Below are 72,089 nucleotides of genomic sequence, written 5' to 3'. Positions count from 1 at the left end.
AATAAAATAATTGCATAAGACCAGCACAAATAACGCCGTCAACTTGCAGCGTTCACCTAAAGACCTTGAATATATCTTTTTATTGTTGGTGACGTTCAGTTGCGAAAGTGGGTATGGCAGGCAAGTGGTAGGGCACTGAGAACGTCCGCGCATTCTTGCCATTCATATACTGTCTATTGTCTGTCTTTGCTAGCTGAATGACGGAATTTCGGAAGAAATACTCTTGATGATAAACAAGTTATGCACCCATACACATGCTTCTTTTGTTTGAATGGGGCGACCTCAGAACACGAAAAATGTCTCGTGTTTTAAGAGTGCTGAAGTTTTTATTTTCTTTTTATCTGATTGAAAAGGGAAAAACCCCCGACGAGGACGAATTTTTCCTCAACTGGGAAGCGTTCTTTTCTGAGAAACTCGTATGGGTTTCCCTCACAGCTTCGTGCTATGTTCGGGTGGATGACAACTTTTACCTTTAATGACACTTCCTACACCTTGCGGAATTCCGCAGAACTGATTTTTAACGTAATATTGAAACAGCCTATGCAGCCTATTGCGCTGTTTACACTCACGCATTTGCTCAACGTTGTTGCCTGCAACACAGGGTTATATTTTTATTGTATAATATAAACTCACGCCTTCAATGGTTGTATTCGTTGTGGTAATTTATTGAAATATTGGTTTCTAAAGATTTTAAAGGCAAGAACGTTCTCGGTGATTCCAGTAAGTTACCACTGATGCTAATTATCCATTCTTCAGACCATGTTGAGCAAGCATTAACTGATGCGGTACTTATTTCAAGAAAGTTGTTTTGTTCAGCGAACCGTCAGATAAAGTTTTTCGATAGGAATGTCTATGTAATACACGCATATTTGATCGAAACGCTGAACCGGTAATTGTAGGAGAAATGTAGTTCGTGCAGCTCAAGAATCCATATTATCAAACTGAACTGCGCGCAGGAGTGTACGATATCAGTGAAGTGCCAAAAACACTCGTGTACTCATATTTAGGTGCACGGTACAGAACCGCATCTGGTCAAAACTATTCCGCAGCCCCCCCCCCCCCCCCCCCCAATTGCATGCGACATGATCATAACGTGGTTTTGGAACGTAAAACACAAGAATTTGAATTGAACTTACTGAAGTGACGATGGCATTTCGTGTTCGTAAAGTGTTTATACTTACAAATAATATAGGGTTCCTTAGTAAACATGGCGTTTGACAGAGTAGCATGTCCCAAAGGCGAATATCAAGATTATACATAATCGCCGTACATATCTACGAGCCTCATCTGCTCGTTTGTCGGTTTGCGTTACTAGCTAGATTCATTGCAAGGCTGTGTTAAATTGCACGAAAGAAAAACAAGAGTTCTGTACTAGTGTTATAGCACCCACTACACGGGGTTCTTGATACAAACCCACATCAATGGGAACTTTTTGCTGACTTTATTTTTTGTTTCAGAGACTTCTAGCGTGATTTTACAAGGAATCGAGATCTTACAAGCAGCCTTGGAAAAATCCGATAGCTATTCCATAACTGCTTAGCGCTGTAATTTATGGAAAGTGATAACTGAAATATCAAATTGAAGGCTCTTTGATTTCTAGGCCAAACTTGGTGATCGCAGAAGGTTATAGGCTGGTAAGTGCTACAGGAACAACAAAAGTAATCACAGAGATGTGTGCAAGTAGCACGTAGTTGGCGAAAAATACCAGTATAGGCAACTACAGCAGTCACGTAATTTGTTGCTCGTTTCCAAGGCCCTCCACGTGGCTCTTCTGCTCGCGGTGCTACCTAACTCAGTCTGTCGTTGAAGCAGCGTTTTCACGCTTCGTATCGATTGCCGATTGTTGTTAAACACTGCTAAAATAAGTGAATCCTGCGACACATAGCTAAAGGATAAAAAAAAAAAACATTTATATACATGTGTCTGCAGCCCTCTAGTGAGAAGGGTCACATTAGAAGTGTGGAAATATTTTTGAAGTGCTCTCACGGGGTTTCAATATCTCTGACGGCCCTTCTTCTTATTTCGGAAGGGACGTTCGCGTACTATCTAGGTCGTTTTCCTGAAATTGTCTGTCGACATTGAGGTACCGAGGCCTACTCTACGCTGACACAAACGCGGCTCGCCATATCACTGGCCGTGATTTGCGTGTGACTTCAGGCAGCGTATGCTTTTCTTTTTTTATTGATATAATATAAGGAGATCTTCACGCACAAATAAGGCGCCGGCTACTCCTTAGCTCTTGAATGGGAATAGAACACGCAGGGTTCAAGCTTACATGTCGAACAACCTTCTCATAGAAGCACTAGAACACAAAAAATACTTATCAAGTAACGTTTTAACAGTAACACTAACTAGAACGTAAAAATTACGTGGTATACATATATTATACAACATAAATAACTCCACGGCACTGCAGAAGAAAGATTAAAAAATACAGATAATAATGTCACCTAAGAAACACTCTTTAGTCAGCTGGTGGCGCATATATACATAGTGTAAATAAGTTATCACATATTGTCAGAACAGTCAAGATAAAATAATCCACAAACATACATACAGGATGTTTCAGCGAACACTTTCACAAATTCTTAAAGGTTGCCTGTGGCAGATAGCACAATTCTAGTTCGTGAGCTGGTCCACTCGAAGAGGCGGATATTACTTGCGTGAGAAATTGAAATGCACAATTGAATAATTAACAAAAAATCACTAATTAACTTTTTAACTAATTACCTGATGGCCCATAATGCAATTTACAAATTGTAGCCGTGGAGTTCGCAAGGCGGATCCACTTGGAACGAATTCTCGGGATAGTACCAGTTTCTAGATAATAATTCCCTAACTTTGCGGAGAAATTCATTTGCGTTCCAGTTAGTTTCTTAACAAAACGTCGCTTTATGCATTGAAGCGGAAAATCAACTAGAACGCCAATGCATTTCTCCGCAAAGTTCGGGAATTAATACTTCGAAACTGGTGTCATCCTGAGAATTAATTACAAGTGGATCGGCCTTGCGAACTACACGGCTACAATTTGTAAATTGCAATATGGGCCATGAGGTAATTAGTTAAAAACCTAATTAGTGAATTTTTGTTGATTAGTCAATTATGCATTTCAATTTTTGGGCAAGTAATATCGGCCTCTTCGAGTAGACCAGCTAATTAACTAGAATCGGGCTATCTGCCACAGGCAACCTTAAATCAATTTTGAAAGTGTTCGCTGAAACACTCTGTATGTACAGCGACGTTTAAATAAAAGGAACATTATAAACGTTATTAACGGCCAACAATGCCGCTGTCTTCGAGAAGAGTTTTTAATGCTTTTAAAGCGCTCTTCTGGAAGACCGTTGTTGGTCAAGGGCCTAAGAGTTTCTTTAAACTGAAAGGTATGTGTTTTAATGTCATTAGATCTGATTTAGGTCGACGTCATGGTGTGTCGTGATGTGGGCAATGTAGAAGGAGGTGATGTATATCTTCATCTACCAATCCACAGTCTCATTCGGGGGTTTGCGAACGGCCAACTCTATGTAAGAAATGTTTTGTGTAGGCAGTGCCTAGGTTTAATTGATGATCAAGGGTTTCCATATTTCTGCATAATGATAATGGAAATTCGAATTCAGTAAGCGGACCATATGGGACAAAATAGTGCTTAGAATTCTGGTCAAACCAATTATTTCTACCCGTTTTCAAAGAATATGCCCTTATAATACAGCGCAATTCATTTTTCAATATTGGGAGCCAGACCACATCATCTTTGAGGTGTGCGTGTCGCGCTGCTTCATCCGCTACGCTCTCCTTCTACATAGTAACTGGTTCCTTGAAGCCATTACGCATACACACGCACGACGTATTGAGTTCCAGTGAGCAATGAAGAACCTTAAGTGCCACAATTGCTTATGCGTTTCATGCCTTTCATTTAAGCGCTCTGTAATTGTACTAAGACAAGTTGTTAATTATTTATAGCAAAAGAAGGGGTGCGAAATAAGCGAGGATATAAGGCGACAAATTGTTGCTTGAAGTGTACATTCTGCCAATTTTGAAGATGCGCCTAGAACAAGCGAGCTGTCATTATATACTAGTTTATATTAGTTGCATCAAATAATATAACTGTGTGGACGTATTCGTACATTTGTATGTGTAATTCTTTTGAGATACCAGCTACCACGAACGAATCATAACTTATGCTGCCATATGCTGCCTATAAACATGCCAATCCGAGACAGTGAAATCACGAGCCACCTGTGTGGTACCAGCGGCTAGACCTTCAGACCTCAAACTCGACAGGCAACCTCAACAAAATCGCCGTGACAACGCCCAGACTTTTCTTCCGGGTGACATAGCAATTGGGGAATCTGAGTAACACAATCCAGACCCCTTAAAGGAGATAGACGGGTTAGAAATGGCTATCCGTTAATTTATTATTTCTTCGCGTTTGCTATACTAGCATGACCAATACAGGGGTTTCATATTGTTTTATATTCAGGGAGATCGTTTCTTTCTTTTTTTTGAACAAAGTGCCTTCTGTAGTCAGTCGGCTAATATTTTTATGGCAGAACAAAGGAGTGAGGCTTCTTATGTTGTTTTTCTGTAAAAAAGAGAAGCCAACATTACCTAATTGGTCCAACATATCTTTAATATCAGGAAATATGAAAGCCATGCGCTGCAAACATGCTCTTGTTTCCGTTAAGTGCAGGGATTTAACATGTAAATAAGGACTGAATTTGGATGAAAGGTTATTCCGACAAACATGCGACTTTTTTATCGCAGCAGACACGTAAAGTTCATGCAATCGAATCAATGCTTTTGATAGCAATAACAATCGATCAAGGAACATGTCCTATGGGGCGTGCAATTAGGTTGAAGACACTTAGAAAAAGCGGACTGAGGGAACAAGTACCGAATAACTAGAGCCGGTGACTGAGAACGAGTTCTCAGAGTTTCTTACAGCTCATACACAATGCAGAGCTGCATGCTTCTATTGTTTTCTTCCATTCCTTTGATTTTCTGTACTCAACATTTCTTGCCACAAATGCCACGAAATAGAAATAATAAGGATAATGTCAGATTTTACAATGAGTCTCCAGCGAGCACGGCCTAGGTTCTAAAAATCAAAAATCCGGTATTGAGAGGAAGCACTCAGCTTAAAAGGGTGCTGTTCAGATGTAGAAATTGCTGTATTGATCTGAAGAATAGCTCTCCGGTCGCGCAGGCATACAAGCAAGCGACCACAGCATGTTTAAATTGGTTTGCTACTGGCCTCGCGCGTGTTCTCACACAAGGAAAGTCCTCGGTTATGAATTGAGCAATACACGTGTGGCCAGGAGTGGCTGTCACGCGCGGAACAGGGGCCTTGACGCCAGCCTCAGATACTTTTCCTTTCCTCTCTTTTTAGCAGCGCTCTGCCATGTGGCCAGTATTGTCCTATTGCACTTTCTGCAGTGGTCCTTGTAGTTAGCTAAAACAAGCAGTAGTTTGATGTAACAATAGGAAAGTATTCAACGGTGCACATATTTTTTGACACACTTGCCAGAACTATTGTTATGCGTTTGCTAATAGAACGCAATGCTAATGAAACAACACGAAATGCTGGTTATTTGAGAAATCTCTACGTGACACTTGCTGAGCTGTTTTACATTGTTTTCGCAGAGGAACGAGATGGAATAGCTAAAATAAAGAGCTACCAATCTCTCCCATAAAAGGCGCGGACGGTTCGTGCCCTTCGATGTACCGCTCATGGTCTGTCGGTCCCTGCACATGGTGTTCTGTGTTAGGCCTTATTAATGAAGTAGGTTGTCGGCTTACAAGAATACCGGAAGTTTCTATAATTCGACAGTAAAAAGAGCCAAGCACCTGCAGTAAAAAAAAAAAACGCGGCAGGAGTATTTCAGAGGTCTCCGATGAAAAGCTTGCAACCCAAACTAAAACGCGGAACTCCGGGTTCCCTTTGTTCTACAAAACTGGGTTCATCAGAGCATGATTTTCTGCAGCAAACGCATTGTATTCTGTGAATGGTCGACATTCTTGGGTAAAGTAATGCTCAGATTTCAAAAGGATGCCGTCAGGGGAGAAAGCACGGGAGCCACAAACATAAGAATAGCATAAAGTACACTCGCCAAAAAGTGCCAATTATGCGATGTCTGATGTTGCTGAGTTCTTTAAATAGCGAGAGCCGTCTTTATTAAGCTTCTTTTTGACCATCTTGTCATCTCAGCTATTATAGCCAGGCCGCCACAATACCGCCAATATAATTGTCTAAATGTATTTTACCAGCTGTTTGCATTCACGTGTCAAAAGGGAATGACGTTATTTTTAAATTTTTTAATGGCATAACGTCATAACTCGTAAGGATGGTATAAAAACGTGCGTAGCGACACCTAGAAAACTTAATATTAGGTTTGATCAAATGAAGAGTACAGAAAGATAGTATCTTTACTGTTGCAATATATTTTCAGTGATTCCAAACCTATTCGAGAGCGCAGTAGCTGCGGTATACAAAAGCGGCGCATCTAATAATAGATTAGATGTTGCTCCTAACAAAATCCGCTTTTAATAGTGAATATACAACATATGACTAGTACAAGAGAGAGAGAAAGGCTTTAACCAGTACAATTTAACCCACTAGCGTAAGGATCCGCCGCGGTGAATTAGCAGTCATGGCATTGCGCTGCTAAGCACGGCCTCTTTTGGATTCTCGGCAGCGGCGACCGCATTTTATTCAGGGAAAAACGCAGCACAAAAAAAAACAATCTTCAGATGCTCATCACACAGCCACACGTGCTTCAAACTATTCCGGAGCCCCCCCCCCCCCCCCCCCCCCCCCCCCCACTGCGACTTGCATCATTAGCAGTTCGTGGTTCTGGCACGACGAACACCAGGGGCGCAATAACGTAAAATGATTCCAAACTGGGGTGCTATGCAGGATGCGCCGAGTTTCTCGTTCGCCCGAGTTTTACCCGAGTTTTCTAGATGGCAGTCAGTGAACGGAGATAGCAAGGAACGTGAAATAACAGCAGGCAAAAAGAAATGCCGAGATAAAGCCGCGTATGACAACATGAGCGCACCCTGCGCCGCACAGTGCTTTCGCGCTTCAAGCACAGAGGACTGCGCAACAAAACGCGCCAGCGCCGCGTATTGTTATCAACGTATTATCGCAATTTAGTAATACCGTCACTGTCCCGTTGTCTATCTGCACACTTGCCGTGAGCCGCTTGCCACGCCTTTCTCGGGTGCGTCAAGGGCGTGCCTCCTCTTTCGGGCATTATCTTTCTATCCTCCGTCGAATGCGAACAGGGCACATGCGGTGCATTCTTGAACCTACACTTTCCCTCAATCGAATTCATTGAAATACAGCGAATAAAATAACAAACATTTTATTTGATAAAGTATCGGTTTTTCGTTTTGAATGCTATAAATTTGTGATGACAAACGAACATCGAGTGAATTATTAAATTTTGCACTTTTTTTGCCGTGAGTGGTGACAGTGAGGCGAAAGCTTACAAGCGGATACATTCTAGAGGGTCGCACTCGCACGCACGAGGGAGTTCATATACGGGGAGCAGTCGCCAGGGGCGCTGCAGTGCTATTCTCGATAAAATCGATGCGATAATGACGCATAATGTCAGTCATGACAATGATCTTTCCAATCCCTGTCTATTAGGGGAATGGCAACGCAGCGCTGCGGCATGGCTGTTCACCGCAGGTGCTTTCACTGAGGCGGCTACTAAGGCCGCCGCTTTACCAACTGAAACGACACTCTAGCCATAGAGACGGGGGCAACGGCTGTCGCTGCTAAATTGCTGTGCGGTATTGTAGGGTCCGTGTTGACGCAGCACAGTGAAAATGCACCAGTTTATCTGCGTGCGCGAAGTCTCCACAACCCATTGCAAACCGATGCATCGCTTGTCACCGCTTGCCCAGTGAAGGTGCCTCCGTGCGCATGTACGCAGAACTTGAGTCTGTTGTTCCCTCCAATGTGCTTGCCGATTGCCTCTGCTGCTGAGCTAACAGCGATCGCAGATGGATATCGTAACGACAGCGCAGTTATCGCATTTTGGCGGGTGAGGGCTCTTGTGTGCAGTTAGAAAATTTGACTTCGAACGCAGCAAGGTGTTGCAATTGTTTAGTGTATCGTGCTTGTGATGAAAAAATGCCATCGCACTGGGTGCGTTTGCGCTGACCGCTGACCATGTTTGCGACACTGCGGGTCCGATACATCACTGACGACAGAGCAGCCATCTCAAATGACAGCCGCGATACGTTGTCGTTGGAAAACACTACGCACTGCTCAAGATCGTCGTCCACCGCGGCGCATCGACACCTTGCAAGCAGCTACAGTGACCTGCCGTTAATTATTTGCTGTGCGCTACATCGCCACAATGCAGGCAATGAACCGTGTTGTGGGGCCATCACAGCACAAGAAGATATATGCATACGCCCGCGAAAGTCGACGCTTTTTTTTTTTTTGATAGCAGTGCTCAGTAGATCACCGATGACAGTGCGTTGTGCGTGTTTTATTTCGCCGGTCAAGATTGTTAACGCCTCTCATTCCCGCACGACGTCGCTGTTGCCGAAAAATAAGTTGGGCGTGGCCCAACCGCGGTGGGCGCGCACAAGAGTTACATGCCTCGCGTGGGGCGTGACCTATGGTTTTGATTGACAGGTGAACTCGTGCCAAACTCGTACATCGCGAAACCCCCCTCGAGTTGAACTCGGGAACATGGCAGCGGCAGCAGCAGCCTGTGTCATCGCATCCAGCGGTAGTAAGCGTCAATATGACCGTCTGGACCCGTTCACCTACATGACCGACGTAGAGTTTTGCGTCATTTTTGCCTTTTCAAAACGTCAGTGCGCTGGCTGTGTGACGTGTTAGGCGAAGGCCCTCGTCTGCGGAGACAGCGTGGCGGGCAAATTGTGCTTTCCGAGCGCAGAGTGGTGCGACTAGGCTGCGGAAGAAAAGTTCGTCCGATCGCTTCAGCTCTCTCTTGTTTCAAGCACTGCTCGTCCACCGTGCCCCAGGCCAAGTCCGGCGTTGTCAACGGAGTACTGGGGCACCTGCGAGCACCTGGGATTCAACCCGGACCAACCAACCTGCGCAGGCGAAGCGGTCACATTATATTGGAAGGCTCAGAATGGACGCCGGGCTGCCTTCCGGTGCCACAGCTGCCGAAATCAGTTTTCGCAGTTACACGGTACCGCTGCACTGCACGGGCAGAGAGGCGAAGGAGGTTACTTCGCCAACACGGACCCCCTTGGCCGTCCGAACGACCACCTCTCGAGGCGGCAAATGATTTGGCTCACGTACTGCCTGAGCCAAAGCGTAGACATGTGGCTGTTGAAGGAGATGACCGGCGACTTGTTTCCTCTATCGGAGCACGCCATCGCCGACTAGAGGAACTACCCCCGTAAGTTCGCGAGGGCCAAGCTGCTGGCGCAACCTCCACTCGGTGTCCCCGGGGAGATAGCGCAAATTGACGAGTGCCTTCTTCGCGGCGAGCAAAAGTACAATCGAGGCCGCCTAATTCGGGCGACAACTTTCCGCTGAGCCGCCAAAGTTACCGCAGTGTTAAAGATGATGGCCCATGGGTCTTCGGCGTGTTCTGCGTGACCAGAGGGGTGCTGCGACTTTCAAGGTCGACCGACGAAAGGCGGCGACGCGAGGCGCCATTATTACAGCCAATGTTCAACCGGGGACCATTATTCATAGTGACGAATTGGCCGCATACAAATATATCACAAATTTAGTGGATGCTAACGGCACTATGCCTCAATCTGCATTGGGAAATAGTCAACCACAGCGTGAACTTTGCGGACCCCATCACGGGCGTTCACACGCAAAAAAATATATATATAAAGTTATTGTCAAAACGTGAGGCGCCACCTCGTCAGCGATAGGGATGGTCGATTAAATGTTTTAATCGATTAACGATTAATCGTTCGTCGCTTTAGCGTATCACCGATTAATCGATTTCGATGCGGGGTTTTTCGTCGATTAATCGATTAATCGACTTTTTTTTTCGGGCGCTTTAAAAAGGCTGAAACACAGTTATCTATTCACATAAGTACCTATTTTAACGCTTGAAAGGTGGAACCAGGATAAGACATACAAGCGTATAAATTTCGATAAAGAATAATGTTTAATTTGTTAGAGGTCAACTATAATTGCCACTAGTGACTAGTGAAGGAATAAGCAATATACAGAGTGTTCATATTGACACGTGTACTTGTTTATCTTTCCCCGGTGACCGCTTTTCACCGGCTAACAAATGTTAAGGTGGTGGTCCCACTCCGGCGGCACCAGCCCCCCGTTTCGAGTACTTTTGGAGCAACCGTGGTGGCTCTTCTACTTAGGATATAAAGTTGTCGTATATGCCATAAAAAAGCCTAATTCTTGTAGATTCCAGCTATTTACATTAAAAAGAAATTGAATAATGTGATTTAGAAATAAATGTTCAAGATCAAGCATGATATACACGGTTTTTGCGAAATGTGTCTCAGTTGTGACCATATTTAGAAGAAACTACCGCATTTACTGCATTGCGACTTGCTCTGTAGCTTTAGGACATATTTATCTATTGCCTAGACGCAGCAAAATAATGTTGAATTTTTACTTTTTGGATAATTTGCTTTTGAAGATTGCCAAATATTGCAACTTCTGTTGTAAACAGCCCGGCCACTACATGCTCTAGAAAGCTAAATTTTGGACAATTAGAGTTCAAGGAATTTCCATGTAGGACGCTAAATTTCATTCATGTACCTTTAGTAGTTTTACACCGCACCTTCGTAGCTTTAGTACCTTCCCGCAAAAATGGGCAAAAGTAGAACCAGAATTCTAAATATTGCTTAATTTCGGTCGCATTATTAGGAAAGCCAAGAAAGGTACATAAATGAAATTTTGCATCCCAATTGGAAATTGCTTGATCTCTATTTTGTCCAAAATTTAGCTTCCTTGAGCGTGTAGTTGCCCGGCTAAACTGTTAACAACAGAAGTTGCGATATTTTGGCAAACTTCAAAAGCAAATTATCCAAAAAGTAAAAATTTAACATTGTTTTGCTGCGTCTAGGAAATAAATATGTCCTAAAGCTACAGAGCAAGCCGCAATGCAGTAAATGCGGTAATTTCTTCTAAATATGGTCACAACTGAGACACAGTTCGCAAAAACCATGCATCTTATGCTTGTTCTTGAACATTTATTTCTAAATCACATTAATCAATTTCTTAATATTATCTATAGTTAGAATATACAAGAATTAAGCTTTTTTATGGTATATACCACAACTTTATATCCTAAGTAGAAGAGCCACCGCGGTTGCTCCAAAGGTACTCAAAACGGGGGGCTGGTGCTGCCGGACCACCACCTTAAACGTTATCGCTCGGCGCAGGAAGCGCCTGCATGTATCGGAATTTTCTCGAACGTTATCGATGCTTCTATCCGTTGTCAGTTCTGACTGATTGGCGTCGCTCATACAATCTGATTGTATGAGCGACGCCAATTGTCTAGTACCTTCTGGAAGACACGCGGGTACCAGAGATTTCTCTGAAACCTTCGATGACTCATGTATAAAAGCCGACGCGCTTCGCCGCTGATCATATTTCGACGATCGCCGATTGTGTTCGCCGCTATCGTTGTGCTTCGAGTGAAACTTGCTTTTTTGGGCACAGGCTCGCCCAATAAAAAGTCCGTTTCGTCATTCACAGTTTTGCGACTGTTTTCTTTATCGTAACTACTACGTGACAACTACTACGGAATTTTTAAAAATCGCCTGTGGCAGGTAGCATAATTCTTATCGTTGAGCGGTGGACATTAGTAGCACGAGGAATCGAAAGAAATATTCAGCCAATTAACAAAAATTGACTAATGAACTTCTTGGTTAATTACTTTATGACACATATCGCAATTTACGAACTGTAGCCGGTGAGTTTGCAAGACGCATCTACTGGAAATGAATTTCCAGGATGACACCAGTTTCGAGATACTATTTCTCAAAGTGTAGGACGAAATACGTGGACGTTACAGTTACTTTTGTGCTTCAATGCATTTTGGTAAAAAATTAAGTGGAACAACAGTGCATTTTTACGGCGAGTATGATGGCGCATATCTCCAAACTGGTGTCGTTCTGGAAATTCATTGCAAGTGGATACGCCTCACAAGATCACCGGCTACAATTCGTGAATTGTTATATGTGTCGTAAAGTAATTAACTAAGAAATTAATCAGTGATTTTTTGTTAATTAGTTGAATATGTGTTTCGATTTCTCGTGCGAATTTGCGCCTCATCGAATAACTCAGCTCAATGATAAAATTATGCTACCTGCCACAGGCGATTTCTAAAAATTCCGTAAAACTTAAAAATGAACACCCTGTATGTTAAAAATGGCGCTTACTGAGGAGGGTGGGCATGGAGGAAGGAATAATTAGAAGAGAACATCGCAGCACAACTGACATCAAGAAGTAATGGCGCAACACGTGATCGCCACATCAGAGCGCGCGGTATGAATGAATGAATGAACTTTTATTTCCCTTTTTAAGAAAGGGGAGGGGCCGGGGGGGAGAGAGGGAGGCCTGTGTGCTCCAGTCTTAGCACCTTGTGCTGCCAGACGTCCGCCTACCAGTCGTGGTAGGCCTCCGCTACCTCCTCAGCCCACCTCAGGACTCGGTCCTGCAGGGTGGGATCGGAGCTGCGCAGGGCAGTCTCCCACAGCTCCTCGCTACTAATTAATGGTTTGAGGTTGCGGGGGGGATATTTGATGGGGCATTTCCACATTATATGGGAGAGATCTGCTGTTTGGACAGGGCAGAAGCGACACTTGGGTGTCGGGTATGTGTCGGGAAAGAATAAGTTCAAAGTGCGTGGGGTAAGAAAAGTGCGAGTTTGTAGTTGGCGCCACAATATTTCTCTCTGGCGCGTGCTCGACACAGAGAGAGGTGGATACGTTAGGCGTTGGTGTTTGTAATGTGTGCAAATTTCATGGAATGTGATGAGTGCGTCTTTATTGGTCTGTTGTTGGGAGTCATTGGCTTCTGGGGTAAGGCCCACATTTCCGTCCACTCGGTCCGTGAATCCTCGAGCAGCGGCATGAGCCATTTCGTTGCCTGGTAGTCCTTGATGTGCTGGAGTCCAGATGAGAGCGATGTAGTTTTTTGGCGGGTGAGCGACTAGTAGAGAGTGTGCGAGGTTTGTAATGTAGCCGCTACTGAAGTTCCGGATAGCAGTCTTCGAGTCACTGATGATGACATCGCAATCAGGTAGCCCCGATGCGAGTGCAATGGCGGCCTCTTCTGCGTCGCCCGCTGAGGTGGTCCTGACTGATGCTGAACGAACAGTGTTGCCCTGCTTGTCTACGACCGCTAAAGCATAACGATGTTTAGTTTTATAGGCTGCGGCGTCCACGTAGTAAACTCCTTCTGCCTGTCCATAGCTGCGTTGTAGCGCCTTGGCTCGAAGTTTCCGGCGTTCGACGTGAAATTCGGGATGCATGTTTCTGGGTAGGGGTTGGATGTGGTATTGGCCGTGTATGTTCGGAGGAAGTTGATGTCGCTTGTTCTCGTTGAGTGGTGGGGCGTAGTGAAGTTGTCTCAGGATCTCACGCCCAGCTGCAGTGGTGGAGAGTCTGTGATATTGCGATGATAGATGTGCTTCGGTTAATTCTTCAAAGGTATTGATTGTGGCTGTGGCCATCACCCTCTGTGTGGATGCTCTAATCGGAACACCAAGGGCGACTTTGTGTATCTTGCGGATCAAGCAGTTTACAGTGTCCGCTTCCTTCCTAGAGAGTGAGAGATATGGTAGTGCGAAGGTGATTTTGCTTAGGACAAAAGCTTGGATGAGCTGAATCAGTTCCTTCTCTCGAAGCCCTCCGTGTTTATTGGAGATCCTTCCTATGAGGCGTAGCGTGTTATCTACTGTTGTTTGTAGTGCTTGCAAGGTACGCTGATTTGCTCGGTTGCTTTGAAGGTGAAGACCTAGCACCCTTATCCTGTCTACCTGGGGTATGGAGTGCCCTTCAACTGTGAGGTCGATATTCGGGGGCGATGTCCTGAAGCGTCTCGTGGGGGGCAGAAGGAGAAGCTCTGATTTGGTGGGGGAGCACCTAAGGTTCAAGTCGTGACCTACTTGTTCGATCTGGTCAATGGCTGCTTGGAGGGTGTCTTGGATGTGCCCGTCCGAACCTCCGGTCATCCACAGCGTAATATCATCCGCGTACAGTGAGAATCTGAGGTCGGGAATCTTCTTTAGAGCGAAAGCTAAAGGTCGCATAGCCAAATTGAAGAGGAGGGGGGAGAGTACTGCCCCTTGGGGTGTACCAGTGCTTCCTAAACGTATCTGACCTGATTGTTCGCTGCCTAATTGGAGCGTTGCAGTGCGCTTCGTCAGGAAGCTGCATATATAACGGTAGATTCGCTCTCCACAGTTTATACTGTTAAGTTCGCGCAGAATGGCCAAGTGGGACACATTATTGAAGGCTCCCTTGAGGTCGAGGCCCAGCAACGCTTTTGTGTCGCGTGCGTCGCTCGGTTCAATGATATCTTGTTTGAGCCTTAGCATGACATCCTGGCAAGAAAGATACTTGCGAAATCCAGTCATTTCCGAGGGGAAAAAGCGATGATCTTCGATGTATTTGGAAAGGCGTAGGTGGATTACGTGCTCCAAGATCTTCCCTATGCATGAGGTGAGAGAGATGGGACGGAAGTTATCAATGTGAATTGGCTTATTCGGCTTGGGAATGAAGATCACCTTGGCTGCTTTCCATTGTTGGGGTATCTCGCCCTCTTCGAGACAGTGGTTGTAATACTCGGTGAGTTTGCGTATGGATTGCTCATCGAGGTTGCGAAGCGTCTTATTTGTCACAGAGTCTGGACCTGGTGCCGTGGTAGTTCGCACGTGGTTGAGGGCATGTCGAACCTCCGCTTCTGTGATGGCGCTGCAAAGTTCCTCATTGGGTTCACCAGTATAGTCGGGCATGGGGATTTGCGTAGGAGGGGGCATATGTTTGGAAGCCAAGTTACTGAACATTGTCGGCAGGTCCGCTGCATGTTCATGTAGCAATTTATTGATCTGGTGGTTATTATGCGTCCTAGATGTGGTGGGGTCGAGCAGGTGCCGGAGCAATTGCCAGGTCTTTTTAGTGCCAAGATGACCATGCGCTCCTTCGCAAACCTGAGTCCATTGCTGTGCCCTCAATTTGATAGCGTATTTTTCAATCTGAGAGTCCAATTTGGTGATTCTGATTCGGAGTTTGTGATTGTAACGGGCTGTTAGCCATTTCCTGAGTAAGGCTTGCTTCGCTTCCCACATGTGTAGGAGCTTCGAATCAATTGTTGCCAAGGGTGTATCTGACGGGAGAGTGGTGGTATGGGCCTCTACATCTGCTTGTAAAGCGTTCGCCCATTGCTCTATGTCGGTAATGTCTTCTTCGTTGGTGTTGGAGCGAGATTTTCTAGCGAGTAGAGCGCGCGGTAGGTTTAATGCTGCCGGGTGCAGGGCAGCAGCGCAGCTGAACGGGTGCGCACTGATTTGAAACTGCTGCGAACCAAACATTATCGGCCAATACGTTATGTCACTCAGGGTCACGTGTTGACCCTACTGCGAAGTAAAAAGCGAAGGAAATCGCTTGACGGTGAGTTCGCTTGCCAAGACTAGCTGCCTCACGTAATGCTCTCGCCTAGTTTATTTCTTCCTCCACGGGGGCGGCCTCTCTCCGGGCCCCAGGCAGCCTGTGTGACGTGCGCGTAAAGCGGGGAAGCGCTTGGCCAGCTCGACATGACTCGGGAAAAAAGTCGACAGTCGCTCTCGGTCTTCGCAGCCGCGCGGTCGTTGCTCGTACTCCGCATTCTACAGTACCATTTCAAAATTTTCACGCCACTTTAGTCACTGTCTGGAAAACGATTAATCGAACTGCTTTAATCGATTAAACCGATTAAATTAAAGGTACACATCGATGACGATTAATCGTATTGCGGCGTACTTTTAGTCGATTAATCGATTAATCGTTCATCGATATTACCATCCCTAGTCAGCAATGAGTGCAGGGTAACCGCACCGATGCTGGAGTCCCACTTGGGATGGATGTGGTGGCACTCAACGGCCACGTGCGCTGCAAAGACCCTCTTTTGCGTTTGTTAGAAGCCACGGACTGCTCGGGCTACCCAGTATAAAGACTCTTTCCTGCGGTTGTTAGAAGCCATCGCTCGACGCTTGCCAGTATGAAGGTGCGTCACAATGTGAAAGAAAATAAAGCGTAGTTTTCTGACCCTTGTATGAGTGCTTTCCGGCGTACCTGAGTGCTTACACGGTAAGCGCGCTGCAAACCACTTCTGCGCTATCCGACGCTCACTTCGTCTCGCAGCCTTACTTTAGCGCGAGCAACGAGCGATCTGTTAAAAGCCTAGTGTGAAAACCAGGCGCACACCAATTTGTGCTCGGAAATGGGAGCGCAAGCACGTAGCGAGCCGCACTAATCCAATCCAGAGGAAAGAGAAGAGCAACGAGTGATCTGTTGAAACCCCAGTGAGAAAACCAAGTGCACACCAATCGGTGCTCGGAAATGCTAGCGCAAGTACGTAGCGAGCCGCGCCAATCCAATCCAAAGAAAAAAAGTGGAGGATGAGCGTCCCCTCTTGGTATAACGCGAAACGTATTATACTACAAATTAGTCTAATACACATTCAGTGTACATATTGTAAACTTTAAAATGCTTATAACCCACATTAATGTCACTAATATTATTTTACTAAATGCTTTTATTTTATAACTTGCTTGTGCCTGTAATGCACTCAGTGGAACGACAAACAAGTGAAAGAAGCCACGATCATGCACCGACCGTATGATCACGTGAGCCCCAGTTTGTCGACCGCCCATATGGCAAAGCCCAAGGGTTGATAGCCATCCAGAGTGAATCTAGATAAACCAATGAAACTGGAGGCGTGCCGACGGACAAACTTTGTCTTGTTACCATTAGTTCTTTCATCTTGGGGCGTCGCCAGAGCTCGTGAAGATCCCGAGTTTCGCCAAACTCGGCGCATCCTGCATAGCACCCCTGTTTTGATTCCAATCACCTGACGTCAAATTTACGTAACCACCGATGCAATCATCGAGCGGTGACCCGCAGCGTTCTCTCAACAACCCAATCAAACACTCTCCTCGTTTATAGGAGGTCACCTTTGTTCGCTTTCAAAACCAATAACATTGCCTACACTCAGCGGTTTTTATCTAATTGGCTGACAAGAGGCGAGGTGCACGCTCTAGTGGACAGAGTTCCAATGGGGCCGAGCCAGCACAGTGCAAATAGGTAACCGCAAGAAGAGGGTGGTGCCGGCTTCCCCAATTGGTCCGCTTCGCCTTACTTAGCTTGCGTTGGCTGGTCGAAAATCGCGGCGGCATGCAACGGAAGAATAAGAATGCCGCTAAAACGGATCCTCATCAAGGAAGAGTTGGCAGAGCGATGTCTTATGCATGCCAAAATGGCTCGAAATCGTTTTAGTTCCACGCAAAAAGGTTTATCATGCGCAAATAAATACATGCTCACCGGCAGGTGCGAGTAGCGAGGGCCTGAGCGATCGGCGGGCAGCCATCTTCTATTCCTTTCGGAACGGGGCAATCTGTGGCTATTCAGAAAAATTTTCAGTTTTGTTCGGCATATTAATGCATTTGTTTTCGCGTACACGTCACTTTGACGTCGTGAGTTTTCGAGGTTTTTTGAGGTCGCATGACAGACAGGCGAAGTGGGCGTAGCCAGAAAACATTGGACCAATAGCAGAGGGCTAACGGTCAAAAGTCCTCGAATCAGGAATGATTACTTTTGTTTTGTGCGGTTTAATCATGCGTCGTCAGTGTGTACGCGTTATGGCAGATGGGGAGCTATCGCGGTTTTCGTGACGTCGTGTGACAGATAGGCGAAGTTGGGAGTGGCCCAAAAATGTTTTGTGCAATCGTGGAGGCTGATTGCAGAAATTGCAATCAAAACAGTTTGGCATCATTTTGCGTTATAGTGCCCCAGACTAAATTTCTTTTATAGGAAATGACAAAAATCTTCCATCTCTGAACATTGGACATAGGTATCGTATAGAGAACGGCCGGCTAGTATAAGCTTATTTTTGTGTTGTTCTCTGCAAAGAAAATTGCTTTCATTGGGTGCACAAACTATTGGGACCGTCAGAACATCCATGTGCCGCGCATTTAGTGAACCTTGAAGAAAACTTGGCGCTCAAAATTGCACTATGGCGTGCTTCAAAAGGATATCCTGGTTTTGACAGGTAAACTCCAAGAAGCTATTTGGGAAATCTGTCTCACCTAAAAAGCGCGTCCTGTCTTGTGTGAATGTGCTGTCACGTGGGTAAGGCTGTTACGTGGGTGTGCTGTCACGTGGGTAAAGCCACACTGACAACGACATGAGTCAGTCGTTAACGGATTTTGTGCCTATGGTGAGCTCCGCCGTACAGTTACGGGACAACGCGAAAACAGCCTACCGCACTGGAATGTACAATGCGCAGGTACGAAATGATAGGTAGATCAAGCAGCTCAACTGGATTCGAGTAAAGGCGATAGTGCTCGCCGATATCAGTGGGACTGAAGTATCCATTATTTGCATCGAAGGAACGACCCACCGTGGTGGCTTAGCGGCTAATTGTGTTGCACTGCTAAGCAGGAGGTCGTGGGTTCAAATCACAGCTGCGGCGGCTGCATTTCATTGGGGGCGAAATGCCAGAACGTTAGCATGTGCCCAATGCACGGGACAGGACGGAGAACCACGGGACAGGGTTCTCCGTCCCCAAACCCCGCCCCACTACGGGGTTTGGGAGTAGAGAACCCCGGCGTTTCATTCAGTTCATCCGAGAAGCGAGTTAGCCATACAAAATGTTTCTGCCATTTTGGCTCTTCGTCAACGGAATACTCGCCTACGTGCGTTCTTAATTTTTGTTTCTGAACTGTTTTCTTGTTAGTAAGAGAATTGTTTGCGGATAAATAATGAAAGATTGCCCATATTTTGGTAAGTGAAAAAAAAAATTGGGAAAGTGCGCCTCGTTAGGACCGACTATTTCATTGTCCAAGGCACTACTGAGGAATGAGTAATAATAATAATAATATTAAAACGAATTCCTCCCAACACGTTTCACAAATTAGCGTCAGCTCCGCGAAGTCCGCGCGGACCGCTTATCAGGCAAGAATATCGAAATTGATGAGCGCCAAATTCCAACACACCCGTCTACTTAGATTTAGGTGCACGGTAAATCATCCCCGGGGTCATAATTAATCCGTAGTCCCCCCCCCCCGCCCTATGGCATGCCTCATAAGCAATTCCTGGTTTTAGCACGTAAAGCCCCATAATGTAATTTGAACAGTATCGAAATATATAAGGCGGGGATCAATTCCGCGCAGGTAAAAAATATTTCATGCATTTCCTTTTGTCATTGAAGACCTGCACCTACTCAGTTAGAAGCACGCAGTGACCTGAGTTGGCCCCCAAATGTTTTTCGAGGAATGAGAAATACCCAGTAGAACATGCCCAGTAACGCGAGTTGAAGTCAAGGAAGTTTATTGAAGTCATATCTAGTGTCCCACAATCATGGACCGAGGTTGGTAAAATGGTTGGTTTGGGACAGGGTACCCGCAGCACAGGAGCCGCATGCTCTGCCCATTAGACTATCTACTATCCTGTGACCTGCCTTGGCGGGAAAATCTAACTCAGAAACAAACAAACCTTGATATTCGGAAAATGCGTAAAATAATCATAGAATGATAATCGCATTAAAGGTATGCAGATATGCAGATACCATGTGAAAATCGCTTGACGCGAAGCTTTAATAAACTAGCCATGCAAGATGGCGCATCACGACAAGTAACCCGTTGCATATTTTAGCGAAGAACGCATCCCTCAGTCACCATAGCAGACATTGCAGAACAAATAGAACTTTTATTGAGCATTCAAATATGTTGAATCAAAGACATGTCCTGCTTGACATGGCAGGAACACGCCCCAGCGCCAGAGTACGATAAGATACAGGCACCGAATTTCGGCTACGAACGCGTTTCGTAACACCTATCTTCATCGCGAGATCGAGAAGATTCGCGTGCCCACGTTTTATAAGTAATTGGCTTCTATGGCTCCGTGGCCGAAATGGTTATCAAAGTGGGAGTGCTTGCTGGGGGAACCGAGTGCGATGTCAACCATCAGAAATCTAGTACACACACACACACACACACACACACACACACACACACACACACACACACACACACACACACACACACACACACACACACACACACACACACACACACACACACACACACACACACACACACACACACACACACACACACACACACACACACACACACATCTATATATATATATATACATACATGCATACATACATGCATACATACATACATATTACATACATACACGCGTCAAGGTAATCCTCAAGATCACAACGGCGCGACAGAAGCATACATACAAATCGCCACATGCTGGGAAGAGCCACACGAATGAATTCTGGGGATTAACGTGGATACGAATCCTGATAAATTTCGACCACCTGGGATTATTCAATACACACCCAATGTATGGTAACCGGGCGTCCTTGCATTTCGCCCCCATTGAAATGCGGCCTCCGCAGCCTCCGTTTGATCCCGCGACCTCGTGTTTCGCTGCTCAATACCATAGCTGCTAAGCCAATGCGGTGGGTGAGAAGACCCAAAGAAAGCTAACAAATTAAAATTAATACGAAAAGAAGATGAAAATAACGAGAAACACTGGACGCACAAGCCATGGGGCACACAAGTAATTTTTCCATCACAGGCATCAGCGCATAAAGAACGGTGCAGTTATCTGTTGTAATAGCTATGTCAGAATCGAGAATCACTCACAACTCTTGGCAGGCAACTATAAGTTACATCCAAAAGCAAAACGCTTTTTGAGATGACTGTAAAAAGGAATCTTGTGCAGAAAAAACACGGAACTGGCACCTGCAGAGACAGCTCATGAGACATTTTGAACAATAAGAACCTGAGAAGGGCCTTGACGGCTTAAGTCTGCTGTTAGGGCACGACCTGGTTTCAAGTTCTCTTATGATTAATATTGGAGCGTGCCCGCCGTGGTTGCTTACTGGCTTTGGCGTTGCACTCCTAAGCGCGAGGTCGCGGGATCAAATCCCGGCCGCGGAGGCCGCATTTTGATGAGGACCAAATGCAAAAACGCCCGGGTACCGGGCATTGCGTGCACAATAAATAGCCTGAGGTGGTCCAAATTTATCCGCAGTCCTCCACTACGGCATGCATCATAATCAGATCGTGGTTTTGGAATGTAAAACCCCAGAATTTCATCTCAATATTTGAACGCCTGTAAACAAACTTCAAATGGTCGTACAAGCAAAGCCGCTCTTGGTGCTATCATCGGCTTTCTGTTAGTATATGCTCCCCTAAAACGATGTAGTTGTCGCCCAAACTACATTCTGGGACTGTAGATTATCTTACTAGAATAGGTATGAGATGAGTAAACTATAGGCAAGTGCAGGCAGTGCAAGGACGTGTGAAATGTTTGTTTTTTGTTTTTCAATCTATTGCATTTGCTGACAACAGCAGTAACAGGGTTACAGTACTGCAGAACCGATAACTTGTCTGCTTGTCATGCCTTTGAAGAGTGTTCGCTGCGGAATGCGTTGAACATTCTTGAAATATGATAAGGTACATGCAGCGGGGGGAGGGGAGGGGGCGACCCAGCTATTACATGCGCTAAATTAGTGAATCTTTAATCCAGCTGGTTCCCTGGAACAGCGACGTGGCCCGGTGACTATTGAATACATAGCTCTCGATAGGGCTGATGAATTGCAACAAATGATTGAGGACCTTAACCGAGACAGTATAAGAGTTTAGGTGGAAGATTTGTATGCAGATGACAAATATAATGTTTAATAGCTTGTCAAGGGAACAAGAATTCATGATCACCACTCACCCTCCAGAGAGTGTGCAGGAGTATGTTTGTCTAACTCAATTACACACTGGGGACCCTGATCATCAGAAGGAAATTTCCACAAGGATAATAATCTAATAGAGTGCAGACGGCATGCATTCCCATATCCTGACTGGGAGCTTACCACTGTCCTTGAAAAAAAAAGTGTACGATCGATACATTCTACCGATACTAACATCTGCGGCATAAACGCGGAGGTAAAAAAAAACCCGTGAACAGGGGCCGGACAGAGAGCGATTGAATGAAAAACGATATCCGTAACGTTAAGAGACTGGAAGAGAGTGGTATGAAACAGAAAGCAAACGGAACAGATGATATTCTAGATGACATTAAGAGGGCCATATGATGCGTATGGCTGATAACCGGCGGACCATTAGAGCTGCAGAATGGGTGCCAAGGGAAGAGAAGTGCAGTCGAGGACTGCATAATATTACTACAGGCGTGTTGTATTTGGTCGTCTGAACGAGGCGCGCGGGCGCCATCACTCGAGCAAAGAGGAGGAAGAACAAACTGGGCTCGCGCTGTGAATCCAACCAGTCAGCGCTGCAACCACTGCTGTAAATATAATCTGTAAATAGTTTCTCGCTTAACTGAATCGTCCTTCGCGTAACGTTGTGGTGGAGGTGCAACGTTCCCCATCCTCGACACGGAGCTTCGGAGTGGCCGCACCGTCGTCTTCTGACCCATGGCTTCCGATGGAAACACCCCGTCGCCACCTCCACCTGGGCGTCAACCGCTATGTACAGTGCTCACGAATTGAAACGCGACAGGCAAATGTTGGGTAGAACGCTCTTTCTGTGCAATTACTTGAGAGTACCATTCCGTGTTGCTTCGAATATGGTCACGAAAGGTAACTTGGACTCTGATCTAAGCGTACGAGTCGAGATTGCGCCGATGTCACACAAACTAACGACGGCGCAAACAAAAGCAATAATGACATTCGTTAGGCCTAAATTGTCGCGTTTCAATCCGTGAGCACTGTACGTTACGGTTCCAAGTCTCCGTGATCCTGGGACATTCTCCGCCCAAAATGGCGTTTACGTCGACGACTGGCCCAGCATGTATGAGCGTGTTAGCCAAAGCTACCACTAGGACCCTACCATCATGGTTGGCAATGTGATCTTTAATCTGGACGGGACACCGCGTGTCTGGTGTCACACCCATGAGGCCGAACTCTCCAGCTGGGACATTTTCAAAGAGAAGCTTCGAGACCTATTTGGCAACCCGTCAGGTCGCCAACAGGCTGCGCGAAAAGAGCTTGCCGCCCGTGTCCAGTCTTCGACCTAATCATATGTCTCCTACATACAGGAAGTGCTCGCGCTTTGCCGGAAAGTCGACGAGCACGTGACTGATGTTCACAAGGTTGGCCATGCACTAAAAGGGTTCGCGGATGACGCCTTCAATTTGCTCGTCTATAACGACGTTTATACTGTTGAAGCCATTGTCAAAGAATGCTGCCGCTTCCAGGTAGCCAAAGCCGCCGCGTCGTTCCAGTTTTCCCGGCCCCAAACACATCTGCCACGTCCTCTTGTTCCGATCTCACTGTCACACGACCATTTGCAGAACGTCACCGGTATCATTTACCGAGAGCTTTAAGCGGCGAATTCGGGCCCACTTTACCGACGACCACTTAACGGTACCTTTGATCAGAGGTCGTGGGATCGAATGCTGGCCAGGGCAGCCGCATTTCGATGGGGCGACATGCAGAAAACACCCGTGTACTTAGACATAGGTGCACGTTAAAGAACCTCAGGTGGTCCAAATTAATCCGGAGTCCCCTACTACGGCGTGCCTCATAATCAGACGGTGGTTTAGACACGTAAAACCCCACATTTAATTAAATTACCTTCGTACAAGCGCCCCTATTCATTTAAGTTTTATATTCAAGCAGTTGTGCGGCAAGAAATCGTAAACCTTGGCATCCCTACCTCCTTCTCTATCTCCCGACCTTATTCGGGACCCATTCCCATGGCCACAACCTGCAATGACCTGTATTTTGCTCCCAGACCACGCAATCCTGCTGAATGGGAAACCCCAGACGACAAACCGATATGCTTCCACTGCCACCGAGTTGGTCATGTATCCCGCCACTACCGCACCCCCTGGATGCCGCCATACTGGAGCTCATTGCCTGCTCCTCGCCCATACGCCGACGCTCGCCATTAATCACCTCGCCCTCTGTACCTTACTTCTGATGCTCCTGACAGCCGCTCCTACGTGCGATCACCGTCGCCTCAACACCGTCGCTGCATGTCACCCCAACCACGCCGCTTTTACTCGCGAACCCGCTGGACGGAGAACGGGGCCATGCAGCTCTTGGGGGCAGTGCTGCATTACGTTCATCCTGCCCAAATCCTCCGTTGACGCTCGTCACCAACACGAATCTAATTGAAGTAGACGTAGATTGTATTCCGTTGACGGCATTGGTTGATACTGGAGTCGTGTGTACATAATGAGGGCTAACCTATGTCGTCGCCTCAAAAAAGTCCTTACGCTTGCCACCACTTGGGCCGTACACGTCACCGATGGCGCCACTGTTGCCGTCAATAGCATTTGCACTGCTCGCATATGAATTGCTGGCCGCCAAGTTCCAGTCCTGTTCACCATGCTGACCAGTTGCCCCCATGACCTAATCTTCGAGATCAACTTTCTGACGACGACTTCTGCCCTCATCGACTGCACCGCTGGTACGCTGTGCCTCGACCTTCCTCTTCTTTCAGACATTCGACCCGAACAGGCCGAACACCCTCTCCGCTGCAGCGTTTGTTCGCTTACCTGCAAAAGCCTTAACCTTCGTCGAATTGCCCTCAACGGCAACCGTGCCTGATCGCGACTATGTCGTCGCACCTATTCTTGATGTCATCCTGGCGTGCGACCTCTCTGTGCCACACTCCGTCGTAACCATTGCCGCTAATCGGATGTGCCTCCCCGTTATCAATTTTCACTTGGCGAAGCAAGTGCTGCCTGAAGGCATAGCGGTGGCCGCGCTCCGGTCAGTGACAGACGACCACGTCACTGCTCTTGCAGCCGACGCGTCTCGAGATCCTCCAGATTACCCGCACGATGTCTTGAGCCTCAACGGCACATTACGTCCCATTTTCGCTCTGGACCTAACACCTGCCCAAGCAGCCGCCCTATATAAGCTTTTGCTTTCCGACCGCTTTCCGACCGTGGGCACGGCGGATCCAAAGCTGCCATGTCGCTAAATGGAACGCTTCTCTGCTTGGTGCAGGTTTTTCTTGGCCTCGCTGCTTCTGAATGCGCACGCCCACTTGATGCGTCCTGCGACGACAAGAACCAGCTCATGAGCAAAGGCCCTTCGTTCCCAACGCTGTCGTCATCTGATGACGCAATTCTGCTGGCCTTCCCTTTCAAGCATCTCAGTGTGACGTCATCGCTTGGCGCCGCTATAAAGGAGGACCGACATGATTTCGTCTTCTGTGGGCACGGCGGATCCAAAGCTGCCATGTCGCTAAATGGAACGCTTCTCTCCTTGGTGCAGGTTTTTCTTGGCCTCGCTGCTTCTGAATGCGCACGCCCACTTGATGCGTCCTGCGACGACAAGAACCAGCTCATGAGCAAAGGCCCTTCGTTCCCAACGCTGTCGTCATCTGATGACGCAATTCTGCTGGCCTTCCCTTTCAAGCATCTCAGTGTGACGTCATCGCTTGGCGCCGCTATAAAGGAGGACCGACATGATTTCGTCTTCTGTGGGCACGGCGGATCCAAAGCTGCCATGTCGCTAAATGGAACGCTTCTCTGCTTGGTGCAGGTTAGTACCCATTGTAGTTCGATACGTAGTGATTGTCGCGGCTTAGTGGTCCTGCCGTGCCCACGGCGTTGTTTTATAATAGCGTATGACTGTTTTGATGTTTGCAAACTACTAATTTGCGGCGATGTCGAGGAAAACCCAGGACCTACCCAGAAGGAACTATGCGAGCAACTACTTGAAGGTCAGACAGAAATTCGTAAGGAACTACTAGAAATAAAAACTGAATTCGCTGAACTGAAAGAACAGATGCACGACCTCAGGCGTACTGTGGAAAATATGGCATCCGAGCGCTCAGCACAGCATGAAAACACAGATCAATTACAGGCCACACTGAAATCGTTTGAACACGTCATGTCTTTTCAAACTAAAAAGCTAACAGACCTTGAAGACCATAGTAGACGGTCTAATCTAATTATCCATGGTATACCTGAGACCTCAGTAGAGTCAGATGAGGAACTAAAGAACAAGGTTGTGAAGGGTATTTTTCAAGATAAACTCGAAGTTAAATGTGAATCTGTAGGGCGTATCCATCGACTTGGTAAGCAAGCGGGGAAGCGGCCTGTAATAGTGTACCTGCAAGACTTTACGGAAAAAAAACAAATATTGAAAAACGCAACCAAACTGAAGGGCTCGAATATCTTTATTAAGAATGATTATTCCAAATCGACGATAAGAAAACGCAGCCTGCTCTGGAACAGCGCAAAGGCCGAGATGGAACAAGGCAAAAGAATCAACCTCATACACGATAAACTAAAGATCGACAAAGATATGTACTTTTGGGACGATGCACAAAACAGGCGGGTGAAAATGACCAACTACAAAAACACCAGTCCTCAACAGCCTAAAAACTGACGTGACGTGCATGTGCACGACAAGCAACTTCGTCTCCTTAATTTGAATGCCCGCAGTGTTATGAATAAAACCGAACCCCTCGAAATTCTACTGCTGCAGTACGATCCTCACATTACCGTAATAACTGAAACTTGGTTACATGAACGTGTGAATGATGACGACATTTTTCCGCCTTCCTATACGGCTTTTCGTAAGGACAGGCAATCAAGGGGAGGTGGTGTGGCCGTTCTGATCAAAAACAAATTTGACGCTGTCTTGCTAGAGGATGTACCGGAACTTGAATGTATCTGCATTAAACTAACACTGTGGGGCCACTCGTTCATCTTATACGCATTATATAGACCGCCTGACTCAACTCTTGACTACTTACTAAAATTAAAGGCACATATGTCTAAATATCAGGACAACAAAGTTCTTTTGGTTGGCGATTTTAATATGCCTTGAATAGACTGGGAACGTTTTGAGACTTTTTCAACCAATACATGTCATGCAAATGCAGTGTTTGACATAATGCTCACACACAATTTGACACAATTAGTTCATGAACCAACGCACTACCAAGGTGCCTCTAAATCTGTTTTAGATTTGGTGTTCATTCCGCGTGATTTTCGCACATCCACCGTTGTAATTGATCAAGGGCTGTCTGATCACTACCTTGTCTCAGTTTCTGTTCCCCTGGTGCCACTTTCACAGACTATGAACCCGTCCTTTCATCATGTGAAAGACTATACACGTGCCCATGATGTACGCATTATTGACCACCTAGAAAATAGTCTTGTAGATTTTGTTGATACGGATGTTTGCCGTTTGTGGGACCATTTTAAACGCATATGCTTCTATTGCATCGAAAACTTTATACCGTCTAAACGTAAAAAGGTGCATAAACATACGCCCTGGATGACGAGAGGTATCATTCATCTTAAGCGTAAAGCGAAAAGATTAAAGAAAAAGCATGCTGACCCCAAACTTATATCTGACACTCTAAATAACCTTGCAGATGCGGTGCATAGCTCGAAAGAATACTACTTCAACACGTCACTCGCAAACTTCATAAAAAATGATCCAAAGAAATTTTGGAACTATATCAGCGAAAAAAAGAAACCCATATCACAAGTTTTGGTCGATGGTTCAATGGTATCTGATCAGACCGCCATTGCTCAACACTTCAATGACTATTTCCATAGTGTATTTTCTGCCCCTAGTGCTTCTCTACCCACCAAAACAGTGGACCATGCTGTAAATGTTAACTTCATTTCTTATCCTGGTGTCGTTGCTATGTTGCTTAACTTGAAGACTAAAACTTCTTGCGGGCCCGACAATATCCCTAACATATTTCTTCGTCGTTTTGCCGAGTCTGTTGCAAAATACTTAGTTATTATTTTTCGTGTCTCTTTGTTATCAGCGGAATTACCAGATGACTGGAAGTCAGCCCGTGTTGTGCCGATATTCAAGAAAGACGACCGTCTATTATTGCAAAATTATCGCCCGATCTCCTTAACATCATCGTGTTGTAAACTTATCGAACACATAATAGCTAACAAATTAAACGAATTCCTAGAAGAACACTCTGTCTTAACAAATCATCAACATGGATTTCGAAAAGGATTTTCTACTACAACACAATTGGTTAGTATAGTGCACACCTTTGCAGCTTGTCTTGACACTAACAGTCAAATTGATGTAATATTTCTAGATTATAGTAAAGCATTCGACACTGTTCCTCACGATAAACTAATTATAAAGCTTCGGTTAATTGGTATACCCGAATTGTTTATTTCCTGGATTTTAGCATACCTGAATAACCGTAATCAATACGTTCAGGTGGGAGAACAGCAATCGGGCTGCCTTCCGGTAACCTCTGGCGTTCCGCAAGGGAGCGTACTCGGCCCCCTACTTTTTTTGCTCTACATCAATGACATTGTCAATGTGGTTAACACCCCAGTACAAATTCGTCTGTTTGCTGACGATTGCGTTCTGTTTAGAGAAGTTACCTGCCTTAGTGACCAATGTGACCTTAACTCTAACTTAGGCAATGTGTTAAAATGGTGTGAGCAATGGGGGATGCTTCTTAATGCAACTAAATGTGTCTATCTCCCCATAACGCGCAGGAAAGCCCCCCTAGACTACACTTACAATTTGGCTGCAGCACCTTTACAGAAAGTAGCCTGCTATAAATACTTAGGTCTAACAATAACCAGTAACTTATCGTGGAACTTACACATAAATAACATCTGCTCTGCTGCTTTCCGGAAACTATGCCTTCTACGCCACAAACTAAAAACTGCCCCACCTAGTGTTAAACTACTCTCTTACTTTTCCTTAATTAGGCCAAAACTTGAGTACGCTTCTATAGTTTGGGACCCTCACACAAAAGTTAACATTAAGAACCTTGAAAGAATTCAAAGAAAAGCGGTCCGATTTATTTACAATAAATTTAGGACTACTGACTCCCCCACTGCATTACTAACCGCAAACGGCATTGAACTATTACAAATTCGAAGAAAGAAAAGTCGACTAGAGTTTCTATCAAACTTAATTAATCATAGGCTACCCTTAGACACCGCAACATACGTATCCCCCTTGATAAGCAGACCCACTCGACACCACTACTCTCATTCGCTAACACCAGTTTTCGCAAGAACTGACACTTTTCGGTACTCTTTTTTTCCACAAACAATAGCTGACTGGAATAAACTAACTGAAGCATTCCCCCCGCGCCCGTGATCTGTATGCCATTTGTATAATTAGTGCTGTTATTTTGTGTTAGAGTTTTATTATAACCCAGTTAATTAAATTTTCTTAATCGTCTACCTTATGACGACACACATATTGTGAAAAGCTTGTTAGAAACTTGTTTCATTCTGTTCCTTTGTGATTATTCTTGTATATCCTGCTCACCCTGCTTGGACTTCTTGTCCGCAGTATTTTTTAAATAAATAAATAAATATTTGACACTGAAAATCGACCACTGGGTCAGACGTCCCTTGTTGAGCATCGGATAAGCACTGGTGATGCTGGTCCCATTCACCGCCAACCATATCGCGTGTCCACCGCAGAGCGGCAAGTTATTTAGCAGCAAGTGGACAAGGTGCTCGCCAAAGGCATTGTTGAGCCCTCGTCGAGCCCTTGGGCCTCGCCGGTGGGCTCGTTAAACAAAAAGATGGCACGTGGCGTTTCTGCGTTGATTACCGCCACCTAAACCGAATCACTGAAAATGACGTTTACCCTTTACCACGAATCAACGACGCTCTTGATTGTCTTAACAGTGCCAAATACTTTTCCCTTCGATCTGGATATTGGCAGATTTCTGTAGATGGAGCAAGACGAAGAGAAGACCGCTTTCGTCACTCCAAATGGCCTCTTCCAGTTCAAGGTTATGCCGTTTGGTCTATGCAATGCCCCCGCGACGTTCGAACGGATGAAGGACAATCTGCTTCAAGGTTTCAACTGGTCAACTTGCCTTTGTTACCTCGACGACATCCGTGTGTTTTCTCCTACATTTCAGACGCTCCTTTAGCGTGTCGCAGCTATCCTTGACGTCTTCCGCAAGGCTGGGCTACAATTAAATTCATCGATGTGCCACTTCGGGCGCCGACAGATTACAGTACTAGGCCATCTCTTCGATGCTCCCGGCGTACAACCAGACCCGGAAAAGGTTCGAGTAGTAACGGCTTTTCCTGTACCTCAGTGTGTCAAAGACGTCCGGAGTTGTGTGGCGCTTTGCTCTTATTTCAGACGGTTCGTGCAAGATTTTGCAGCAATCGCTCGCCCGCTCACTGAACATATCAAGAAAGACGTGTCTTTTAGGTAGGGTTCCCCGCAGGCTGCCGCGTTTTCACGCCTTATCTCGATTCTCACCAATTCACCTGTCTTTGCCCACTTTGGCCCATTCTCACCTACAGAGGTCCGAAACGATGATAGTGGTTTTGGGATGGGAGCCGTCTTAGCGCAACGCCGATATGGACACGACCGTGTTATAGCCTACGCTAGCCGGCTCCTGACAACTGCAGAGCGCAACTATTCGACTACCGAGCGCGAATCTCTTGCTCTCGTCTGGGCAGTTTAAAAGTTCCGCCCATATTTACATGGCAAGTCTTTCTCAGTAACCACAGACCATCATGCGCTCTGTTAGCTTTCGTCACTCAAGGATCCTACTGGCCGGCTCGGTCGTTGGGCCCTCCGACTACAAAAGTACCCCTACACAGTGACATACAAGTCGAGACGCCAACACAAAGACGCAGACTGCCTCTCTCGCTACCCAGTCGAAGGCCCGACCGCTACGTCTGACACTGATACCGACGCCTGCGTTCTCTTTGTTTTTCCACTGCTTCATGCATGTCGTTGACGAGCAACGACGTGAACCGTCCTTCCTTATCATCATTGACCGCCTGGAATCGTCACTTGCCGGCAGTTCCTTTCGCTTATTCATACTTCAAGATGGCGTACTCTACCGCCACAACGTTCACCCGGATGGCCCAGCATTATTCCTTGTGATACCTACACACATTCGTTCGGCTTTTCTCCACGACGTTCACGACCTTCCCACCGCCGGTCACCTCGGTGTGTCACGTACATACGACCGGGTTCGCCGACGCTTCTTTTGGCCAGGGCTTGCTCGCTCCGTTCGAAGATACGTTGCAGCGGCTCAGAAATTCCAGCGATGCACGACACCATCGACGCTTCCTGCCGGGGACCTTAAACCACTCGACATTCCCGCGGAGCCATTCTTTCGGTTTGGTTTAGACTTACTTGACCCTTTTCCTGTATATACCTCTAGGAACAGGTGGATCGATGTGGCCACGGATTACACCACACGCTACGCCTTCACCTGAGCGCTTCCTGCAAGCTGCGCCACAGATGTAGCCAATTTTCTTATAAGCGACGGGATTTTATTACACGGAGCTTCACGACAACTTTTTACAGACCGTGGCTGGACATTCCTACCAAAACTTAACGCGAACATCTTGCAGTCCTGTGCAACGAGGCAGAAGGTATCCACGTCATATCATCCGCAAACAAATGGCCCCACGGAGCGTCTCAATCGCACCCTCAGACCACACTGACTGGGACCTCGCTCTAGCGTTTGTCAGGTTTACGTATAATTCCTCGCGCCACGAAAAAGCCCGTTATTCCCCATATTTCCTTCTGTTCGGCCGAGATCCAGCACTGCCCCTCGACACAAGCCTCCTTGCTGACGCGGCACCGACCAGTGAATATACACTTGATGCCATCGCCCGCGCTGTCAACGCAAGGGAAATTGCCCGTGACCGCCTTCTGAACTCCCAAGAGTGTCAAAGGCGTTTGTAGGACTGGCGACACCGAGACGTGCACTTCCCGCCTGGTTCTTTAGTGCTTTTGTGGTCTCCGTCACGTCAGGTCGGCCTGTCAGGTAAACTGCAGTCTCGCAACACAGGCCCATATCGAGTGCTTCGGGCCGTGACTCCCGTCACCTACGAAATCGCCCCTGAAGCCCCATCTGCTTCCCAGTCCAGTGATATCGTGCACGTTGCACGACTGATGATGTATCACCCTTTCAGTGATGACATTAGACGCTCACTTCTTCGGTGTCACTCAATCCGGCGGCATCACTTCTGCCGCAGGCGGATTATGCTTCACGCGTGTTGTATTTGGTCGTTTGAACGAGTCGCGCGGGCTCCATCACTCGAGCAAACAGGAGGAAGAACGAACTGGGCTCGCGCTGTGAATTCAATTGGTCAGCGCTGCAACCGCTGCTGTAAATATAATGTGTAACTAGTTTCTCGTTTAATTTTCAATTGACTCGTCCTTCGCAATTGACTCGACTCGACTCCCGCTAGGGGGCTAAGCAGTGCTGGCGCACTTCGCATGGGCTCCTGCTTTTTTCGGAAATTTTCCGGATACCTGCTTTTATTCATCGAAACTGTGGCATCGACGGAATCGGCAAGAGAAGTGGAACCGGAGGATATCAAGTTTATGAGCGGTAAGTGGAATTACCGTCATTTTTTGCCGTTTGAAGGTTTCACGCCGCGCTAACGCAGCTAACCCTACAAGAGTAAGGGGCCAGCCGAACGCGCGTGACCCGTGTCCCGTGGCTCGTGAGCGCTCGTGAGCCGCCGCTCGCTCTCTTCGAGAGCGACTCGGCGCTGCCGCCAAGTATCAATGACTGACGCATCCGACACAGCAAGAACTGCACGGGAACTGAACCAGGAAAATAACAGCGTTGAAATGCATGTGGAGACGATACAAGAGCAGCAACAACTGGAAGCGGAGTGGGCGTGTGACGAGAACAGCGGGAAGGCAATAAACATCCAGGAAAAATGGCACACATGGGAGAGGAGAGGAAAGACGACTCAGGCGCACATAAAACCCACAGCCGACGAAGCATACCAACAACGAACGCAGCAAGCCGGAGCAACAAAACCTTTTGCGGGAAACATGCCACATTACAGGAAACCGAGACTTCCACCTTTGCCAGTGGACGACACGAAGATCATCTACAGACCAAAGGCGGGATTACAACTCTCCAAATGGACATTGGTGGCAGTGACACATGCCATCGGCCGAGCTAGCAAGTTGTCCCAAAAAGACTTCTATGACAACATCCGGATTCAAGTGCAACATGTCGAGAATATAATCATCGCAAGTACACCAAACAAAGACATAGCGTACGACATGCTCCTCAAGATCACCAACATCCAGCTTGGAGGATCCAATTACGAAGTTAAAGCAAATGTCAAGACACCAGATGGCATCAGCAAGGGCGTAATCTACAACATCCCACCAGGAACGAGCGAAGAAGAACTACTTCACGGGCTACGAGTATCCGCAAGATACACGGTTCTCGCAGCACGCATGCTGGGAAGATCGTCAACAGCACTCATCTACTACGACGGACCGCACGTCCCATACAACATCATATATAAATGCTGTGACTACCGCTGCAAACCATACAGGAAATCCGTGCAATACTGCAGAGCCTGCGGGGAACTAGGGCACCGGCAAGATATCTGCCCGAAACCCCTTATCAACTTCTGCTATATATGCGGGATGGAAAATCGACAGGAAGATCATGACTGCCAACCCAGCTGTAGAATCTGCCAACAACCCCATGAGACAGCAGGAAAGGAGTGCCGACATAAACTCAAACCAAATCCACCACCGTACAAGATCAGATTGCATTGGGAAACTAAGAACCAAGAGCATCAACGCAGATGGAACTCAACTTCCGACTCCGACTTTCCGGCACTATCCGAATCAAGCAGTACCTCACTACAGAGTCCACGAAGATTTAGAAGTGACTCCAAATCAACAGGCGGTCAAGCAGACGAAAGAACCCGGTCAAGATCAAGGTCCGGATCACGTACCCGCAACCCACAAAAGCGAGTTACGTATGCAGACGCTGCAGGGGGAAACACACGAGCACAAGAACCCACGGAAACCGAACGAGATCTGCGAGCACAACCCCAAAATCAACAAGCCCTCATTGACAAGCTCATACGAAGGTGCAAAGAACAAGACACCGCCAATCAAGCCTCGAAACCTCAAGGAATGCCCAACATGCCACCGCCCCTTACGGAAGAACGAATCAAAGAAATTGTAACAATGGAGGTCCGGAAGCAGATACAGGAGGCCATGACCACTTTTGCAAAGGAAATAACCCAACAGCTACAGCAACACATCACCACTCAGCTTGCCCCTATCCATGCTACCCTCCAAGACCTCAGCAACTTCATGTCCTATGCCAAGCAGAACCACGTAACGAAAGCCACAGTAGAAAAGTTGCTCAACAACACCGACACGGCTCGCAAGAAAGCACGTAAAGACCTCCATAATGCTGCCAGACCGGAATCCATGGCCTGGGGCGATAACACCGATGTTGATCAAGATGGCGAGTAATCCCAAGAAGAGATTCCCACAACGTCCAATGAAGTTGTGGCAATAGAACTGTCGCTCTATACGAACCAAAAGAACAAACCTCCAGGAACTGACCAAACAGGAACAACCAGATAACATCGCTATCCAAGAAACTTATCAGACCAATCTACGCATACAGGGATATGATACACACACCGGATCTCAGAGAACAGCCATCCTGACGAAGAAAAATCTCACCACGCAAGATCACACAATCCAGGGAACAACCGTGGAACACACCCTAGTGGAAGTGCTACCTGAGAAGAAGACACACCAAAGTCTATATGTCCTATGCTTATATAGTCCACCCAGGGATCCGTTATCTGACTTTGTAAAGTTCATCACGGAAACCAGAAGGCTATCTAAAGGCCATAAACTTGTAATTATGGGGGATTTTAATGCCCCCCACACAGCATGGGGTTACCAGCACACGACCAAGAAAGGAGCGCGAGTGCACGATTCGGCACAACAGAATCACCTCACACTCTGGAATGATCCTAAACTAACGACTCGAATAGGCAACAGTGTATCCAGGGATACAAATCCCGACCTCACCTTTACAATAGGTATCTCCAAGGCCGAATGGACCCGACTGGAAGAAAATCTCGGCAGCGATCACCACATCCTTCAGCTAGAAATCCTGCACCATAAGAAGCCGAGCAGAACCGGAACGGCAAGGCTGACGGACTGGAAGGCCTTTAGAGAGCATGACATAGAAGAGAACATCAAAAATATTGAAGAGTGGCTCACCGAAGTGGTCAAGACGGCGGAGAAGCACACTAAAGTCATCCAACTCACAATGGACACACCGGCCGTAGACTCTCATCTCCTACATCTTTGGGATGCCAGAAGAGGCCTACTGAGGCGGTGGAAAAAGATGAAACATAACCGCAAACTGCAGAAACGGATCGCCCACATAACAAAGCAAGCAGAAGAATACGGAGATAAACTCAGCAGTCAGAATTGGCATAAACTGTGCGACCAACTTCAAGGCACACTCAGCACAAAGAAGACCTGGCATATCCTGCGAGCCCTTCTAGCTACCACCAAAACCAAGACACAACAAAGACATGACCTCAAGAAAATCATTCACTCTCATCCAGGAACTGAGAAACAAATTTTGGAAGAACTCAAGCGTAAACTTGTCGGAGACAATGCCCCCAAGGTCTCGGATCCCCGACCGTACAAAGGCGAACCAAACCTGACCCTCGACAGCCCTTTTACGCTTCCTGAACTTCACGCCGCTCTTGCCAAATTGACCCGTAACACGTCGCCAGGAAATGACAAGGTGACCAACAGGATCCTACGAAACCTCCCGGACAAGGCCCTAAATGGGCTCCTCGACTACATGAATAACTGCTGGGAAGAAGGTAAGGTCCCGGCAGAATGGAAGCACGCAGAAGTCATTATGATTCCAAAACCCAACAAGCCACTACAAATCAGCCACCTACGGCCCATCTCCCTGACTTCCTGCGCTGGAAAGCTTCTCGAACACATGGTTTACGATCGCCTCACCACATACCTCGAAGACTCAGGACTCATGCCTGACACAATGTTTGGCTTCCGACAGCTCCTCTCAGCCCAAGATATACTTTTACAGCTCAAGGAAGACCTCTTGGACTACCTAGAACGCCACAAAAAGTTCTCTATTTTAGCAATAGATGTAAAAGGAGCCTTCGATAATGTGAAGCATGATGCAATCCTCCAGAATCTCCAAGACACAAACTGCGGAATCCGGCCCTACCAATACGTACAGGACTTTCTCAAGGATCGCACGGCTACGGTGGGCATCGGCAACATCCGAAGCGACAAATTCGAAATGCCCAACAAAGGCACTCCACAAGGGTCAGTCATTTCACCTTTGCTGTTCAACCTCGCTATGATTAAGCTCCCGCAACAACTCGATGACATCGAAGGTATAAGCCATGCAATATACGCCGACGATATTACGTTATGGACAAAAGCGTCGACAACCGGCCGACAGCAAACTACCCTCCAAGAGGCAATCGATCTGATAGAACAGTACCTATCAAGATGCGGTCTCCAGTGCGCCCCCGAAAAATCAAAGCTACTTATACTCAAGGCAAGGACCCGGGGAAGACCACCAGCCTACGTCGACCCAGATCCCAACGTCACACTCAATGGAATTGATATACCTCAAGTTGACTCCCTCCGCGTCCTTGGCCTTACCCTACATAAAGATGGTTCTGGCGCAGCTACACTTCCGAAGCTTCAGAAGACCCTAACACAAGTAACTCATATCATTAGGCGTTTAACCACTCAAAGAAGAGGACTTAAAGAGCAAGAAACCGTCCAAATTATCCAAGCACTCCTTATAAGCCGGATAACATATGGCACCCCGTATCTACTCCTCAAGAAAGCTGAAATTGAAAAACTCAACATCGTCATCAGAAAGGCAATCAAGAGCGCACTAGGACTTCCCAGTACGACCTCAACCACGACACTACTCAAACTTGGCCTCCATAACACCTGGGAAGAAATGAGTGAAGCGCACAGGGCCAGCCAGCTGGAACGCCTTAAGCTGACTCAAACAGGAAGAGCAGTACTTCGCAAGCTCGCATACAGCGAAAACTTTATAGCAGACTCACACGTGAAAGCCCGATTGCCGCCACTTCTCCGTGACTCTATTTCAGTCGCTCCAATACCTCGAAACATGCATGCAACACACCACAAGGACAGAAGACAAGCAAGAGTTCGAGCGCTAAGCAAGAAATACTCAAGGAACCCCAACACGAGATATACAGATGCGGCAAAATACCCAGGTAGAAGAGCCTACGCAATTACCGTGACCAATAACAAAGGGAATGAGCTAGTCGCTGCCACCAAACCGGCCAGAAATCCAGAAACGGCGGAGGAAGTGGCCATCATCCTCGGCATCGCCACATGCAAGGACACCGCAATCATCTTGAGCGACTCGCAAACGGCATGTAGAAACTTACAAAAAGGCCGAATCTCTGCCGCAGCCGTGAAAATTCTAAAAGAGCTATCAAGACGCCAAGAACTACCCAAAACCTACGTCGTATGGACCCCAGGCCACGAACACCTGGCAGGAAACGAAGCAGCACATGCTGTCTCCCGAGAACTTACCAGCCGGGATTTCCTGCCGCACGGGATCCGGAAATCGACGAGGGTGGAGGACATTCCCATCAACTACGCCGTAATACTGCAACATTACCGACTCGAAAGAAGAGAATATCCTTTACCACATCCAAAATTAAGCAAGGAAGAAGCCACCGCCCTCCGCAGACTACAAACAAATACATATGTCCATGGAATTATCATGCACCGGATGCATCCCACTAAATTCTCATACCTATGCCCATATTTCGATGTACCAGACACCCTACAACACATGGTGTTGGTGTGCCCACACCGCGAAAAAAACAGTCAAGACGATGCCTCAGAAACGATACAAGCCACCGAAGAAACGTGGGAGGCAATGTTAACGGCACAGAGCCTGGAGGATCAGCGAAGTCTGGTGGACCGGGCCCGGGCTGCGGCATTAGCCAACGGCTTTCTGGACTGAGAGAGCCGCCCACCTAGGGCGAAGAAAGAACACTTTCTCGCTGTTTCTAGTAATAAACGTTCATTCCTCCTCCTCCTCGTCCTTCGCATAACAATATCACGTTATGCGGTGGAATTAAGAAATTTGAAGCCCAAGTTGGAAACAGCTAGCGCAAGACAGGAGTATTTGGAGGTCGCTGTGAGAGGGACATAGGCCGCTGCTTCTGCTGCCGCTGCGGCTGCTGCTCCCTGTGATGATGATGATGTACGCATTAGGTTTTTAGGGGCGAAGCTCCTTAGGGTGTGGGTCTGTCCCTCCTCTGTAATAGTAGTAGTAGTCGTCGTAGTAGGTAGCCACGTCTAATTTTATGAGAAAAAAAAATTCCGAGATTTGTGGCCGTAGCGGAATCGAACCAGGGACCCCTCGCTTCTGAACGCGTGGCGCTAACCACTACGCCACGGAGCGCACATGGACAGACGCACCACGATGGCAATAAATACCCAACATTAACGAAAGACTGCGCGTTTCTAACGCGTTTGTGCTAGCGCGTTACGGCCCGTGCAAGAAGCTAGTGTAAGACGCTGTAGCCTCTCCGCTTTACCCCCGTATTCATAAACGCTGATGGCGTCGGCCAACGCGGTGCACGTTCCGGCATGTGTAAACGGCTGCGTAAGACGCTGTGGCCTCTTCCCCTTAGAGTACTGCACGTTTCTTACGCGTTTCTGCTAGCGTCCCCTTAAGCGGGAGATGGTGCAATTATAATGAAGGGCGCTGTTATAAAATAGGAATGACGTCACATATGGCGCGTGTCATTGGTGGAAGTCAATCGTTCGATTTAGTGCGGCGAGACGGGGCGAATTACACGGAAGATTCACGGTTTACCGATGATTCCCTCCGGAGCTTCGCCCACTCATCATCATTCACCCCGTGGATATGCGGTGTTTTTTCTCTCCCGATCTCAAGCTCGCAGAATCGCTTGGAGGTCTGAAGGTGCGGCTTGCTTGGTGACATTTAAGCGTAAGGGACGCCGAGATAAAGCTTCCACGTTATACTATGAGCCCAACCTTCTTGTTTTGAAACCAAACGCACTCCTTGCGTCAGGAATCTGCGAGCGCCGTGGGTAGCGAACGCACAACTCCCGGTGTCCGTGATGTGTAGGACCCTCGAAAAAATTCGTCAGAATCAATCTCACGACGACTGTCCACGGTAATGCGCATAGCATTGAATTATTGTAGCGACACGATGTATTACTACCGTCGAAACAAGTAATGTATTAAGCGTGTACTGCAACGGGACTCTTCTTCCGCGCTTCCCTAAAAAGACTCGGCGCCGTCTGGCACCGCCGCCGCGAAGCCTACGCATGGCCTCCCAAAGGCACGGAGCGCCCGTGTGTGCCAACGTTGAGGATCGTTTCCTCGCTTGCCGTGCACCGAGTGGCACATACTCCGTGACCGAAGTTAGCGAGAGGTTTATTTAAAAGCGGCACATACCCAGTGCATTTGTCGCGTAGCCTGCTAAAGCGTCAGGTTCCTGCTCTTGAGGAACTCTTGTGATTTGGGTTCTATGCGCTCAGATTAGATAAATGTAAGGGAGTTTTTATAGTGAAGCTGTTTATGGCTAGGCTTCCGTTCATTCTTGTTCTGCGTGTGCAAAAACCCAGGTCCCGCGCGAACACGCACGTGCTACTGCTGGCGCGTTGGGCGTCGTCTTCTTCCACAGTTGGCTCGTCGGCGTCCCTCGGACATGCATTTTAAGTAGATTAGTTATCAATAGGCACCATTGTCAAGATCAGTAGACTCCCGCATTGATAATAAAGGTTTCTCCAAGAGTTGCCGCTTTGCGACCTGCGTCGGCCATGTCTACGTTCGCACCGCCATCTCTTTGTCGGCGCTGGCTTATCTAGCTTTCTTTACTTCCGCTCTCCGTGGTGGCGGTGCTGTCGAAACGTCAAGCGTGTCTAGTTGCCTCGGGCTGCTCGCGGCGGCGGCCCTGCCGTGTACGCGAATGTATATAAAAAAAACAACATAAAGACAAGTTGCCGTTCTACATTTTGAATTTCACTTCTCTTCTGCCATCGTAATGGGAGTCCGCGTATAGTCTGGACTCCTGAGGAGCAACGCACCTACGTGCTATACTGCTTCGCTGTTCATTCACCTTCACATAGTGGAATGGCTCTTGACTTTTCTTTTTTCATTCGTCACTGTAGAGCATCGCATTCCTAGTGGGACATACCTAGTCACCCAAGTTGGCGCTAGAGGTGTTCATATAGTAGCGGTGCAGACCGAAGGCCACATAGCCATTTCTCCACGTCGGTTTTAAAGAGCTACGGTACCTACCCAGTGCTGCATCTAGCGTGACTCATGCTGGAATGAAACAGATTCCTTGAAGAATGGCACATATACACGCATTGCCACATACTAAATGATGCAAGTTGGTCCCATGCACGGGTTGGTTTCGAACCTTGTCCCCATACATAGCGGCACTACACATTCAGATGCCGATGCATCTGAATGCATAGTGCATCGATGCACAGATGCACTACACATTCGGCCACGATCTACCCAGTGACCAGGTAGGTGAGAAAACGGTTAGATACAAACATAGACAGATATAAACACTTGGCCCCCGGAAATTGTGTGAAGTACCCTAAGAATGTTAGCGCATTAAAACAAGTCTTGGGACTTTACCGGTGCGCGGAAGGCAACGCCATCTGGTGGTGTCTTAGGGAACCGTGACAGAGGTTTGCTCTGTCATAAGTGGAAGCGCACGCGGCGTCACCTGCTCTGCCACGAATGGAAGGGCATGCCGTGTCACTTCGCTCCCCTTTGCAGGAAACCTTCGTGGTAGGCCTAGTGGTAAAACATTAAAAAAATTTCTGTGGCGATTTTGCAGGGTGTCTCAACTATCATGCACCAATATTTAAAAATATGTAAATGCAGCGTAGCTGGAGAGAACCATGGTAACGTTGTTTGCCGTCGCTTGGAGATACTGAGATTATTTTTTGCACTGCTCCTAATTTCATAATGAGTCTTAATTTATTCATCAAATTCTGAAATATATAATTAGATGAAAAGTGTATGTGACAAACTGTAGAGCAACATGAAAAACTCCCGATACAGCCTCAGGTTGCCCAATACGTGCTTCATAAGTGTTTTTCCGAGCGGAAAAGAAGCCCACGAATACACGCAAAGTGCCTCGAGCGGCCAGTTGCGCGGCAATCTTACCGCCCTACTGGCCGAGCGCAATGTTTGAGGACCCCAATGCTTTGTTTCGGCACCAAGAAAGTAGTACAGTGAGCAGGTTTATTGCGGAGTGTTTACCCGCTGTGGTGTAGTGCAGCTCAACTAGGAACAAACGGAGCGAAGCGCCGTCCACCTGCGTACTATGAAGTTCCTAGGAAATGGCAGATTTCAAGAAACACAAATCCCCACATGTCTCTCGCGCAGATCACGCGTGAGCACAACGGACGCGCAAAAGCGAGATAGAAGCGTCGTCTTTCATGATTCTTCTGAACATGAAACTATTTAATTCGGGAGCAGCAGGCTGTCACAACGGACACCGCCATTTTTCTTTCTCGTCTGCTCCGGCAATAGTTTTGGCTCTACGTGCACAAAAGCAACCTCCTTGCGTTGCGTACAACGCTGTGTGCGACTCCCGCAGCGTTGCTTGGTGTGCCCGCCGAACTCAATGTATGAACGTTGCTACCCTGAGTCTGCATGGCGCATAACACGCTGCCCGAATAAGCAAGCACGAATGTATCAAACTAGCTCAGGGGGTTAGTGTTGCTGGGTTTAGTTGAGTTCTGTTAGGTATAAAATTTCAAAGAATTTATCAGAATTTGTGCTTTTCAAGCTCGCTGGTTCCTCGCAATATCCCCACCAAAAGGCGCCCCTTCTTGTAGGATGGTCCCGTTAACACGTCCCTATAGGAGTTTTTCAGTGATCCATGCGTCCGAAGCCAAACCAATGAAATTGAAGTATTGTGGGAACGTGAAAATGAACTTTGACAAATAACATACAGAAATGTAGGGATACAAAGATTAAAGGTTCAAGACTTTGGCTAGTCTGTATGGTATTTTAACAGCGAAGCCATTCTAGCTAACCGCAAGAAGTGCCGCCTGCTGCCGCAAAACCTCGCCGAGCTATGACATCACTGGGTTGCCTAGCAACCACCTCGCGGAGCGGCGTGTGCCTTGCCTCTCCATGCCGTGCACATGTTGCCTTGACATGGGAAGTTAAGGAGAGGGAAAGAGAGCAGGCACGTGGCGCGGGATGCACGGGAGACGGAAAGAGAAAATGAGAGCGAGATCGGGAAAGAAATTGTAGCAGAACCAACGAGGCGACGCGAAGAGCTGCTGCTGACGCCGCCCGCGTTGCCTAGCCGCGCATGCGCCAAAGCACTAGCGATGAAGTCACCTCGCATTGCCTAGTAACCGCCGGTGCAGGTGCGCACTCGCTTCGCCCAATATAGAGACGGCTCCGCCGAGCACCCGCCAGCAGCGCGCTACTGCGCATGACGTCATCCAAGTGTGTCGTTTGTTGCGCGCCACCCGTACACTGTGCATAGCTTTTGAACAGTGTGCATGCGCTTGGCCTCGGTGTTTGCCATAAAAGGGGCTGCGCCTAGTGTCAACTTTAGTTACATATCGAGCGGCTAGCCTCCCACGCGTTCGGCGTCGCCAAGCAACAGCGTTCTTGGCACTGTGCCAACCTTGGTTAGCCTGCCTGCGTTTGTGGCATGCCAGGCATGCTGTCGCTCGTAGGCGCCGACGAAGGTACCTCCGAAAATGATCGCTCGAGAATACCTTCCCTACACGCGTAGTTAAGTTAAAACCAGCTAGGACCTAGCAGCAACCAAGTTGATACCTAGCAGTATCAGCCAGTAAGACTTGAGGATCAACAGTTTCGCTGTGCCTAAGCTTTGCACGACTGAATGCAAGCTTGCCCGTTTTTTTTTTTGCGCTTAAGCTCAAATCACAGAGGTCCATTCACTGTTAAAACAGCAAGCCAGCAGAGAAAAGCAAAAGGTGTCTTGTATGTCCGCCCCAATGTGAAACTTGCCTCTATAACAAATGTTTTAAATACCGCCCCTAAGAATGGATGAACAGGCTATTGCTCAGGCCATTGAAAAAGTGCAAAATTAAGAATCGTCAGAAAATGGGAGGGGAGGGGGTGAAATAGTTGGCGTTACGGAGAGTATTCTACCCTAAAACCCTGAAACTTCGTAAAGTACTGACGCTTTCCTCCTCCTCTCCTCCTCGTTTCTCCTCTCTTTCGCGCTCCCTCCTCAACCGTGGCGCCGCCTACAAATTGCTTCAGCGTAGCACACAACCTTACGCAGAGGGAACGCACACATAGCTAGGCGCTGCGCTTTAAGCGTTCGGATTGCCTTTCTAGCTCCCATTAACTTCGTGTACAGCATAGAATTTCTATAATGGGGGTTATAATTAAACTTCCAGTAACTGCAGCTTTCTTTCTGTTTTCATAGCTATCCTAATTAAAATATGCCTAAACGAGTGCAAACGCCGCCCCATGACGACTCCGAATGTGTCGTGTACGCTACAATTAGGTACGCAATATTTCTGAAGCGTGTGTCGCAAGATCTTGCTGCGAACGGCTGCAAATAACACGTTAACCATTGAATGCTGACATCCCACCCTCCAGGAAATCCTCAGTAACCTAAATAATCCGCGCCGTCCTTATCAAGTGAATTCCCAAGCAACCCTGGCCGACTGCCGATGCTTGGCCCATCGTTGAGAAATAGTTTCAAGCCGACTTCACTGGCCACCCGACTTCCGAAAACAGTCGGCCCGAGGTCAACTTCGAACTACATCGGCACGTGGCCGGTGGCAAGGACTGGGCCTCCGTCAGTGAATTACTGAACGCCGAGCGCACCAAATGCTCGTCGGTGTGACAAGCCGGCAATGCATCGGGCCGGTGTTAGTTGCCGACTGAACTTAGGCTCCACGTATTTGTGTTAGACAGCATGGAATATATTGCACTAAGTACATAAGTACGATAATAACAAGCATTTTGCAGTTACACTTTAACAAAATTTTAATGGGTTTGCTCGTACTGCTTGTTGGATTCCAACTGACGTTTAGCTAAAAGACCGCATTTTTGTTTGTGCGAATTTGTGAATCCCTTTGCATTGTGGTTAGCCTGGTTCGTTCGCAGGAGGTTCGGTGCGACTGAGTAGGTGGTGTCTTTTTTCGGATGAACCATGGCAAGCCGAGATACCAATCAAACACTGCGTGAAAAACGCAAGAAGAAAAACTGCGACCTCCTTGCTAAATTTGAGCGCCAACAAACAATAAATATAAAGGAGAAATATATATAATTCTTTTAAAACTTGTTAGAGCGAACACGCACGCCCACTTCCCACGACGAGCTGCTAGCCTCTGGCGACTAAATCTACGGGAAAAATGAAAATAAAAAGAAATCAAGGAACACAGTCCAGAGACGAAAAGAATGCGGGCGAGTGGGAACAACCGAGTCTTGAAGGCAAGCTAGGAAGTGCAGAATAAATACTCCTGCCCTCGGCTTCGAGGACAGTGATCCTATATATATAAATGAGCACCTCTGTCCAGCGAACAAAGTGCTCCTAGGAAAGGCCTTGGCAGCAAAAAGGGAAAAAAACTGGCGTTTCACATGGGTGTCTGCAGGAAAAATCCTGATGCGGAAGGCTGAACAAACCAAAGTGCTGCATGTTACATGCGCAGAAGATCTGACACAAGTAGTGTAATCCTATGGCTTATAGTGTATCACAAATTGAACAAGCAAAACTAGGCAGTGATGACTTATCTATTCTTCATATCAACATAAGAAGCATCCGAAAAAATTCAGATAACCTCCTCGCTTACTTGTCGCAGCACTCTTTTCGCTACGACATTATTGCCGTCACGGAAACATGGCTAAAAGAAAGTGAATCCGCCCATATACCGGGATACGAAGTAATCTCGCTGCCTAGATGTAGCTCTTCACGTGGCGGCGGCGTTGCATTGTTTACCAGGAACGGGCTGGGATTCCGCTGCTGCGATGTTCAGAAACACAGCACAAAAACAATTGAGGCACTTTTTGTTCGGTTCAGTTGTGGTCTTCTAATGGGTGTCATTTACCGGCCTCCCAGCTCGTGTAAGAACGAATTTATTGCAGAAATGGAGGCTATTTTGCTGCCGTTCACAATACAAAATGGTCCTATTGTTATCTGTGGTGATTTTAATATTGATTTATTGGGTAATGATTGCAGTGATTATGTATTTCTTCTCCAGTCATTCAACCTTAGAAATGTTATCACGACTCCCACTCGAATTAGCAGCCAAACTGTGTCTTTAATAGACCACATGCTATTCAATCAAGACATCGCGTTACGTGCAGGTGTTTGTGATGTTGCCATTGCGGACCATTGTCCTATATTTCTGTTGTCGCGGCGGGCTTGTATGTTACCTCTGTATCAAAGGCGTCCAAATGAATTTGTCCGCGTAGACTATGCGAGTGTTAAATCACTGCTTCAATGTACGGATTTCGCAGTCTTGCAAAACGTGGATGTCAACGTTGAGTTTCAGAATTTTGTCACTCATATTAAACAGATATTAACCCAATGTACGCATACGTACTCAAAGCACAATTATGAAGTACCCGTGTGTCCGTGGATGACACAAGAGATTCTTGGCATATTAAAAAGAAAGGACTCATACTACAATAAATGGAAAAAGAACAGATCGAACAAATACTACCATGACCAGTTTAAGTACTACAGGAATAAATCGGTTGCAATGTTGAGAAAGTCAAAAAAAAGAATACCTGACTAGGCTTATCACACGAAACAAAGGCGATACAAGACGGCAGTGGAATATCGTGAAGGATGCAACGGGGTTGAATCAAGAAAGGCGAGTAACCCCGAGTAGTATCTCCCCGCAGGTGGCCAATGAATTTAACAATTTTTTTATCAACGTTGGTTTAAACCTCGCGAAAAAATTTCCATTGTTGACACCAACCGGTAGTGTACGCATGGCTGTCGGCTGTACTTTTCAGTTTCACGTCATTACGATCGATGAGATTAAATCGGTTGTCAGTAAGATGTCGGTTAATAAAGCAGCCGGCCATGATTATATCCAGACAAGAGTGCTTAAGGAAAATATCAATACTCTATGCCCACATTTATGCCACCTCTTTAATCATTCACTAGAGAATAGTTGCTACCCAGACATACTAAAAATTGCTAAAGTCGTTCCCATATATAAATCTGGAGATCAGAACACACCATGTAGTTATAGGCCGATATCAGTTTTAAGTGTCATTAACACCCTTTTTGAAAAATTAGTTGCGCAACAATTAAAGGAATTTATTACCGAGAATAATATTATAGTTCCACAACAACATGGATTTGTTTCAAACAAATCAACATCTACAGCCGTATTAAGCCTTTCACAGCAGATTTATTCTGCCATGCACCAAGATGAAATTGCAGTTGTGCTGTTTTTAGACATCAAGAAGGCATTCGACACAGTTTGCCACACTATACTATTGCGCAAATTAGAAGGCTATGGCTTTACTAATAACGTACTGAAATTTTTTTCCAGTTATTTATCATTTCGTAAACAATATGTGGTAATTAATGATTTCATATCTGAAGTTAAATATATATCATGCGGCGTTCCACAGGGATCCGTTCTGGGTCCTTTATTATTTTCTCTTTACATAAATGATCTTCCTCAGGCACTGCACTTCTCAGAAACTCTGATGTATGCAGATGACACGGCACTTACATTTACTGGTAAATCGCTTATAACACTGCAGAACCGTATAATGGTGGAACTGTCAGCTCTGTCTTCCTGGTTTTCAGGTAATCGATTGACGCTGAATGTAGCAAAAACAAAATATGTAATTTTTCATTCTAGACAAAAGACACTAGACTACAGTTTAATTTCTCTCTCGTTAGACGCCACTTTAATTGAGCAAGTATTCTCGTTTAAATACTTAGGGGTTCTTTTCGATAATCATTTACATTGGAAGGACCACGTCAACAATGTATGTAAGAAATTAGCGTTCGGGTGCTACACTCTGATAAAAGCCAAGCAGTATTTTCCATCTTCCGTGCTTAGATCTCTATACTTTTCGTTCTGTCACTCTCACATTAGCTATTGCATTGAATCTTGGGGACTTACATATGCGACATACTTATCGCCTTTACTGCGTCTTCAAAAACGGGCATTACGGATTATTAGCTCCAGCGCATTCTGCCTATCAAGCACAAATTTTTTTGAAGAGCTTCGTATTTTATCTTTTATGTCATTGCGAAGTTATAAGATCTGCATCACGATAAACAACATTATTCAAACTAATTCTCCATTACCGTCGAGCATTTTCTTTTTCCCAAACCGTGACACTAGGCATGCTTTTAATCTCAATTTTAACCTACCAAAATGTAGCAACTTGTACGGTGAACGGCTAATTCAGTTTGCCGGTGCCAAAGTTTGGAATGAGCTACCAATAGAAATAAAAGTAGCTAGAGATTTTGACATGAGTTGCAAACTGTATTACTTATCTAACCAAACAGAACGGTGAAATGTCTTGTTACTGCTGCGTGATTGTTCTTTCTTTTTCGTATTTTTGTTTTTCTTTGTTTTTCCCCTTTGATTTGGGTTGTGAAATGTTTGTTTCCTTCAGAGAATTGTTCAATTGCATGAGTATGAATCTGTGGTTGTTAGAATTTGGTATAGTGTGTTTTTAAGTAACACTTTATGCTTACATGTCAAGGACATGTTACATGTGAGCGTTGCTTGTTTTTCTCCTTGTACATAACCTGTATGCAAAGTCAATATTGGACCGGCTACTAGCTATTAAGCTATCGGTCCAAACAGTGTTTTGCGCATTCATTTCGGGTCTTTAATAAAGTGTTTCCTCCTCCTCAAAAAAAAAAAAAAAAACCGAGCCCATAGCCGGATAACCGCAGTGAGAAGCTATGAGGGGACAAAAAAAAAAGCATGAACGACCGCGGGAGCCAGACGGAGAAGTGCGGGAAAGTTTTTGTTTTTGACCGTTCATCTTTTTCCTCCGCGTTTTGGACGAGCCTCTCCAGCTAGGTGACATCATCTGGATTTGTACGCTGTGCTTGCGGCCGAGAAGCCAGCGGTGTCTGTCGTCAGTAAATTTTGAATAAACGGTGCGATCTATCCGAGTTCAAAATGAGAAATTCAGAAACACGGTCAAGGCAACACCCCAAAAATTTCTTGTGTGCGGATAAATTTACACGAGTGCATGCGCTGTAGTGTGTCGCAACAAATATACAGAATAATTAGAATATCGGTTTTAATCAGTATGTACCAAGTTGTCTAATTGTCTATCTGAATATCTGAAACCATAGGACAGCTTACAACAGGCAATATTATATATGTTTCTTTTTGTTGTCCATCAAAGCGCTGTCAACTTCATATGTTTTGACGTATAGCGCTTTCATATATCGCTCTTGTGCAAGACGAAGCGCCTTCTGGATACTAAAACGTACCCTTTAACACAATAACACCACTCCCCAAATGTCAGACTGCGTTGCGCTGGCGTACCCTAGCTCCCCTGTAAAAGTTACAAAAAAAAAAAAAAGCTCACGCATGTGCTGTCTCAGTATACGAAATCGCATCGGTCGGAACTCTTATTGTGAATATTTTATATATGAAAGACGTCCTGTAGATATCCTGCACTTCTTTAGGCACATATATGAAAAAGAAGTCGTCCGATGTGATCGAACTTTTGGTTGCTGCGTTAGAATATAAATAGTTTATTGGTGGTATATGGGGCTATTATGTAGTATCGCACTCAATATGAGCTAGAATGGGAAAGCTTGTGTCAATACGGTCACGTCTTGTAGCTAATACTGAGCGCGATAGTAGTATAGTAGTAGTAGCAAACCTTTATTATAATAATAATCAGAAACCAGACAGGCTCTTACTCCAGTCCACAGAGGGGGTAGGGGGTTACAGACGAATTTTGTCCAGCAGGGTGGTGCCCCTATTCCAAGGCCCCACTAGCACGGGCCATCGGCTCAGCTCGTTGGATCAGTCGTAGCTGATCTTCCAGGGCCGGGCTAGACAGCAGCGCCTTCCATTCGTTCCACGTGCCGTTTGTTTCATGTTGTTATCCGTGTTCTGCACACTCCCACTTGATGTTAAAGAGTGTTGGTGTTGCTCCACACCACGGGCATATGTCTCTGTATGCCGTGGGGTAGATCAGGTGGAGTGTGTGCAAATTTATGTAGGTGTTCGTCTGTAATCTTCGCAACACGGTTGCCTCCGCAGCGCTGAGTTTACCGTGCGGGGATGGATAGATCTTCCTATTTTCTCTCAAGTATTTCAGAATTGCTGCAAAGAAAGGGTCTAGGGGCGTAGGGTCCTCTATTGCAAAGTCAGGGCGGCACGGTGATTTGTAAATCCTCGAGCCGCCTCGTCCGCATGCAGGTTCCCGGTGACGCCCTCGTGCCCCGGTGCCCAGGTCACAGTTTGGATGTATTGAACCGTGGAGTACCATCCAGTCCTGACAAGTATTTGGAGCGCCTGTGCTCCAACTTTGCCCCTAGATAGTTTCTGCAAGCTTTCTAAGAGTCTGTGACTATCGTTAATCGAGCGTTTCGCGTCCAGCCCTGTTTTATTGCGAGCGCAATTGCAACCTCTTCTGCTGCTGTTGTAGAAGCGCGATCTATTGAAGAGCAGGCTGTAACTTTCCCTCTACGGTCGGTGACCACTGCCACCGCCTTCCTTGCATCTGTCTGATAAGGCGAGGCGTCAGTGAATCTTGCCGTATTCATGTATTTTGTCATTTTTTCTATGTATTGTGCCCTAGCCGTTCTTCCAGCATGCAGGGTAGGATCCAGGTCATTTGGTATGGGGGATACCGTGTACCATTCTCTAAGTTCGTTGGGTATCTCATTAGTTTCTTGATGTTTTCTGTAATAGTGCATCACGCCCTAACTCGCTTAGGACTTCTCTGCTTGTTGGAGTCTGGAGCAGGTGATTTTCTTGTGTTCGTAGCTGTGCCTCGGTAAAAGTAAAATCAACACATTATCACCGAACGTCCCACATAAAGTGCACTTCTTAAAATAAAACATATGATATAACGCACAAATGGAAATTTACGCCTCAATGAACATTTGTAGTTAATTACATTATGTAGGAAATGGGCACAACCACACGCAGACACATCCTTATATAGACACACGTAACTGGAGTGCATGGACGCTGGCGTAAGTTCACCATTGTCGAGGTTTACCGTAAGCCAACACAACATAACCACAATAAAATAACACTAATACACAGGGAGGCGTTCTTTACGCGCTGCTCAGCAATGTCACCGGCTATAGGAGAGGTTGCGCAGCGTGAGCTCACGTGAGCCACACAAGAGCCGGCAGACGAGAACCCCACCTAATATATTTGTGTGGATTTGTGCGAATATAGCGCGAGTTTTTTCCCGGAATTTTCGGCCTCAGAACGCGCCTCGCATTAAATCTAGGTTCGTGACACGAACGTAACGTGTTTTATTTTTCTTTTGCTCTATCTAGCGCTGGCACTTCGCCATGCGCAAGCGCGCGCGAGCTGGGAGTTTCCACTGTGCATTTCGTGCCGCCTTAATTCTCCTTATTTAAAACGCTGTTATCACCGCGTCTATGTGGTTACGGCTTATTAATCGCTACCTTTTGCAAGACGATCGGCGGTGATATGCAGGCGCGTCAAGCGAGCGGTCTTCGAAGTCGCCCGATGAATCATCGCACACTGCGAGAAAAGCTTTGCCGCGTTCCATTCTTTTACGGGCATTTCTGAAGTGCTGCCTGTCGAAAAACCTTGGTCACATGGAGGGGAGAAACCGTTCTCGCCGACAGTAATATAAATGTCACCAGTACCAACGAGTAATTGAGCAGGCACTCGTCCTTTAACTGTATTTTTCAACGGCAGTTCGCAGTAACGGTGAATAATGCGCCCTGCGAGTACCCACTTTTATGCGTCGTTCGAAAGTCTCCTCTCACATTACATTCCTGGTGGCGTCATTCACGTGCAGATAGGGTAAGTGTTTAATTGGTTTATCAGTAATGTGATACACTGTCCGACAGCCGTTGAGCCGATTTATATATTCAAGAAGTTGCGTAGAAGTAGTTTTGTCTTGTAGAGCCCGCCAAATTTAATGATTTTTGTCATCGGTCGCGAGAAAAGCGAGCATAATAACGCAACGTGGCGCGAACAGTCTTCACCAGTGGTTGAGCAAGGAATTGAAGTATAGTCCATTTTACTTTGAAATTGAGCCTTAAGGTCACACGTTCACAAGCGCGAGCGCGTTCCGACGTGCTGCGCATTGCTTTCAAGAAGCATAAAGAGGCGGCAATTATTATTATTTTCTTCCTTTTGCGTAATAAACGTTGACGAACCAACATACGACTAAGGAATATAGTCCAGCTATACAAAAGCGATGACAGCGGTTCGTCGCACGGGGGCAAGCAACGATCGCATAGAGGCGTTAGTGACAAATCATTTGGCGGTTAGATCAACTTCCGGCTAATTAATGGTTGCGTATTTTTGTTCCGGACTCATCGAGCTGTAGCAATTAGAGTGAATTATTAAATAAGAACTAAATTTATTCTCGCTATACATATGCTGGTGCGTATGCAACGACCATTGCAACGAGAGTGCGTGGAGACCAGGATGGAGGAAGAAGACATATTGCGGAAGTATTATTTTCTTTACGAAAAAATGGCAAGATTTGAATACATCGAAAACGGATATGTTTGTAACACTAATCCGCCGTTTATCATTGTTTTTCTCTTTTTTTTTTCAAACGCGACTGCGGTCAAGAAAAAGAAAACTATTTAACAGAGAACAAATGTTAATCAAATGGATACTTCGTTAAACAGTTCTCGTGATACTCATCTGCACTGCAGAAAGAGTCAAGCAAAATTGTTCGCGAACGGCGAGGTAATTGTGAGCCGCCCTATCGCATTCCAGCAAAACTCGTCAAACGAAACAAGGGCAGGCGTCTCGCGGACTGTTCAGTTTTAGAAAACCATTTCATTTCGGTGTTTTCACTGTGGAGTGAAAGAAGTGATTATACAAACCCGAAGTGTGAAGACATGTTAAAATATGTAATTTTTGTAACTACTCTCAATTCCTGCAAGAATAATTAAGCCTGGATTTATATTTGTAATTCTGCTTCATCCAATCACTGTAACCTCAAGGTTTTGTTTTCTTTGCCACGCTACACATTTCCCCATATTAGTTCAGATGTCAATCATGGAAATGGGCAATCTCTGCTGTCGATGTGCACTTCATTGGAAAGAACTATAGCGTTAGATAAAAATTCTTCCAAGTATTGCTCAGTGAATTTGCCGACATTCCACAATCAAGCAGTAAGGAATTAATAAATCCATGGTACATCAAAAGCGTTTTTCAAGCGTCCTCTCCTGTGAGACATATCTGGAGCTTTCGTGCAAAGCTCCCGGGAAGGCGTATTGACTGTGCATGCATGCACATATCGAACTCCGTGCACATATCGACGCGATGCATTCAGAATGAGTATTTATTCGCATAGAGCTACCAATCCCTGCAAAATATAGAATCCAGATTTTCATTACACACACACGCACGCACGCGCTCAACAGACACACACACCAAGAAAAAAAAACAGCAGCGCGCTCATACAGGCAGTGCCTGAAAAAAAGGCAAGAAAAGAAGAAAAAAAAGTAAAAGTGTGGGGAACTGCGGTGGTCTTGCCCTGTCGCATCTCCATCTCGCAGAAGGGATGAAAAGGTTGTTGGAAAACGGGGACAGGCGATTCTCCCCCGCTCCCACCAGAGAGGAGGGGGCGAAAAAGCAACGCGGGGCTTTCCAGGTAATTTTTATTTTTCCTCGTCACCGCAACAGAGCCACGCCGCCTTCATGTAGGGGGGCGAGTTCCCGCCAAAAATACTAGCTCTGGATGGCAGCTCATTTCTCGTCATGACAGCTTCGTAGGCTAGCTGATTCATTTCTGTTATCGCGGACTGCGCATATAAACGCAAACTACATAAAGTAGCACGGACAAGAAGAGCTGAAACCCTACCGATGCAATCGATTCTTACCAGACGCGCATGTGGTTAGACGCATTGTCGTTGTCCTTTCCATGGAGCCGCCGTGTCTTGCCGCTGGAGATCTGATGCGTAATCGTAGGTGCCATTGTAATTTCGCGTTCTGTAGTGCATTACCAAGGAGGTACAGCGCAAAAATACGAACGACAATAAGGGGAACACACTCCTGCGCTGTGTGTTCACCTTCTGTGTGTTCCCATTCTTGTATTTCGTCCTCGCCCCCCGTTCCCCTGTCGAGTATGTACCGACTAGCCCAAGCCTCTACGGTGAGCATGACCACCTTTGTCAAGTGAACAAAACTCCCTTTGGTTTACGCAAATGTTTTTTGAATATATGTGCTCCTGATTTTCTTATTTTTTGTTTGCGGACAGAAAGAAAGAAAGACGAGGTTATACATGGAGACGGATCAAGCGTTCGAGAGTTCGGACTAGGAAATGTGAGACGTACTTTCATATAAACTTTCAAATATTATTTGTTCATCGTGTAAGCGTGACGTATTTTGCTATTTTTCTGTAGGAAACACTGGAACGACACAGCTTAGACGGAATCATAGTGTGCGAATGATCTGCAACACTCAGAACTGCTATGCCCATTCGGGAAGAAATCAGGTAAGGCACTTGTTGGGTTGTGATTGCAGAAAAGTGATAATCAATTCGAAGTCGCTTTTGTCCCCACAGATTGCAAAAAAAAACAAAACAAAACTGTAAATACCCAGTACTGTACGATATGTCTGGTGCATTGCAGGTAAGAACGAACTGCATGCGGCACTTTTCCGCTTGTGGACTAGAGTACATCTAGTGCAGGAACATCAGGCAAAAAGACACGTCAGGAAACACTGCGGAAAACCGATAAGTAAGGAGCTTCTCAATTGCTGTGTTGTCACATTTTCGTAATCTACGAAATACTTTGTTACCGCAGCCTCGACGTTGTGTGCGCGTATATAGCTTGATATCTTGCAGTCTGCGTGCTATGTTGTTTCTGCAACCAAGTCTTGTCCTATTCATTTTTTTTCGCAATGATATACTGAACCAAGTCAGTAAATCGATCCTTCCTGTCCTCATGTTTTCTTGGACGGCTCTAAAGCGTGAATCACGTCGCAGAACTTTCACTGTAAGTGCATAGTATGTATAACGACATAACTACTGAACGAACGAGCGAACGACTAAGCAAGCCAGATAGCGACTTAACGAGGAAGTGAACGACTAAACAAACGAACAGACGACTTAAGCGAGTGACCGACTAAACAACCGACAACTAGTTGAGCCAGCGAACGAGCCGGCGACCGCGATTTTTTGCAATTTCGCCACTGCCGCATCTAAACCCTCACACACTTTAAAGCTCTCTCGAATTAGCATGTACGTCTCAAACACTGTCACAGCTCTCCCCGATTTGTCATCGGCGCGAAGTCGATCGACGGGGTAGACAAGCCGGTTGGTCGTTCTGTACTCGACCGAACACAGTGAAAAGAGTCAGAGTCGGGAGTAAACAAAGAAACAAGATATTTATCGACTGATAAATATATACAAAATAATGAAATAAAATACTAATAAAAAGCACAAGACAAACTAACACACTTGAACTTACTATAGCACAATGATGACCGAGAAATATGATGAGCAATTAACAATACATATACATATGAAACAGGGCGCGGATCAAATATACCAGAATAACACCTAACAGTATTTCACTAAAACAAAGTTCAAAAGAAAAAAAATGGGGTCATACGCATCGCCGGGCAGCAGCAGCAAGTCCATAAACCCTGTAGTCGGTGCACAAAGCTTTCCCGAAGAATGCTGGCGGTCCGATTTTTTCGAGGTGGATGCGATTGCTGGGCTGGGTTTCCCGGGAGTCTAGATTTGACGTCTTCTCTTAAGCAGGTTGAGCTAACTTGAGGCGAACTACCGCGAGCTTCGTTGCAGACGTTGGTTTGTCGTCTCGTACGTCAACTAGTTCCTCGGAGTTCTGACGTGGCCAGGCGGCCCAGGCCATACTGGACGGCACTAGCCCCCCGACGGCTTCTCAGCAGCGCATGGGTTCAGCTTCTAGACTAAATACCAAGGCCCAAAACCTGCGCCTAAATAGCCTCATCTTTCCCTAGTTCCCTATGTAGGGAAACTGCCGGTATGCAGAGTTCTCCTAATTAATTCACTGCTCCTCCCGAATGTCTTGGCCGCGCCCCGTTCACCATGGACGAAGAACGGCAAATTCTCCTCTCTCCCAAGGTCAAGGACCAAGGTCGAGCCCGGCACAACCACGCGGACGTACACGCACACTTCTGGGTCCGTAATCGGCGTGTCGCGTCTCGAATCGAGATGTCACCCCGTGAGGCCACGACGCTTTTGACGCCCGTAATTCGGCGTGTCGATAATCGAAATTATACGCCGCATAGTGAAGACCCCACGTTTTTGATGCCCGTAATTCGGCGTGTCGCTAATCAGTGTCAAAACCACTCGCAAACTCTCGAAGATATGTCGCTCCGTGACAGTCGCTAATCGAAATTATACGCCGCATAGTGAGTGCACCACATTTGTGGCGGCCGTTAATTGGCGTCAAAAAACCACTCAAACTCTCGAAAATATGCCGCTCCGTGACAAACACCTATGATGCTGTTGTTCGGCAAAGAATGCGCGCCGTATAACTCGGCTTTGGTAGAGCACGCACGCTTTTCATGACTGCAAATCGCACGCTTTTCATATCGAAAATACACCGGCCGACCGCCAATGACAAACACGAAAGAGGCAAACAAAGCTATTCGCTCTAAAAAAGGATAGGAAGTAACCCCAAAAGGCAATGCGTTGCTTTCTAAGATGCGATTTCGGTCTCGAGCCTCAAAGTTTGTCAAAAGGACTGTGCTGAAGCCTGAAAGTTTCGTTATCACGTTTTCGCACCCAGCCTCGCGTGACCGTGAATTCAAGCCTGCTGGCGTACATACATGACCACTAAGCACATGTAATACGACCGCGTAGTGCTTGTATAAACAAAGTACAGGTCGCGTATGAATTGTGTTCACAAATGACCAGATACTCGGCGAACTGTCTCATTTCTAGTACTTTACGACCGGCAGAAAACTACGCATGCCTCAACACATGATGTAATATGAGAGACTCGTTAGTTACTTCGCATAGTCATGTGGAGGATGTCGGTCTGAACTTCTCCTTCCTATTTCGTTGAACCCATGCCTTTCTTCTTAACCCGTCCCGCTTAGCAGGGGGTATCGCGAAGAGATGTTTGCCTTCACTGAATATATTCGAACACCCGAAGGCGCAGCAGCTCATTGCGATGGAAAACGCCGCGAGGCGACGTCTCCGTTGCCATAAACCTTAGCAGTTGGAAAACAACAAACACAACGCACACGGAAGGGCAACGGCACGAACATGCGCTCCTTGCCAATCGGTTGACGTTTCTGAAGCATCAATGGTGGTGGAAGCTGGCGTGAAGTCCCACGTGACGCCAGTAGGCCAATCTTACGCCAGTAGGCCTCGGCGAGGGAGCACCTGGAGGAGGCGGCATTCTTCAAAGCGTGTCGCTCCTTTACGAAGTTCCAGGGGCTTTATATTCTGCGTGTTGAATATGGACGCACTTGTATCGTGGAGTCTCAAAATATATGCCTTTAGAGAAGAGTATACTGCCAGTGCTTGCTCAGTATAGGCGAGCACTAGAAGACGTGGCTGAAGCGGGATATACTGAAGAAAAAAAAGAAGGGAGAGGCCACCAAAGGGTAAGCCATTCATCTCACCTCTAAGAGTGATACGGCAACGACATTGGTTAGAAGAAAAAAATTGTCGCAGTTTCACCCGAAAGGCGAAGCATCAATTGCGATAGCAAATTAGCGGAGAGCTATGCGGAGTAAGGATAGTAGTTTTATCAGCTGTATAAACTTGGACCTGCACCAGCACCAGCAACGCGCAGAACTGTTGTCGACGCCGTTGGCGTTTTATCCACGTTCGCACCGAACGCGCGTGGCGTTGGTGACTGTTGCCGGTGCCTCTGGGGGCGGCTGGGAGGTTTTCGACGAGATCAGAATGGGACACTCGTCGAGCAGCGTCGGAAATCTTACCTACCTTCTCGCCTCGCAACGTTTTTATATAAATACGCATTTGGTGCCGCAGCTAAACGTCGCCTCCCCTCCCTCCCCCCCCCCCCCCCCCCCCACGGCATTTCGCACCACGGAAGAAGTCGCGTTTGCTCTGTATATATGGTGATTGTAACGGAGGAAAGAGACGCAGCCCTTCAGGGAGCACGGCGCAGAACGCGCGTTTGCGCTCCGACGTGCGTTCGCTCCCCGTGAAAGTGCGCCTCCCTCGCTCCCTTTCACTCACACATACAGCGTCCAGAGCACGGCGACGATTTCATCGCCGTTGATGTCGTACGGAACCTCACGGCAACGGCGACGACGACGCCGACGGCAGAAATCCGCTTTGGAGTGTCCATATAATTGCTATCGCAATAAAAATGACCAAAATGAAAGAAGTCTTCTTCTATAAAGGAAAAGAGAGCAATGTCACCCTTGCGTATATTCTGTTAGAAAAATTCATTTATTTCTCGTTTTCCAGCGGAAATATTCTTGTTAGAGCTTCATTATAATTTGACAGATTACAGCAGCTTAACGTAACTACAATACCGGTATAGAGCACAGGTTACTTCAAAATCGGTGGGTGAAGCACTGTTTACTTCCATCAAGCTGCGAACAAAGCGGAACGAAAATGCCGGGGCACCGGGGAAGACGACAAAATCTTGTCGGATTAATCGAAATTTATGCTGGTTGCCATAGAGACCGAGCGCGGCCAAATATATTTACTACAGCAACCACCTCGCAGCCACGCATGCGGAGGGAGCAGCGGGCAGGGTCGGTGCAGGAAGGGTAAGTCGCTCGTGCGCTGCAAGGCCGACTGCATCATTTCTCTGCAAGAATTCACGAAGAAGGAAGGTTTAGGTCATGCCAGACTGAGGTTACAATATTCAGGTACTTGTTCTAAGAAGATATACCTAATTAAGCGGTCGCTAAATACGACTGAAAATATTTGCTGCAATATTTTAAAAAATCTAGTAGCACATGCAACCAACTTCTTGCTAAAGGGATAGTCGTATGTAACCTAAATTTGAATGAAATTGATGCATTTCAAAATTCTTGATGAATAACGTAGCCAGCTATACAACCGATCAACGCATTTAGATATAATATTCAATGTGTCTATTAGAACTCCACAAGCGGAATGAAAATTTATTGAACAGAAGAGCCCGGCTTGGCGTAAAAGAGGCTCGGTAAGGAAAAAAAATATGCTTAAGTGTGAAATGATCCATTTAGCGAAATGCAGCTCCACTACCGCGAAACCTGGGGAGGTGCGAAGCATGAAGTGATGCACCGCTAATGGGGCCACACTGCCTTAAGCAATGGCTCACAGCGCTGCAAACGCGGCCTGCCCATTACGACGACAGAAGAGAAGTGAAATTCTACGCTTCAATAATGAGCGGCAACGCAGCCAGCTGTGGAAGACGACGGCGACGACGAACGCGGGAGCAGTGGCACGACCGCGTGCCGAGCGCGAGTACAAGCCACTTGCTTACCGTGACAACGACTACGACGATTACGACAGGAGACGCCGACAGCGCGGGTGCACTTAAGGTGCTTCGGCCTTAAAAGGTTATCGTTCACGGGAGACCGCCGTTTTATTTGTTTATTTATTTATTTATTTATTTATTTATTTATTTATTTATTTATTTATTTATTTATTTATTTATTTATTTATTTATTTATTTATTTATTTATTATAAATACTTTCAAGGCCCGAAGGCCCTACAGAAAGGAGTGGTATGATTACAAACGTATGCAGTGAAATAACAGATAATGAGGTTACAAGGCATTTTCCAAGGCGATCTTTAAACGTTCTGCATCTGCAATGGCAGCAATGGAGGGGGGAAGGTGGTTCCATTCAGTGCTTGTTCTTGGGAGAAAGAATCATAATATAAGTTATCATTTGTGCAGGTTTCCAAATTACCTTTGACGAATTCTTCGTGTGCTGAACAGCGATGCGGTATATGTTTATAGGTTTAACCGAAGTTCACAAAGTTATGTTGGCAATTTAGGTATGCAGCTCCTTGAGGAATAATACATGTAAACTAGGAACGTGTTTCCCCCCATAATTTCTTAAATTCACCCAAGAAAATAAAGGAATTTTTACGACACATTTCTTCGAACAGTCACTAAATTATCGCTTTCTCAAAATTCGATAAATTTTATAGAATTATTTGAAGTTACCATTGACAAAATGAGATGCTGAGAAACCTACTGCGTATGGAGGCAGTCTTATTTACACAATGCACTAAATCAGAGTTTGATTCGAAAAGATCTAGAAATCGATCAGATACAAGAAAGGCTTTTGCAACTTCCCACCGGTGTATAGGAAGTTGCATAGAGCTTACTTGCTTCATACCGTTGTGATTCAGTGGCAAAAGTTACGAATTTACATGTGCAGTGCCCTCGAACTGGTCTAATTTAACCAAACAAATAGCTGGTCATATTCAAGCAATATATTCTTATAAGGGGCATTCCTTTTTCCTTAAAAGTAGGCTCACAGAAATATTGCTTTGCATTTGAGACATTTTACGTGTTTTTGGCTGACGGTGCCTTTTGAGGAAACAATGTTACTAGCGCGTGAACAATCGGGAAATTCCAATGCAGAAAGAAAAAATCTGGCAGATATTAAACTGATATTTTTTATGGAATACCTATTTTACAGTGAAGATGCATGACACCAGAAATTTTGTCTTTTGTCGCGGGCACTTCCTTTTGAGTAATCCTGAACAAAAAGTGACCGTCTAGCGCTGAATATTGCCACTTTCCCTTTTTTTCATCCGGTGGGGGACATGACGGCGTGGTGAATGATTGTTGTTCATAACACTAAGCCATTAACACGACCACAACCTGTATTCGCTCAGTACGCTCATCTTCTTTTACATTTGAACTTCACAGCATGGCCCCACTCAATATTTTTGTACTGCGTTCCCACAGAGCCATTCATAGAACGCTTTATTCGTTAGTAGTAGAACTAACTTCATACTATAGAAAAAACCAGCGCATGAAACTGACTATGTGAGGAGATGAGAAAATATGCTCCTCCTAATTATGACTATAAGATTTCAAAACCGTCGAAGTCTATTTTTAGTGTCGTATCTCGGAGAATCAGGCAAACTTTAAACTTTTCTGGTATAGGGCACAGGAACTATTTTCCAACGAAATCATTCATTGTGGCTGTCAGCTCTGTTTTGACAGCTTGTGATTAAAGCTTTAGTATTTCTCAGTCCCTAAGAACCACGATGGGGCCAACGATCATATGGTGTAGTGAACTTTCTCGACATTGTCCGGCTCCACGCCCTCCAGGCTGAGTAAAAATCATGGAAAATCAATGGAGAGTAAGCAATCCCGTAGGCTGAATAGGTGGCGCCTACTGCAAATACATGTTTTAATCAGTCGCTAGAGAAATAAGAGGCAAAAACACAAGAACGTGCTGCGATCTACCATCTTGAGCTGACAAACGTGGCCTACACTTCTTTTGTAGAGCTTCTCTTGACACTGACATAACATGTGATCAATATCGCCAGGGACAGTTCAGAGAAGAACATGGCCCCGCCCTATTGATGTCTAACGGACAAAGACAGGGCAGCCGCGCCTGTCCTCTCGTGAAAATTTCAGTCCCCCAGATATATATATATATATATATATATATATATATATATATATATATATATATATGCGCTGGGTGCGGTCTTCGTTTTTTTTAGATTCTGCTGCTGTCACTGCAGCCACATAGTATAGTGAGAAACAGGCTTTGCTATAGGGAGATAACTGACAAAGTGCATTTGTGGCACTGCTAGAACTCCATAACGTTTATTTATTCTGTCAGCGACAACGACATTCACACGTGTACATCTGAATAGTAAAACCCTCTGTGATGGGAAACGACAACAAACTCGCTGGTTTCCAGTTGGGCCCAGGACCCTTAAATAATGACACGGCAGACGGGAGCTTGCTACACGAAGCACAGACTTTAAACAGACACGCTAACACGATACAGACGATTTACATACACATGTACGTGGGCTATAGCTCGGAAGTTGTCCTTCCATATAAAACACGTGCCTAACACTCGCCCGTATGCATCGTCGTTGCGGTGCCCGTGACGGTGGTTGTGACGGTGGAGCGCTGTTGTGGCTACGTCACTGCTGTCGCGCCGCCCCTTGTCGCACCACGCCGCTCCTTGTCGCGACGTGGAAGCAGGAGAAAACAGCAGGCCGGTAGAACACCAGGCCACTGCTGTACTGGCCAGTAATGCCTGACCTGCAACGCCTTGGCTGCTAGAACGGCAGGCTCGGTTGGCGGACAGGTAGCTCAGACGCCCCGGTGGCCAGCAGGAAGCACTGCACCAGGCCGCTATCACAGCAGGCCGCTGGTGCAGAAGAGAGCAGAGCCACGAGCCGGATCTACGACCAGGTCCGCACGGTAGCAGGACACCCGGTCGCCAGTCCTCGGGCTCGCTCAGCAGGCTGGTAGCTCAGGCGTCCCGGTCCCAGCAGGAAGCACTGAACCAGGCCGCTATCACAGCAGGCCGCTGGTGCGCAGGAGAGCCCAGGCACGAACTGGATCCCCGACCAGGTCCGCACGGTAGCAGGGCACCCGGTCACCGGTACCCGAGCCTGGAGGCGCCGTTTTGCGAGCTTGCGTTCGAGGCTGTCGCTCGCTCTCACGCTCTGCGTGCTCTCGTGTCGCTTCTTCGTTCGTGGCACGTGTCGTCATCTTCCATTACCATCATCACGAATCCTCTTCTTGTAGCCACAACACAATCATCATTCCAAGCAGGTCTTTTCGCCACCGCACGCCACTATCCACATCATCACACCCTCCTTTGTTTGCGGAAACCAACCTCACCGTAGAAGCCTGCTTAGCGCAGCGCCTGCTTACAATAGGAACCAATGTTGCATTTGAACTTGGAACCTAGAGCACTGCACGGGCTCGGGTGTACCCGAAAGCCCGGGCTCGGCCCGGCCGGGCCGGGTAGGGCAGTTTTTTCACGGGCTCGGGCCGGCGTTGGGCACGGCATATGCTTTTTGACCCGGGCCCGGGCCGGGCTCGGGTATTTTGACGTGGGCCCGGGCCGTGCTCGGACTTTCTGGTGGTGTGTATGTAACGTGCAGCGAGTTATCCTCGCGCATCTGGACTATGAAAAACCTGTTGCCCCGGCGCAGCTGGAAGCTGTCAGTGCAACTCCTGTGTATTTCCCTTTTCTTCTTCCGTCGTACTTTGCGCCGCTTGAACAGAATGCAAAAGTGCAGAAAGACCGAAGTCACCTCAAACAAAAGGATGCCATTGTACTCCTTATTTAAATTAATGTAATTAATGCTTTTAGCGTGGTGCAAGCGCGTTCGCGACTTGCTGATTCTACAAAGGCGAATTGGTATAACGATGACTGGTAAGATAAGATAATTCGTCACGCAGCTGAAATATGGCATTGCGTCCATCCATGATTGCACGCATTTTCTCAACCGGACGCCTAGCAGCAGCACATTACCCTGCACCATGGAGGAAGGAGAAGCTTTCTCCATTTACTCCATCCATGCGCTGCGCTCACGACCGGTCGGGCTGCGCTTCGGCTATAATGTAGGAGCATACGGTTGAGTGGGACGAGCGGCTGGGGCGGCGCATGCTTTGCAGTAAGGTGCGCGAGGTGGAAAAATACTGTGGCGGTGTTGTGATAGAAGTGGATTGGGCCGCACCAAGGTCGCGCCGCTGGAAACTGCTGGCGATACTGCTTGGCAGGGTCATGTGTACTACTTCGCGCGCTGGTATTTGCGTTCGGACCGCTCAAATGGTGCTCATTATTGCATATGACATGTATTTATGCCTTAAGAATAAATTCATTTCATTCTCTTCTTTATTTTATTTTTTTAATGCCGCTCGGTGATCTTTTTCGGTCTCGGGCCGGGCTCGGGCTAAAGGTAAAGGGCTGGCGGGCCGGGCCGGGCGGGTAACGTAGGTTATTTCCGGGCCGGGCCCGGGTCTCGCCATAAAACCTTTGGTCGGGTTTGCGCGGGCAGCCCAACCTAAAAACAGGCCCGGGCCGGGCTGAAAAGATCGGCCCGTGCAGTGCTCTATTGGGACCACTTGGTGTTGATTTGGATTTTACCACTTGGATTTTACCTTTGAAAAAAAAATTCCCCAAACATTTCAAGGAAGATAATATATGATATATTTTTAGCACCTTTTTATTCATAAACTGCACGGTATGCAATAGGCAGTTCCTTAACGATGGTCTAAAATGAGGATACACAAAAGGACCTTATGCAACAGAAAAAGGTGGCAGTTTCGCCCGTAAGGCGAAGCAGCCATTGCGGTAACAAATCAGTGGACAGCTATACGAAGTGAGGATGGTAGCCTTATCGGCCGTATAAACCTGCAGACATAGGCATACTACCTAAATTAAGTAGCACGTTGTCACATGCGCACAAGCACACACGAACTCATCTCATTTGATGACCGCGGAAACTCGCTGTCGAAACGCTCCAGTGAGTAAGCGCGGCAGCAGCAATGAGCGCATTGACCTTCGTGCTGCGGCTCGCATCAACGCGAACAAAACCGCGAAAACCCGCCTCACAGGAGCTCTGTCTCTGCCGCAGCTGGCTTTCAAGATACAGCGGCCGGGTGGGCGCACGCTGCGAAGAACGCCCCCCCCCCCCCCCCCCCCCTCCTCCCCTTCCTTATCCTCTCGCGGAGCCTTGCGGCGCAGGCGGGAGAGCGCGGCGGCTCGGGTCGACTGGGGTAGAATGCGTGTTAATGCTTCAGCATCCCACTATGGTGGGTGCACTGAAACACAGAAAGCGCTTTGTGGTCTGTTGGAGCCATCGTTTACTGCACCTTGTTGTCCTACGGCAAGAATTATGTAGGAGAAACCCGCAGGTGCTTTAGAGATTGTTTCAGGGAGCGCTACAGTAATGTGCACAGCATGGTTCAAGGCCACCTCGCAATCCGCAACCGTTAGTGCAGATACATGCACATGTTAATGCCCGCAAGTGTACAGCGCGAAGGTTAATCGTGGACGACACGGTAACAAGGACAAGTGCAGACTACCAACTGAAGTTTTATTACCAATGCGCCAAATTTATGCAAGGAAGACAAACAACTATCGGAGAAAACACGAACTAGTGGAGACGGCAGCAAGAAAAACAAGCGAGTAGCAAAAAATTAAGAAAGCCCGAAAACAAGACACATAAAGCGATGTAAAGTAGCATCACAATCGCATACCGTACCCCCCTAAAAACTCGAGCTTTTTGTCTGATAGGGCACTGGATGGCTTATTGACACATGCGCCCTCTTCTCACGCCATTTGTGCAGCTTCAGTTATTATGCGGTTCTCGTAATCCTGGTCCTCGTACATAACTGAGACTTTTTCAAACCAAACAGTACTGCTACACGCGCTAGTTTGCTGGTTAAAAAAAGAAACCTTTGTTGTTGCACACATGGCACCCGTGTTCACGCAAGTGCTTTTTAATGCATCTTCCAGTCTGCCCTATGTAACAGGTGCCACAGGGATCGGCGAAGTGCCCCCTCGCATTTATTAGAGGCACTATCTACGTTCAAAGAGTGCCTGAGTCCTTCCACGTTTATACGCGAAATGCCAGTAGGGAACTGCATTCAATTTCTTGATCAGAGAGTTACGTTGTCTGCAAACCACGCTAGCTAGGTCTATGAGCGGCGCGCATTGCAACTGCTTCTGCCATTCAACTAGGTCAACTGTAAATTGGCAAATAGGAGCATTCTGAGCTCTCTTCTAACGCCAACTCTTCTCTAACTGCAAGACCTTCTCTAGCGCCCTTGGCTGATCTTGCCGTCATTCTAAGGGCACCACCTTGGAATCTCGAGTGGTTCACCTTAAGGCCACCGACTAACCGGGTGCACCTTTAGTGTTCATCGCCGAGTCTATCCGCAGGAAAAGGAAGACCCGTGACAGCCTACAACAGTTATGCGAACCGAAGGAATACTTGAAAGCGCGCCAATGTCGCAGTGATCCCATACATGCATGAGGTGCCCCACCGCTTCCAGAAGGTCGGCTAATGCATAGGTGTGCAGGGAGTCTATTCTGTCCAACACGAGCTCAGTCAGCTTTCAAGCAGGACGCCAGCTGCAAGGAGGCTACTTCAGCCGGCATGGGAATGATAAGAAGTACATGCATTTGCCTAAACTTCGTCCTTCTGGCTTTAAATGGCTTCGTGACTTTACAAAGTAATCATTTTTATGAAAGTACTGCGTCATAATTATTTAAATAAACATTATTAAAATTGTCAGGCAGCAGGATTCGAACACAGGACCTCTAGCTTAGAAGACTGATATTAAAACCATTACGCCACGGACACGTGGACAAGCCGAACCACTACAATTAGCAGCAATCATGCATGCTTGCAGAGTGTTATTACCTTCTGCATTAAAAAACCACAAATTCCTTAGAAAGTTTGGCCAATTTAGGCCCAGACAAAGTGTAATAAGCGAAGCCACAAGAACGCTTACCCCCAAGCACGAAGATCAGGCAAATCCATCCCCTACCATCCCCATTGTGGCTTAACCATCGCAGCGCCATGGTTCCCTCCAGTAATTGCGGTGACCTCTACGCACTTACGATTATGAATCAATAACTTGCCAAGTCAGCCACAGACCTTGTTATGCGCTGTATTAGAATAGAAAACTGGGCGAATTTGTAAGCGTTTATGGTGAAACCTTTGTTGTTCCACACATTGCACCCGTGTTCACGCAAGCGCTCATTAAAGCATCTGCCAGTCTGCCTCATGTAGCAGGTGCCAGAGGGATCGGCGAAGTGCCCCCTCACATTTATTACAGGTACTATACGTTCAAAGTGTGCCCGAGTCATGCAGCGCTCAAAATTAGGACCAAGAAGAAGATACACGCAGGACTGGCGCTTACTCTCGACTGCATTTTATCTTGAGAAACATGAAGAAAGAAAAAAATCCACAAATCTTAGAACACGCGACCAACTCCCAGAACTAGGCTGTCTTCCGGGCTCAATCGCAATTTCGCATTTCATCATCGGCTCCTATCTTACGTTGCCACACGTGCTGATCATATATTCAAATTCTTTGTCCCATGGCCGAATAATTGACGGTTGAATGGCAGAGCCATCCCCTTTCCTTCTAATGAGAAAAGCTTGAATTATTTCATGCGCAGACTTGGCTCAGTGCCTCGATAAGAACATGGTGTCGCGAAAATATGGAGCGCATCAGCAGTCTTGGCAATGAACTGCTAGGTGAGACGGTTTCGTATCATGCTGCGAGCGTTTGTGTTCACTGAGCCTGACGTTGAACACCTTCCGCTTGGCCGAATATATGTTTTTTTACGCACGACAGCGGAAGCTCATCAACTATGCCAACTTCGCAGTCGACATCCTTAGTCACATGCTAAATGCCGCAGGCATTTTGAAGAAAATTTCTTGAACTGCTTAGTTCTTTCTTTACATTAGCACTCATTGCCGACAATTTATTGGGCGCAGAGAATATAACTCCACAGCACTCGGCAGCATTCTTTCCCTCAAGCGAAAGCTTGTGTGCGTATGGAATAACCACACATTTCGGTGTGAGACTGTTTTCGTTGTCTTGCGACGCTTGCTGCTTCTACTTGTTGATTGCACCATCTTTTCACAGGCCCTGGAGATAATGTGATCCGGGTAGCCTGCCTATATATGCCTGTCTACCACTCGTCAAAGCTAACCTGCAGTCCGTCTACGCACGTTTTTTTCCAAAGCAGACCTAATACAGGAAAGCCCTACACCTTGCTTGATAATCTTAGAGTGGCTGGAACTGTAATTGAACAACGGTTCCAAAGTTCTGGGGTGGTAGCGCCAGCAAACATGTACCATGTACAACCTGCAGCATTTTTAACTATACCGCGCGAGAACACTATAATATGGTCGTGCGTCCTCCTCAAGGGAACATCGCACTAGACTATTGCACAGGAGAGTGCTTCGTGCGCTTGAGAGTACTTCGGTCAGTGTCGCTGAATATCGCTGCTTAAAGGCGATAAAATGACGCGCGATGGACGCTCGCGCGATAAAAATGTGGGAGGCTGTACATACAACAAAGCGGTGTGTGTATAGGATGTAGAGTTGAACCAGTACTAAGCGAGAACTTTTTTAGCCGTGTTGACAGGCAGTTGGCTGTGGATGTTGAAAGAATGGTGAAACATGTGTTTCGGTATGTAGATGATTACTTGGTGATCATTTGCAGACTAGATTATAGTTGGCAATGTGTGGACATTCCCAAAGGCTTTAGAGAATGTGGGTTGGCGCTCAAGCTTACTGTGGAAATGCTGCAAGAAAACAAAATCTGGTTCCTGGACTTAAAATTGTAATTCCTACCCTCACATACCTGCTGGCGCTACCACACCATAACTTGGAAACTGTTGCTGAATTACAGTTCCAGCCACACTAAGATAATCAAGTAAGGTGTAAAGCTTATCTTTATTAGATCAGTTTTGCAAAAAACGTGCGTAGACGGACTGCGGGTTAGCTTTGACGAACAGGTAGACAGGCATAGACAGGCAGGCTACCGGGATGACATTATAGCCCAGGGCCCGTGAAAAAAAATGATAAAATCAAAAACTCGAAGCAACAAGCGTCGCAAGACAACGAAAAGAGTTTCACACTAAAATGCGTAGTTATTCCATACGCACACAACCTTTCACATGGCTTAAAGAATGTTGCCAAGCGCTATGGAGTGGACGTCATCGTCTTTTTCCCAATAAATTGTGGGCAATGAGTGATAAGGTAATTAAATAACTAAGCATTTCAACAAATTTCCTTCAATATGCCTGCGACATTGGGCATGTGACTAAGGATGTCGACTGCGAAGTTGGCATGGTTTACCAGCTTCCACTGTCATTGGCAAAAACATACATTGGGCAAAGCGGAGGGTGTATCAACTTCAGGCTCAGTGAACACAAATGATCGCTGGGTGATTCCAAGCCATCTCACCTAGCAGTTCATTGCCGAGAGTGCGGTTGTACTCCGTATTTTATTTTCTCGACACCATCTTCTTATTGAGGCACCGAGCCATGTATGCGCGTGAAATAATTGAAGCTTTTGACATTACAAGGTAAGGGGATCTCTTTGTCAGTCAACCGTCAATTCGGCGATGGGACAAATAATTTGAATATCTGATCAACACGTCTGGCAACGTGGGATAAGAGCCGATGATGAGCTTCAAAATTGAGATTGTGCCCGGAAGACAACCAAGTTCCGGGGGTTGGTCACGTGTTCTAAGAATTGTGAATTTTTTTCTTTCTTCATGTTTCTCAAAATAAATTTCAGCCGAGAGGCAGCGGCCGTTCTGCGAGTATTTTCTTATTCGTCCTTTGTCGTAATTGTGAGTTATGCGTTGTGTACATGCTTCGCAGTCGGAAATTTGGGAGAAATGCTAGAAAGTGTTATTTTGCAAGCGCAATGGCGTAGAAATCTTATAAAATGCCATCTGTCGCAATGTCAGGAACGAAGGTTGCCAGAAATACACGCACAACTTGGAATCTTCACTAAGCGAAGCTTTCTTGCAGTGGTTATTCAAATGCTATCTTCTTCTTCTTTCTGGGGTTTTACGCGCCAAAACCAGTTCTGGATATGAAGCGCGCCGTAGTGGAGGGCTCCGGAATAATTTTGACCACCTGGGTTCTTTAAAGTGCATTACAACGCAAGGACACGCGCCTTTTTTTTGCATTTTTCTACCATCGAAAGGCGACCGTATATTTGCCAATTTCATTATTGTGTCTTTGGCATAAAGGAAACTGGCGCTTGGCTGCTTGCTGTCGCGTACTAGTGATACAGGCCGGGATCGTCTGAAGGAGCAGTTAGCGTTGGTGCGATAAAAGTATAGGTGTGATTGTGGCATAATGGTTAGAACATCGTACCATTGTAGTACGGGAAAGAGGCTCAAACCCACCTTCGTGCATGTAATTGAGTTGTTTTAAGTTGGAGCAATTCGGCAATACAGCAGCACTACGTAGCAGCCACGGTAAGGAAAGTCCGGCAGTGTTCGTAAAGAAAGCCTAATTATAAAGAAAGAAAGAACACGCTGAGCTTTGTTTAGTATAACGGAACTTTTTCTACATTTGGCATAGCTGTTTGTTAGACAGCGCATCTGCTAGATGAGACACTGAACTTTCTGGGCAAACCTGCTACCTCGGCTATTTTACAACGCTCTCCATATCTTCAGAGGTAGTGTTCGACATTCTAGAGGTCATAATGACCAGAAATGTTTTGCAACACTCCTAATGATATTCTTGAATATGAATGATCACAGCACCAGAATCGCATATTTGCGGAGCAGCTAATGCTCGAGCAGAAACCGAAATAAGCGGTGCCTGTCGTCTAATTGTGTTTGCATATTTAAGTACAGCGTGATTGTTGCAGGTACCCAATGTTCCCCATGAAGGGCGTGCGCAGACTCGTGCGACCACATTGCAAGGCGAGGCGACGAACGGAATGCATGTTTCGACAAAAAAAATCAGTGCCACTAATCAACAAACTTCCTGAATGAAGTCCGAAAATAGCGTGGTTCCCTCGCTATACAAGGTCGTCGTTTACCATCTGACCAAGTAGGTTGGCGCAAGTAGTTTGCGCCCGCCATCCTGAGAGCGCATTAACTTCCGGCAGCGGTGCCGTTCCCACTGCCGAGCTTCGAAGCGGAAAGCGATGAAGCTTTGACGCAGTCTGGTGGCCTCACTTTCCAAGGCGCGGCACGCGCTGCGCAATTCCGGCTCCGTCTGAGGGCATGGTCACATTACCATAGCAGTTGGGGATTACTGCACGAGAAAGTTCCTACCGTTAGCCAGATTCCCCCCAAAAAGTAATGTTTGGAAACTCGAGACATCCCGTCATTGCCTGCAGTGGGGTACTAACACTCGTGGAGTGGGCGTCCTAAACTTTGTCATATTACTAAGGCAATTTAGACAGCGTCTTTTAGCCTCTTTTTGACATTTTCCGTTTAGCCGACTGAATATTATAAGTGTCGTTTATAATTATTCTCCTTTGAGGACACATGACAAAATAAGTAGCGGAATACTTCGGCAGGCATTCATGGGAAATTGTACTCTTTATGCGAATCTACATATCATGGTACGCCGTTCACTAATGTTGTCTGAGAGTTGGTCAATATCACCACGCCAAAAATACAAAAGAAGTCTCGTTGAAAGTACTGATTAACCTTATGTAAACGCATATGACGAACATGCTTGTACCGCGTACTATGCTAAGTTGCTTTAAAAACTACCGGGTTTCTCCGTCAAGATTTCTTGAATATTGGTGTCACATTGCTGCAAGATGTTTCTCAATTGCGGAAAACAAGAATGACATGCCGACTAAATCATTTGCATGAATCGTTCTGAAATACTAAGGATATAAGTTGGATCCTTGTGATTGCTGTATTAGTGGCGAGCAACGAAGGATACTTTACTTAATCCTTCTTTTATTTAGTAAGGCGACGCACAGACGAAGCACAAGAGCTAAAAGCTGTGTGATTTTTTGTCACATAATGCGAGAATGAAGTGCAAGACGTTGCGTTCGTTTCTGATAACTAAGTGAACAAGTCGTGTATGGGGCGTAGAGGGAGGGGGGTCAAGGAAATATATTCTACAGTACTGATCGAAATATATAAGGCTGGATGAATTTCTGCATGGTGCAAATGCGCAAGAGATTTTCAAACTCCAAAATATTCAGTATTTGGTGTTTTAGAAGTTTGGAATCACTCAAATTGAACAAAACACAAGCTCTGTGATGATACCTAATAAATACTAATTTTAATAAGCGCGTTTACGTTATTGTCCGGCATGCTTAGTAGGTGCTTTGTAGATAATAAAATGTATTGACAGAAGGTATTGACACGTTTGGTTTATCTGCTTTCCAAACTTTCTCTAGCACCAAGAAAAGCAGTCTTTTGAAGTTCCTGATCTTTCACTTAAAATCAACATTTGTTTTCTGCAGCGGCAATTATATCCAGAAAGGTGGTACTTGTATTGGGCCCTGTTTGGTGCACACTACACCATGTCCTGGTACATCCTACCATGTCCTGGCAACTAGGCTCAATAAGTAAGTAATTCTCCGAGTCAGACGCTTAGCGGATGGCGTTTTAATAATAGTCGGGTGTGACGATGACACGTTTTGCAACATAGCATACGATATTGTAGCTATCGTAGCTATTGTAGCTCAAAATGTGTCCAAATCAAAACACTACAGTCTGTATACCCAGTACTTGCAGTTACTTTCTTCAAGCAGTTTACGATAGTCTGCTATGGCGCCGCTCCTCCAGCTTATGCTGTGATGGTGCTGCATGTTCCGCGCAGGCTCGTGACATTTTTTACCAAAACCTTTCATGGCCATCTACTGATGTGGGCTGTATGGATGAGCCGCTGAATGGCAAACCTCTTTTGCCTGCCAAGATGCTAAGTCGATTTCAAGCTAGTCAAAAGGCGTGACACAAATCTATGCTTTGTCAAGAACTTGCATAAATCCTGTCATCATGCCTTGTAGCACAGTTTAAAACATTGCCGTTTGCTGAGACCGAAAGGTTGCTGAAGCTGATTCGACCGGAGAACCCCATACAAGAACCTGATTATTCTGGTGCTCTATAACTAAAATGTCTCGCACAGGTTAAGAAAAGTTGCACACTGTAATAAGGTGCAGTTGATTTTCTCAGCCTAGCAAAAACTTCAGCAGTTGAGGAAGTTGGTGAGCTCACACCACATACACGTGCTTCAACCTGTTCACTTAAGCACACGTAATATTCTGGGTGTACTAAATGTAATCCCATTGATATGAGGAAAGATATATGCAGGACCGACTGACAGATGACCTCAATGATAATTTCCGCGAGCATCTACACAGCTTTTCAGGGTCAGCTGGGCATACACTGCTAACCCCCCGACTGTGGTTGCGCACCTTCATA

This window comes from Dermacentor silvarum, chromosome 5 (assembly GCF_013339745.2).
Source record: "Dermacentor silvarum isolate Dsil-2018 chromosome 5, BIME_Dsil_1.4, whole genome shotgun sequence".
Taxonomy (NCBI): Eukaryota; Metazoa; Arthropoda; class Arachnida; order Ixodida; family Ixodidae; genus Dermacentor; species Dermacentor silvarum.
Note: the sequence above shows the minus strand (reverse complement) of the source record.